This window comes from Rhinopithecus roxellana, chromosome 17 (genome assembly GCF_007565055.1).
Source record: "Rhinopithecus roxellana isolate Shanxi Qingling chromosome 17, ASM756505v1, whole genome shotgun sequence".
In the NCBI taxonomy this organism is placed as follows: domain Eukaryota; kingdom Metazoa; phylum Chordata; class Mammalia; order Primates; family Cercopithecidae; genus Rhinopithecus; species Rhinopithecus roxellana.
In genome coordinates this window covers 69082011-69151660 of record NC_044565.1, presented here as the reverse complement: position 1 = coordinate 69151660, position 69650 = coordinate 69082011, and the positions used below count along the sequence as shown (strand labels likewise).

General features: G+C 48.2%; 4 protein-coding genes across 4 annotated transcripts; 2 read left to right on the top strand and 2 right to left on the bottom strand.

The window, feature by feature from the left end:
• Positions 1 to 29523: 29523 nt before the first annotated feature.
• On the bottom strand, positions 29524 to 33714 carry TCF23 (transcription factor 23). Its single transcript, XM_010371248.2, has 3 exons — positions 33437 to 33714; positions 32435 to 32677; positions 29524 to 29800 (listed from the first exon to the last, which is right to left on the bottom strand). Exons 1-3 carry the CDS (start codon positions 33656 to 33658, stop codon positions 29621 to 29623), a joined length of 645 nt encoding a protein of 214 aa, XP_010369550.2. The 5' UTR covers positions 33659 to 33714; the 3' UTR covers positions 29524 to 29620.
• Positions 33715 to 52245: 18531 nt separating this feature from the next.
• PRR30 (proline rich 30) lies at positions 52246 to 54072 on the top strand. The gene has a single exon (XM_010371249.1). It carries the CDS (start codon positions 52596 to 52598, stop codon positions 53832 to 53834), a length of 1239 nt encoding a protein of 412 aa, XP_010369551.1. The 5' UTR covers positions 52246 to 52595; the 3' UTR covers positions 53835 to 54072.
• A 2223-nt stretch (positions 54073 to 56295) lies between these two features.
• On the top strand, positions 56296 to 60198 carry PREB (prolactin regulatory element binding). Its single transcript, XM_010371251.2, has 9 exons — positions 56296 to 56679; positions 57231 to 57420; positions 57624 to 57844; positions 58038 to 58118; positions 58233 to 58357; positions 58558 to 58731; positions 58878 to 58950; positions 59127 to 59286; positions 59453 to 60198. The coding sequence occupies exons 1-9, from the start codon at positions 56545 to 56547 to the stop codon at positions 59545 to 59547; spliced, it is 1254 nt and encodes a 417-aa protein (XP_010369553.1). The 5' UTR covers positions 56296 to 56544; the 3' UTR covers positions 59548 to 60198.
• Positions 60146 to 65867, bottom strand: ABHD1 (abhydrolase domain containing 1). Its single transcript, XM_010371250.1, has 9 exons — positions 65600 to 65867; positions 62344 to 62504; positions 61824 to 62009; positions 61589 to 61634; positions 61323 to 61435; positions 61026 to 61199; positions 60801 to 60849; positions 60538 to 60703; positions 60146 to 60425 (listed from the first exon to the last, which is right to left on the bottom strand). Exons 1-9 carry the CDS (start codon positions 65711 to 65713, stop codon positions 60214 to 60216), a joined length of 1221 nt encoding a protein of 406 aa, XP_010369552.1. The 5' UTR covers positions 65714 to 65867; the 3' UTR covers positions 60146 to 60213.
• Positions 65868 to 69650: the final 3783 nt, after the last annotated feature.

The following is a 69650-nucleotide window of genomic DNA, read 5'->3' as shown; positions in this document are numbered from 1 at the left end:
TGTTCTTGAGGCAGAGACAGTTGGCTCTTCCAAGTAGGAAAGATGGTTCTTGGAGAGTGTCCGTCAGATGTGGCTGAGTTCATGTCTGCCCACTAGCGTCTTTAGGTTCTTTTTTTTTTTTTGTTTTTTGTTTTTTGTTTTTTGAGACGGAGTCTTGCTCTGCCGCCCAGGCTGGAGTGCAGTGGCCGGCTCTCAGCTCACTGCAAGCTCCGCCTCCCGGGTTTACGCCATTCTCCTGTCTCAGCCTCCCGAGTAGCTGGGACTACAGGCGCCCGCCTCGTCGCCCGGCTAGTTTTTTGTATTTTTTAGTAGAGACGGGGTTTCACCGTATTAGCCAAGATGGTCTCGATCTCCTGACCTCATGATCCGCCCGTCTCGGCCTCCCAAAGTGCTGGGATTACAGGCTTGAGCCACCGCGCCCGGCCGCGTCTTTAGGTTCTTTCAGGCATCATGAAAAAGTAGAAATGCATCTGCAGATTGCTCCAGGGGGCACAAAGGACAAATCAGAGAGTCAACTGTGGTTGGTCTAAAGGTCTTGTTTTGATTTTACAAACCATGTATTTGGGATTCCCTCAGTGATCATGTGGTGTCACTTGCTTGGCCAGAACATGCTTTAAGTGATGGAAAGGATATTAAATTCTGATACTGGAAATGTTTAGTGAGAGTATTTTTCTTTCACCTCCATCCCCTCTGTGCCTTGCAGGTCATCCACAACAACCATGTTCATACATTTTGCATGAGATAAACTCATTGTCTATGTTGCCAGGAAGATTCCCATTAGCAGAATATTTGGGAAATGTGTGGTAACATCCTGAACGAGAGTTGCCAAACAGCCATTGCACCAGATTATTTTTTCTGGCACTTTAGATACTTTTTTTTTTTCTTTTTGAGACAGAGTATCACTCTGTCACCTAGGCTGGAGCGCAGTGGTGCAATCTCGGCTCACTGCAACCTCCATTTCCCGGGTTCAAGCGATTCTCCTGCCTCAGCCTCCCAAGTAGCTGGGATTACAGGTACCTGCCACCATGCCTGGTTAAATTTTGTAATTTTAATAGAGACGGGGTTTCACCATGTTGGGCAGGCTGGTCTCAAATGCCTGACCTCAGGTAATTCACCTGCCTCGGCCTCCCAAAGTGCTGGGATTGTAGGGGTGAGCCACCAAGCCCAGCTAAATACTCTTTAATCACCTTTCCAATGTAAAAAAAAATTCTCTTCAAATTAGTTTTTCTCCAAAATTGACAGTCATGCCAGGATGTGGACACACACAAAATATTGCTTCAGTTGAACATACAAGGACTCAATAGCCATAAGGGTGCATTTCAAAACTTTTGGATACTTTTTGAAAACAGTACTCTGTTTTTTTAGCCACTTTGCCTCTTTTCATATGTAATGTTTCTTTGTACATAACTATCTTTGTTGGTTCAGCTTCTCAAACTGAGCAGTGGTTAATTGCAGAGTCTTTCAAGCTGTCCAAATTGACATTTGATGTCATATCCAACATTCAAATAAGAATCCTTGTACTGGCTGGGCAAGATGGCTCATGCCTGTAATCCCAGCACTTTGGGAGGCTGAGGTGGGAGGTTCGCTTGAGCCCAGGAGTTTGAGACCAGCCTGGGCAACATAGTGAGACCTCATCTCTACTAGAAATTAAGCAAAAAATTTATCCAGGCATGGTGGCATGTGCCTGTAGTCCCAGCCACTTGGGAGGCTAGGGCAAAAGAGGTCAAGGCTGCAGTGAACCGTGATTATACCACTACACTCCAGCCTGGGTGACAGAGCGAGATTTCTGTCTCAAAAGAAAACCAAAACCAAAACAAAACAAAACAAAGAAAAAAGAAAAAGAAATTAAACCAAAAAAATAATTATTGTATATTGATCTTACCAGCTGTGATTTATTATTCTATGACTTAGGGCAACAGAAACAAATCTGAAGGTGTTCCCCTGCTGCACATTTGTGAGTTCCCTGCCCCCTGCCCCAAACCAGACAAAGACATCACAAGAAAAGAAATATACAGAACATCATCCCCTGTGAATACAGTGCAAAAATCTTCAAAAAATGTTAGTAAACAAAAATTAGCAGCTTGACTGAACACAGGTTCTAAAAACAAACAAAACAACAACAACAACAAAATACTAGCAGCACACAAAAAGGATTTTACACCATGACTGAGTGGGATTTATCCCAGGATTGCAACTGTGGTTCGGCCTATGAAAATCAATTTATGTGCTACGCCACATTAATGAAATGAAGAGGGGAAACCATATGATCATCTTAATAGATGCAGTAAAACATTTTACAAAATCCAACACCCTTTCACGATAAAAACACTCAACAAACTAAGAATAGAAGGGACATTCCTCAACCTGATGAAAGGCATTTATGAAAAACTCACAGTTAACACTGTTATAATTAATGATGAAAGACTGAAGTTTTCTCCCTAAGATCAGGAATAAAACAAAGATGCCTATTGCTGTCACTTTTATTCAACCTTGTACTGGCAGTTCTAGCCAGAACAATTAGGCAAGAAAAAAAAAATATAGAAGTCATCCAAATTGGAAAGGAAGAAGTAAAACCACCTGCATTTGCATACAACATGATTTTGTATATAGAAAATCCCAAAGAGTACACCAAAAAGACTATTAGAACTAAGAAACAGGCCAGGCAGGTAGCTCACACCTGTAATCCCAGCACTTTGAGAGGTGGAAATGGGTGGATAACTTGAGATCAGGAGTTTGAGAGCAGCCTGGGCAACAAGCAAGACCCCATTTCTACAAAAAAAAAAAATTGAAAATTAGCTGGGCATAGTGGCGCACACTTGTAATCCCAGCTACTCTGGAGGGTGAGATGGGAGGATTGCTTGAGCCCAGGAGGTGGAGGCTGCAGTGAGCTGGGATCACTCTATTGCATTCCAACCTGGGTGACAAAGGGGGACCCTGTCTCAAAAGACAAAAAAAGAAGAAATAAAAATTAGTAATACAATTACTCATATAGCATATTTTTGTCTTAAAATCACGTTAGGAAGTTTTTATTTCTATTCCAATAAAAACAGATGCATGAGAAGAAGCACCCCCTTTTCTCCTGTTCTCCTTTGGTAGATCAAGTCATATCTTCACATATTGTCTGGAATTGCTACAGCTATTTTGAAACCCAAAGTGAAAGCGTCATCAACCTACTGAGGATAGCAAGGCAGAAAGACGAACTCATTGATGGACCTGGATCTGTGATTACCTCATCAAGGCTCTGAGCCAATCGTGGACCACCTAGCCTCCAGACATCATCTTATGTGAAATGATGGCTATCCTTATTGTGTAAGCTATTTGGTTTGAGTATGTTCTGCCTAGCAGCTAGAAGCATCCAAATGATGCCAATGCTTCTGGTAAAAGTCATGATTAAAGCAGATAACGGTGTTAGCTGATGTGCTGATAAAATTGGAATCAGTACATAGCCAAGTCATGGATCTGGTGGAAATTATTCAAATAGATCAATGCATGCTTGGTGATGCTGGTGCCTGTCATCATAAACATCCATCCAGGCCATCATGATCATCTTTGAATGGTACAGGACTGAAGTCCAACTCAGGATCTACACACCCTGCTTATAATAATGCCCTAACTTCCTTTGAAGATGAAACACATTTCTCTGTGTTCTTTCAACTACTGTACAGAAAAACTTCCCCAGGAAACTCTTTGAACTCATATTTGTTTGCTTCTCATTAAACAAACAAACAGAAAAATTGGCTGGGTGCAGTTGTTCATGCCTGTAATCCCAGCACTTTGGGCGGCTGAGGTGGGTGGATTGCTTGAGCCCAGGAGTTCAAGGCCAGCCGGGGCAACATGATGAAACACTGTTTCTACAAAAAATACAAAAATTAGCTGTGTGTGGTGGCATGTGCCTGTAGTCCCAGGTACAGGAGGGAGGCTACAGGAGGCTGAGGTGAGAGGATCACTTGAACCCAGGAGTCAGAGGTTGCAGTGAGCTGCGATCGCACCACTGCTCTCCAGCCTGTGGAACAGAGTGAGACTGTCTCGTAAAGATAAAAAATTTAAAAACTGGCTAGGCATGGTGGCTCATGTCTGTAATCCTACCACTTTGGAAGGCTGATGTGGGCAGATCGCCTGAGGTCAGGAGTTTGAGACCAGCCTGGCCAACATGGTGAACCCGTCTTACTAAAAATACAAAAATTGGCCGGGCGTGGTGGCTCAAGCCTGTAATCCTAGCACTTTGGGAGGCCGAGATGGGCAGATCATGAGGTCAGGAGATTGAGACCATCCTGGCTAACCTGGTGAAACCCCGTCTCTACTAAAAAATGCAAAAAACTAGCCGGGCGAGGTGGCGGGCGCCTGTAGTCCCAGCTACTCGGGAGGCTGAGGCAGGAGAATGGCGTAAACCCGGGAGGCAGAACTTGCAGTGAGCTGAGATCTGGCCACTGTACTCCAGTCAGGGCAACAGAGCGAGACTCCGTCTCAAAAAAAAAAAAAAAAAAAAATTAGCCGGGCATGGTGGTGCACACCCATAGTCCCAGCTACTCAAGAGGCTGAGGCAGGAGAATCGCTTGAACCTGAGAGGCAGAGGTTACAGTGAGCCAAGATCGCATCACTGCACTCCAGCCTAGGCGACAGGACGAGACTCTGTCTCAAAAAAAAAAAAAAAAAAAAAAATTAAAAAACTAAAAAATAAATTAATACATTTCATATACTTTACAAGTCAAATAACCTGAAAAGGCATACACTTGAAAGATTCACTCTCTTGGTGGTGCATAGCGCCTGTAGGCCCAGCTATTTGGGAGGCTGAGACTGAAGGACTGCTTGAGCTCAGGACTTCAAGGCTACAGAGAGCTGTGATCATGCCACTGCACTCTAGCCTGGGCAACATAGTAAGCCTCCATCTCAAAAAAATAAAAAAACAAGACTCATTTTCACCTATCCCCCATCTGCTCCAGTTTCCACTAGAACAAGTAACAGATTTTTATTGGTTTGTGTGTGTGTGTGTGTGTGTGTGTGTGTATGTGTATCCTATGCAAATAAAACAGAAATGACGTATGATCTGGTAGCATAAAATACATACTGCTTTGTACTTTTCTTCTTACCCATTTAAAATCTCTTTTTGCATTACTCTCACAGCAAAATATGAGAAAGAATTGTTTCCCAGGCCGGGCGCGGTGGCTCAAGCCTGTAATCCCAGCACTTTGGGAGGCCGAGACGGGCGGATCACGAGGTCAGGAAGATCGAGACCATCCTGGCTAACACGGTGAAACCCTGTCTCTACTAAAAATACAAAAAACTAGCCGGGTGAGGTGGCAGGCGCCTGTAGTCCCAGCTACTCGGGAGGCTGAGGCAGGAGAATGGCGTGAACCCGGGAGGCGGAGCTTGCAGTGAGCTGAGATCCGGCCACTGCACTCCAGCCTGGGCGAGAGAGCGAGACTCTGTCTCAAAAAAAAAAAAAAAAAAAAAAAAAAAAAAGAATTGTTTCCCATAGAGCATGTTGTCAAACTTTGAGTTTTTATCCATATAATAGGGGAGATGGTTTTTGTTGTTTTTTTTTTAGAAGGAGTCTCACTCTGTCGCCCAGGCTGGAGTGCAGTGTCACTATCATGGCTCATTGCAACCTCCACCTCCCAGGTTCAAGTGATTCTCCTGTTGGCCGGGCGCGGTGGCTCAAGCCTGTAATCCCAGCACTTTGGGAGGCCGAGACGGGCGGATCACGAGGTCAGGAGATCGAGACCATCCTGGCTAACATGGTGAAACCCCGTCTCTACTAAAAATACAAAAAAACTAGCCGGGCGAGGTGGCGGGCGCCTGTAGTCCCAGCTACTCAGGAGGCTGAGGCAGGAGAATGGCGTGAACCCGGGAGGCGGAGCTTGCAGTGAGCGGAGATTGAGCCACTGCACTCCAGTCTGGGCGACAGAGCGAGACTCCGCCTCAAAAAAAAAAAAAAAAAAGTGATTCTCCTGCCTCAGTCTCCCAAGTAGCTGGGGCTACAGGCACGCACCACTGTGCCCGGCTAATTTTTGTATTTTTAGTAGAGACAGGGTTTCGTTGTGGTCACCAGGCTGGTCTTGAACTCCTGACCTCAAGTCATCCACCCGTCTCGGCCTCCCAACATGCTGGGATTACAGGTGTAAGCCACTGCACCTGACTATAAGAAGGTATTTCAGTGTAGCTTTAATCTACACTTCCCTTTATTATTAATGAGCTGGCCTCTCTCCTTGTGTTGCTAACTGGCCATTTGTATTCCCTTTCTGAGATCTGTCTGTTTATATTCTTTCTCCATTTTTCTATGGGGTTATTGGTCTTCTTCTTAATGATTTCTAGGAGCTCTTTATTTTTTATTTATTTATTTATTTATTTATTTATTTATTTATTTATTTATTTTTTGAGACGGAGTCTTGCTCTGTCGCCCAGGCGGGAGTGCAGTGGCTGGATCTCAGCTCACTGCAAGCTCCGCCTCCCGGGTTTACGCCATTCTCCTGCCTCAGCCTCCCGAGCAGCTGGGACTACAGGCGCCCGCCACCTCGCCCGGCTAGTTTTTTGTATTTTTTAGTAGAGACGGGGTTTCACCATGTTAGCCAGGATGGTCTTGATCTCCTGACCTCGTGATCCACCTGTCTCGGCCTCCCAAAGTGCTGGGATTACAGGCTTGAGCCACCGCGCCCGGCCTAGGAGCTCTTTAAATATTAGTGAGATTATCCCTATGTTTGTAACCTGAGCTCAAATACTCTTGTCCAGTCTGACACTTGCCTTTTGATTATGTTGATAGTGATTTTTGCCTTGCTGATCTTCTTCACACTATTTATAGGTTTAGAAGTAGAACAGGGAGGGCTGGGCGCGGTGGCTCACTCCTGTAATCACAACACTTTTGGAGGCCAAGGAGGGTGGATCACCTGAGGTTGGGAGTTTGAGACGAACCTGACCAACATTGAGAAACCCCATCTCTACTAAAAACAGAAAATTAGTCGGGTTTTCTAATGGTAGCACATGCCTGTAATTCCAGCTACTCAGGAGGCTGAGGCAGGAGAATCGCTTGAATTCGGAAGGTGGACATTTCAGTGAGCTGAGATCGCACCATTGCACTCCAGCCTGGGCAACAAGAGTGTAACTCCTCCTCAAAACAAAAACAAAAAACGAGGAAGTAGAACAGGGAGAAGGAGCCAGGAAAAAGACTGAGAAAAAACAGTTGATTAGGAAACCTAGAGAAGAAGTGTTTCAAGAAGGATGGAGCTGGGAGTAATGCCAGAGGCCAAAGTGGAAGGATCGCTTGAGGCCAGATTGTAGTGAGCTATGTTGTAGTGAGCTATGATCACACCACTGCACTCCAGCCTGGGCGACAGAGTGAAGCCCCGTCTCTCAGAAAAAAAAAAAAAAGAAAGAAAGAAAGAAAGAAAAGAAAAGGAAATATTGGAGTAGTCAAATCAAATGATGCTAAAAACACAAACAAAAACATAATGACACAGGACCATGGAAATCGACATCAGCTTTGGCAAAAGGGAGGCCACCAATAACCTTACCAGTGCTGTTTTAGGAGTGAGCTGGAGATGGGCTCTTGATTGGAGTGAATGAGGCAAGACAATGGAGACAGCGACAATAGAGAATAGAGAGCACTTAAAATTTTCTTGCTATGCAGCAGGCCAGGGAAATGTGGTGGTAGTTAAGGTGGGGAAGGGGGGTCAGGAGTTTTGTTTAATGGGAGATACCATACTCGAGAGTGTTTGCATGCTAATATACATGGAAGAAATGATCCAGTGGAGGGAGAGAAGCTGAGGATACGGAAGGCAGAGGGAATAATTTTAAGAGTGAGACCCGTTGGAAGAGCAAGAGGGGGTGGGATTCTGGCCCCGGAAGAGAACAGGCCTCTGGTGGGAAGGGGCGCATCACCCATGGTAAGGCTGGACATGCCAGCTGGGAAATGGGCCGCTGTGGTAGCAGCCACACTGTACCTTGGTGAAATCATAGCTCACTGCAGCCTTGTGCGACCATAACTCACTGCAGCCTGGTCTGAAAACGGGGGATTCCTGCCTGACTGCTCTTGTTTTCGTCATGAAGTACGTGGTGATGGCAAGCTGAGAGGTTCTGAGGAGAGAAAAGAACGGCGAGAAATAAATGTGTTAGAATGTAAGAAAGAAAACATATCAGGGAAGACTGCCACAGAGTGTTGAGTGCCTATTTGAGATTTTTGGTTGAGAATTTTGAGGCAGGCCAGTGAACACAATCGTGTGTTCATTTCCAGCAGTGTTCAGTGACTGGGAAGACCGTGCAGGGTCGGGACGTTGCGATGCAAAAACAGTGGGGGAGGAGGGGTAAGGGATAAGGATATTTGCAAAGGAGCAGTTACGACAATGAACATAGACTCTGGGATGAATAAAGAGGAAGTAAGGACACAGGCAAGATGGTAGAAAGACAGAAGGAAGTAAATGAATTAAAGGCCTCAAGAAGACTGAAGAAACACTGGACTGCAGGCATGAGCCTGAGATGGAAGGGTAAGATATAGGGATCACAATATCAAATCAAATGCTTAAAATAGGGATTCTGAAAATGGTGTATTACTGGTTTTGACAAGGTTAAGGGCATGACCATAGAAATGGGTGGCTGAAGAGAGAAAATAGAAAATTGCATTTGAGGAGGTCAGAATCTAAGATCCCAAGATATTAGATAAATCATCCATTTGGGTATTGAAACTAAAAAATAATGACAAGACTAGGATAGAGAGAAAGACAGTCAGATGCTAAAATCTTCAGTGAAAGACAGGGAATGACTCAGAATTTAGTAGAAGTTGCCACCAACAAAGGATATTGGGGGACAAACCAGAGGGTACAAACTCTAAAGCCCCTGGTGTTTTTGAAATAGGAGAGAGAAGAAATCACTGAAAAGCAGCAACGAGGAGTCAGATGGACACTTACTCACTTCCATGCCCACAAAATCCTGGGTTTGACTCTCCTTGGCATAAATGGGGTGATGTCTAAATCGAGATCTGGGGTGCAGTTTGTCCCTCTGAAACCACGCGGACTTAGCTGGGAGAGGACGTTGAGGTATTATTGCTAGAAGGGGAGGGAAGTCTTACAGTGTGTTAATTCCTTGTACAGTTTTGTATTGATGCTAAGAATCATTTCCATTACTTCTTTTGGTTCGGTCTCATTAAAAACCACTTGTTTGGCCGGGCGCGGTGGCTCAAGCCTGTAATCCCAGCACTTTGGGAGGCCGAGACAGGCGGATCACGAGGTCAGGAGATCCAGACCATCCTGGCTAACACAGTGAAACCCCGTCTCTACTAAAAAAAATGCAAAAAACTAGCCGGGCGAGGTGGCGGGTGCCTGTAGTCCCAGCTACTTCGGAGGCTGAGGCAGGAGAATGGCGTGAACCCGGGAGGCGGAGTTTACAGTGAGCTGAGATCCGGCCACTGCACTCCAGCCTGGGCGACAGGGCGAGACTCCGTCTCAACAACAACAACAAAAAAACCCACTTGTTTGAGTTGTTCGGTTTAGTTTTCCTTCTGCAGATTATTGAGTCATTTAAAGGGATTGTAGTTTTCTCTAACTTACTAATGATGGGATATTCCCATTCAGAACAGGCAGCCAGGGTCTCTTGGACCAGGGTGAAACACCAGGAATTAGAAGATGAATGTTTCATCCTGGTGGGACACAGTTAAAAAGCTGTCCCATCACGACCCTCTACTGTGTGGGGAGGGGGCAAGGAAGGGGTCTCTCTTAGTGCATGCATTGGGGAGCTCATGAATCAGTCAGAGCAGTCCCTCCTCAAGTCTGTGTGGCAGCCTGGGGGACTCCCCCATGATACAGCCTGTGGTGGGGCAGACCCTTGTAGTTCTCTCTCCAAGGGGATCCACGGAGGCCTGCCAGGTGAGTTCCCTCAGGGAACCTGAGGCTTGCAGCCTTTGTCCCAGGCTTCTAGGAGAGGAAAACTTGTCTCCACTGTGATCCTTGTGTTCATGCTCAGGGGCATAAAAAGGAAAGTGGCATATGAATCTTGAGAGAAGGTGTGGCCTGAGGCACCGCTAGAATGTTCACTTTGGCTCTCCCATGGCTCCTGGGAGGACGTCGGGAAAGGTAGGGGATGAAGAGTACACGCAGGCCAGCATCTTCCCATCCCTGCACATCTGACTGGTCTTTTTTTTTTTTTTTTTTTTTTTTTGAGTTGGAGTTTCACTTTTTCACCCAGGCTGGAGTGCAGTGGCATGATCTTGGCTCACTGCAACTTCTGCCTTCCAGTTTCAAGCGATTCTCCTGCCTCAGCCTCCCTAATAGCTGGGACTACAGGCACGTGCCACCACGCTTGGCTAATTTTGTATTTTTAGTAGAGACAACATTTCACCATGTTGGCCAGGCTGGTCTCGAACTCCTGTCCTCGTGATCTGCCCACCTCGCCTCCCAAAGTGCTGGGATTAGAGGCGTGAGCCACCGCGCTCGGCCCTGACTGGTCTTTAATGGAGCCTACAGACAAGCTGCACGTGGTGCCCAGCAGACTACACCTACCCCTCAGCCATACCCCAGTACCCACAGGAGACTCAATTCCCCTTTCGGATCTAACAGGTGTTGGAAAGAGGAAGCATTGTGCAGTGGCACTTCAGAAAAATCCGTGTAGGTCCTTAAAAGAAGCAAGAAAGGGAGCTGATAACACTCGTTTTTCCTGAGGGAGATATGATAGCCAGGCTATACAAACAGGATTCCAGGAGATATCTGGTCCAGATCTGGAGGTGACATGAGGTACCACTGTCGCAGGTATAACATGAATGCCTGCTGAATACATTTGACAATGCAAAGATAAGACATCAAGCCAGGAGCTCTTCTGGTTAATAGAGAATACTCTGCCCCAAGATAGGCACAGCCAAGCCCCAGCCCAGATAGTATTCCTGAGGGTCTTAATGGAACTGAATGGGTCCCACTTAAAAAGATAAATCAGGCTAGGAACGGTGGCTCACGTCTGTAATCCCAGCACTTTGGGAGGCTGAGGTGGGCGGATCACGAGGTCAGGAGATCGAGACCATCCTGGCTAACACGGTGAAATGCCGTCTCTACTAAAACTACAAAAAATTAGCTGGGCGTGGTTGCAGGCACCTATAGTCCCAGCTCCTGGGGAGGGCGAGGCAGGAGAATGGCATGAACCCGGGAGGCGGAGCTTGCAGTGAGCCGAGATAGCACCACTGCACTCCAGCCTGGGCAAGAGAGCGAGAGTCTGTCTCAAAAAAAATAAAAATAAAAATAAAAATAAATAAATAAATAAATAAATAAATAAATCAGAAAACAAGCTCACAGAATACAACTGGGGTGATAAAACATGCATCTGAATGGAGATAGAGGAAATTTCTATCCATTTCTGCCCAATCTAGTGCCTCTGAGCAGAACCAAAAACCTGGCAAAATCTAGAATTTATACACTAGGAAAATCTTAAGAAAAAATTCTGGCTCTAAGAATAAATAAAAATAGACTTTAAAATAAGCAGCTTGTATTCTTCTGCTTTATTTAGACATAGATTTAAATGGTAGGAATCATTTACTTAACCTGGTTAGGAAAATTTACATCATGAGGCATTTTTTTGGGTTGGGGAGGATGGACTGGGTTTGTGATAATTCATGTTTGCTACCCACCTGTCAGGCGAAGGACGCTGAAAGATCATGGCCCATCAAGGCCTTAGGTCATGCTGCTCTGCTTGCAAATTGCACAACTTTCCTGTTAATTTGCTGGGCAACTTCTCTACACATGTTTACAATCTGGTTAAAGAATCAGCCCTTGCAATGATGTCATTAAACGCACACATACACAATGGTGCCATAGTAACAACAAGGTGTCTCTGAGCCAGGTGCAGTGGCTCACGCCTGTAGTCCCAACACTTTGGGAGACAGAGAAGGGAGGATTCCTTGAGCCTAGGAGTTCGAGACCAGCCTAAGCAATATAGTAGATTCCGTCTCTACAAAAAAATAAAAAAATAAAAAATCAGCTGGGCATGGTGGTGCCCCTGTAGTTCCAGCTACTCAGGAGGTTAACATGGGAGGATCACTTGAACCTGGGAGGTTGAGTGTGCAGTGAGCTGTGATTGTGCCTTAGGGGCAACAGAGCAACACCCCGTCTCAAAAAAAAAAAAAAAAAGTGCCTCTGGAGCTGGAAATTTTCAAGTTCAGTTGCCCCAGCAACTGGGGAGGGTCATGAAGACTCTAGGAAAGACACTACTGTTCCCATGCACATTCATAGGAGAGAAAAAAAGTCCAGCAGGTACCATGTTCATAAAGATTGGCCTGACCCTAGCTGTCCCATGGCAAATAGTCACACCCAAGACTCTCAGCTCTCTTTGGTTCTGATTTATTTCTGTAACCATGCCAAGATGCCAAGGACAATCAACCAAGCAAGGCTGTGAGGATCTGCAAACTATTGCAGCCCTCAGCTTCCCTACTTAAAAGGGAAATAACTGGGCATGGTGGCACGCGCCTGTAATACCAGCTACTTGGGAGGCTGAGGTGGGAGGATCCCTTGAGTCTAGCAGTTTGAGGCTGCAGTGAGACGATTGTGCCACTACACTCCAGCCTGGGTGACAGAGTGAGACCCCCCTCTCAAAACAAAAATAAAAATTAGAAAAGAGAAGTAATAGTGTATCCAGTCCAGAAGCAGGTCAGATGCCAAAAGAATCTTATCTGGGCTGTTGTATGAGTCAGGGTCCAATTATGAACATAAAAACCACACCAGTTATTATAACAAAGGGAATTTAATGATAAGGACTGCAAAGGCAAAAGAGAAATTCCAAGGAACACAGAGGCGGCAACTGGGCAACTGAAGGACGTAGTGACCTCCCCAGAGCGGTGGGAGTTAACGAAAGAAAAAGGAGGGAGTTACTGGAACCTAGAAGCTTGGAGGAGCCCTGCAGAAGTGGAACTCAGGCTTCAGAGCACAGAATGCTGTATAGCTGGTGCTGGCATCTTTGAGGGGGCAGACTAAAGGCTTGTACTTTTTTTTTTTTTTTTTTTTTTTTTTTTTTTTTTTTTTTTTTTTGAGACAGAATTTCGCTCTGTCGCCCAGGTTGGAGTGCTTTGGTACGATCTTGGCTCACTGCGACCTCCACCTCCTAGGTTCAAGAGATTCTCCTGTCTCAGTTTCCTGAGTAGCTGGGATTACAGACACATGCCACCACGTCTTGCTAATTTTTGTATTTTTAGTAGAGACAGGGTTTCGTCGTGGTCGCCAGGCTGGTCTCCAACTCCTGACCTCAAGTGATCCACCCGCCGCGGCCTCCCAAAGTGTTGGGATTACAGGCGTGAGCCACCGCTCCCAGCCAAGGCTGCTTCTGAGAATGGGGAAAATGTTGGAAACTTAAACCAAGTGGGGCTGCCGGGTTAAAGAACTGTTGCCACGGCCGGGCGCGGTGGCTCAAGCCTGTAATCCCAGCACTTTGGGAGGCCGAGACGGGCGGATCACGAGGTCAGGAGATCGAGACCATCCTGGCTAACACAGTGAAACCCCATCTCTACTAAAAAATACAAAAAACTAGCCGGGCGAGGTGGCGGGCGCCTGTAGTCCCAGCTACTTGGGAGGCTGAGGCAGGAGAATGGCGTGAACCCGGGAGGCAGAGCTTGCAGTGAGCTGAGATCCGGCCACTGCACTCCAGCCTGGGCGGCAGAGCGAGACTCCGTCTCAAAAACAAAAACAAACAAACAAAAAAAAAAAAAACTGTTGCCACTTCGACAGGGGCGGAAGAAGGAAAATGCAAGAAGCAAATCCCTGCTCCCTCCTCCCGTCTTGCGGGCTTCCTCTAGCACCCTCTGTTGGTGGAGCCCAGCGAAGTGCCGGCTGGCAAAGCAGAAAGTGGTTTGCAGAACCTCAGCCCCAGCGCCACAGGAAATAAAAGCAGGGTTCCAGCTTGGGGCTATTACAAATAACGCTGTTATGAGTGCTCTCGTGCATATCTTTTTCTTTTCTTTTTTGTTTGAGACGGAGTCTCACACTGTCGACCAGGTTGGAGTGCGGTGGCGCAATCTCAGCTCACTGCAACCTGTGCCTCCCGGACTCAAGTGATTCTCCTGCCTCAGTCTCCTGGGTAGCTGGTACTACAGGCGTGCACCACCACGCTTGGCTTATTTTTTGTTTTTTTAGTAGAGACGGGGTTTCTTCATGTTGGCCAGGCTGATCTAGAACTCCTGACCTCAGGTGATCTGCCCGCCTAGGCCTCCCAAAATGCTGGGATTATAGGCGTGAACCCCAGCGCCCGGCCCTAGGCATGTTTATACCCTGCATTTAACAGATACAGATATTAACCATTCCGGTGGGTGTGTTGTAGTATCTCAAGATTTCAGTTTGCATTTTTCTAATAACTAATGAAGTTGAGCATGTTCAGCCATTTGGATATCCTCTTTAGAAAGGTGCCTGACCAAGGCCGGATGCGGTGGCTCCTGCCTGTAATCGCTGCACTTTGGGAGACTGAGGCAGGAGGATCCCTTGAGCCCAGGAGGTCGAGGTTGCAGTGAGCTATGATGGTGCCACTGCACTCCAACCTGGGTGACAGAGAGAGACTCTGTCTCTTAAAAAACAAACAAACAAGCAAACAAAAAACCGTGTTTCTAGCCCATTTAGCTATTTATTATTGAATTACCAGTCTCTGTCTTATTGCTCTGTGGGGATTTTTAATACATTCTTGATAGAAGCCCTTTTAAATATGTGAATTATATGGCGAATAGTATCTTCTCCCAGTCTGTGAACTTGTCTTTTTCACTCTCTCAATGATATCTTGTGATGAATAGGTGCTCCTTGGCCAGGCGCAGTGACTCATGCCTGTAATCCCAGCACTTTGGGAGGCCAAGGTGGGCGGGTCACGAGGTCAGGATATCGAGACGATCTTGGCTAACATGGTGAAACCCCATCTCTACTAAAAATACTAAAAATTAGCAGGGCATAGTGGCAGGCGCCTGTAGTCCCAGCTACTCGGGAGGCTGAGGCAGAAGAATGGCGTGAACCCAGGAGGCAGAACTTGCAGTGAGCTGAGATCGCCACTGCACTCCAGCCTGGGTGACAGAGCAAGATTCCATCTCAAAAAAAAAAAAAAAATCGGTGCTCCTAACTTTATGTAGTATAATTTATCACTCTTGTCCTTTAGAGTTAATGCTTTTTGTGTCTTCTCTAAAAAAATTTCCATATTGCAAGGACATGAAGGTCTTGCTTATAATCTATTCTTCTTGTTATATTTTTCATTTCCTTCTCCCTATGAACTGAATTCTGGTTAATTTCTAAAGATTCGTCTTCTGATTTGCTAGATCTATTTCTTTTTTCTTTTTTTCTTTTCTGTCACCCAGGCTGGAGTGCAGTGGCATGATCTTGGCTAACTGCAACTTCTGTTTCCTAGGCTCAAGTGATCCTCCTGCCTGAGCCTCCAGAATAGCTGGGACTACAGGCGTGTGCCATCATGCCCCGCTAATTTCTTTTTTTTTTTTTTTTTTTTTTTTTTTGAGACGGAGTCTCGCTCTGTCGCCCGGGCTGGAGTGCAGTGGCCGGATCTCAGCTCACTGCAAGCTCTGCCTCCCGGGTTCACGCCATTCTCCTGCCTCAGCCTCCCGAGTAGCTGGGACTATAGGCGCCTGCCACCTCGCCCGGCTAGTTTTTTGTATTTTTTAGTAGAGACGGGGTTTCACAGTGTTAGCCAGGATGGTCTCGATCTCCTGACCTCGTGATCCGCCCGTCTCGGCCTCCCAAAGTGCTGGGATTACAGGCTTGAGCCACCGCGCCCGGCCGCCCCGCTAATTTCTCTGTATTTTTGGTAGAGACAGGGTTTCACCATATTGCCCAGGCTGGGCTTGAACTCCTGACCTCAAGTGATCCGCCCTCTTCAGCCTCCCAAAGTGCTGGGATTACAGGCGTGAGCCACTGTGCCCAGGCTGCTAGATCTATTTCTAGCAGTTTCTAATCATCCACCAAGTCTCTAATTAAAATATCATATTTTTAATTTCTAGAAATTCTATTTTTTCCCAATTCCGCTGGGTTATTTTTGACAGCCTCTTATTCCTGAATTGTATTTTCAAAATTCTCTTTCCTTAAACCTATTAAACATCTTTACTGTATATTCTATGCCAAACATTACATGATTTGCAGTCCTCTCAAGTGTGATTCTAGATTTCAGTGGTATGGCTATTGCTCATTTAGAGTGGCGTGCCTCCTTCTGACTTATAATTGTTTGCTGTAAGCTCAAGTTTGTTGGAATTGTATCCATAGGAATCCTCCAAAGCATAGATGTATTTATTACTTATTTTTATTGTTTCGAGCCAAGGTCTCATTCTGTCACCCAGGCTGGAGTGCAGTGGTGTGATCATGGGTCACTGCAGTCTCAACCCCTGGGGCTCAAGCAGTCATCCCGCCTCAGCCCCCTGGGTAGCTAGGACTACAGGCATGTGCCACCACGCCCAGCAAATTTTTGTATTTCTTGTAGAGGTAAGGTTTCACCATGTTGCCCAGGCTGGTCTTAGACTCCTGGGTTCAAGCCATCATCGGTCTGTTTCAGCCTCCCAAAGTGCTGGAATTAAAACGTGAGTGGCCGTGCCTGGCCACTGCATGGGTTTAAAACGTATTCCTCCAGAGAAGGTTTGCACCTGCTTGTGCCTGGAAACACTACTAAATTGAGCCCACTTTAAATTTTTGGCCTCCCCCACAACAAAAAATGTAAGGGTTTGGAGACTTTTCTCCTCCCTACCCAGAGTCAAGACCTCTCTGAGCAATTATCCCCATCTGTCTTTGCCTCACTGAGAGTGTTGCCTTTTGAGAATCCCAACTTTGTGACAGTCTCTGATCCAACTTCTCATTTTGAATAGGCCCTAGGCGTTGTCTCCTGTCCCCAGGTGTGGCCTGTTAAGACCCAGGCCTTGGGCACCAGGAATTTGCAGATATCACAAAGGCAGCACTGATTTGAGTGCTGGCTTACCATTTTTGGCTATATGCTTCCTTCTTCTTTTTTTTTTTTTTTTTTTTTTTGAGATGGAGTCTCACTGTGTCGCCCAGGCTGGAGTGCAGTGGCCCCGTCTTGGCTCACTGCAAGCTCTGCCTCCCGAGTTCATGCCATTCTCCTGCCTCAGCCTCCCAATTAGCTGGGACTACAGGTGCCCGCCACCTCGCCCGGCTAATTTTTTGTATTTTTTAGTAGAGACGGGATTTCATCATGTTAGCCAGGATGGTCTCGATCTCTTGACCTCGTGATCCGCCCGCCTCAGCCTCCCAAAGTGCTGGGATTACAGGCGTGAGCCACCGCGCCCGGCCTCCTTACTCTTTCTCTTATTCTTTTCCTTTACTTTTCTGCCAGCCCAGCAACACATTTAAAAATATGTTTTTATGATTTTAGCCATCATTTTGAGTGTTCTGTACCAGGAGAGTTTCTCTGAACATCTAGTCTGCCATAGTGTCAGAAATGGGTGTAGGCTTGGGCTTTGTTACAAGCAGTTTTTAAAGGCAAAAAAGGGGACAAGGAGTGGGCTGATACAAAGTTGTTTGTCAGGAATTCTCATTGGTTTACAGAAATAACATTGATTAATGATTGGCTGTACAGTGTTGAGCTATAGCATGTAGGTTATAGAGGACCAGAAGTGGCAGGAAATGGAAGAACACATCTTAGAGGAGCCAATTTGGGGAGATTTTAAGCTTTCTAAAAAGTCAGTTAAGTTTTACATTTTCATCAGCAAAATCATGCCAACAAGAAAGCAAACAGGGATCAAACATTTTTTTTAAAGGGGTGTCAATCGACTGAAAAAAATTCCCAGAAACAGAATTCAAACCAGAAAAAGCAAAAAGCCCCCAGCCCCAAATATAGCCTGGGTATTGGCTTGTAAACAGAAAAACTAAACTCTGAAATAGATTAAAGAGGTTGATTCTGAGCCGACATGAGTGACCATGGCCAGGGGAATAGTCTCGAGAGGTCCTGAGAAAGTGTGCCTGAGGAGTCAGGCTACACTTTGGTTTTATACTTTTTTTTTTTTTTTTTTTTTTTTTTTTTTTTTTTTTTGATACGGAGTCTCGCTCTGTCGCCCAGGCTGGAGTGCAGTGGCCGGATCTCAGCTCACTGCAAGCTCCGCCTCCCGGGTCCACGCCATTCTCCTGCCTCAGCCTCCCGAGTAGCTGGGACTACAGGCGCCGCCATCTCGCCCGGCTAATTTTTTGTATTTTTTTTAAGTGGAGACGGGGTTTCACTGTGTTAGCCAGGATGGTCTCGACCTCCTGACCTTGTGATCCGCCTGCCTCGGCCTCCCAAAGTGCTGGGATTACAGGCTTGAGCCACCGCGCCGGCCGGTTTTATACATTTTTGAGGGACAGGAGTTACAGGCAAAGATATAAATCAGTACATAAAAGGTGTACATTGATTTGGCCTGAAAAGTTGGGACATCTTGAAGTGGGAGCTTGCAAGTCATGGATGGGTTTTAGAAATTCTTTAGTTGATGGTTGAGAGAGTTAAGCTATTGCTTAAAGACTTGAAGTCAGTAGAAAAGAATGCTTGAATTAAGGTAAAAGGGTCAGACCAGCTTGGTGGCTCACGCCTGGTGGCTCACGCCTGTAATCCCAGCACTTTTGGAGGCTGAGGTGGGTGAATCACTTGAGGTCAGGAGTTCAAGACCAGCTTGGCCAACATGGTGAAGCACCCTCTCTACTAAAAATACAAAAATTAGCCAGGCCTGGTGGTGCACTGCCTGTAATCCCAGCTACTTGGGAGGATGACGCATGAGAATCCCTTGAACCTGAAAGGTGGAGGTTGCAGTGAGCCGAGATCATGCCGCTGCACTCTAACTTGGGCAACAGAGTGAGACTCTGTCTAAAAACAACAACAACAAATAAAAAAGGGAGTCATTGGTGCCAAGGCCCTTATTATGGAGATGAAGCCTCACAGGGAGCAGTCCTTAGAAAGAATAGATGGCAAATGTCTCTTTTCAGATTTTTGAAAGTGTCAGCCTCTCAGTTAATCTCTCCTAGATCTTGGAAAGGCCTAGAAAGGGAAGACCTAGTTGCAGTGATAGAGATTCTCTGCAGATACAAACTTCCCCCACAAAAGACAGCTTTGCAGGGCCATTTCAAAATATGCCAAACAAATATATTTTGGAGTAAAATACTTTTATTTCCTTCAGGGCCTGTTATCTGCCATGTGGTGCTAAGCCACAGTCAGGTTGGAAAGTATGCCATAGTATACTGTGTTAATTTTAAAAACCCAGGTAACGAGATTTTATGGTTTGTTGGGTATGATTTAACCCTTGCCTTTCATGGCCTCTAGCAGTTTCTAATCCTTCACTGAGTCTTTAATTAAAATATCATATTTTTAATTTCTGGAAATTCTATTTTTCCTCCAATTCTGCCTGGTTATTAGATTTGTTGGAAATAAAGCTCAAGTCACAAAGGAAAGCACCCAGAGAACTTCTCAACAAGGCAAATTTTACTTCCTCTTTTTTTTTTTTTTTTCAGAGTCTCGTTCTATTGCCCAGGCTGGAGTGCAGTGGTGTGATCTCGGCTCGCTGCAAACTCCACCTCCCAGGTTCACGCCATTCTCCTGCCTCAGCCTCCGGAGTAGCTGGGACTACAGGCGCCCGCCACCACACCCAGCTAATTTTTTGTACTTTTAGTAGAGACACTGTTTCACCGTGTTAGCCAGGATGATCTCGATCTCCTGACCTTGTGATCCACCCGCCTCGGCCTCCCAAAGTGCTAGGATTAAGGGCGTAAGCCACCACACCCGGCCAAGGAAAAATTTTACTTCTATAGAAGGGTGCTACTGCATGCAAGGCAGAGGCAAGGGAGCACACTGAACAAATGAGAGCAGGCGTTTTTATCCCTAACGCAGACCCTGTTCCTGTGTCCTCCCCCCATTGTCTGGGGTCAGACCACACAATCTAAGCTAATTCTGATTGGCTAGTATTGACATCATCGAAGGAGGAAAGGGTGGGTGGCCACTTGACAGGAAGGACAGGTACATAGGTGACAGGACATGCTTGGACGTGTTTGGGTGCAACAGAGATAGGGAGGGCTGATGAATGGACGGGTAAGATTACTTTCAGAATAGAACAAAGAATCAGGAACTGAAACATTTGAAGAGAAACTGTTTGTACCTAACAGATTCTTGTTCAAAATTTGGTATCTTAGGCCAGGCGTGGTGGCTCACACCTGTAATCCCAGCACTTTAGGAGGCCGAGGTGGGCGGATCACCAGGTCAGGAGATTGAGACCATCCTGGCTAACATAGTGAAACTCCGTCTATACTAAAAATATAGAAAAAATTAGCCGGGCCTGGTGGCGGGCGCCTCTAGTCCCAGCTACTCGGGAGGCTGAGGCAGAGAATGGCATGAACCTGGGAGGTGAGGCTTGCAGAGAGCTGAGATCATGCCACTGCACTCCAGCCTGAGCAACAGAGCTAGACTCCATCTCAAAAAAAAAAAAAAAAAAAAAAAAAAAAAAAAAAAATTTGGTATCTTATTGCCACAAAAACTCCTTTTGCCAGTCTTATAATCCCTATTTTAACCACAATGCTTGTCAGTTGTGCCTAAACACCAAAAGGGAGGGGGGTATAACAAGCCGCATCTGACCTCACGTCCCACTGTAAACCAAAAATAAAAGTCTAAACCCCCAGCCATCTGAATGGACTCCTCCTGTCTGTAAACGGCATTCCAAAGTTAACCTGAAACACTAGTTCAGGCCATGATGGGAAGGGGGTTCAGATATGCCTCATGATACCCTCCTCCCTTTTGGGTTTACTGATAGAACAGGATCTTTAAGTTTGATAAGAAACATTTATAATCTATTCTCTCCGAACCTGGAGGCTTCACCTGCATCATAAAACCTTGGTCTCTACAACCCCTTATCTTAACCTGGACATTTCTAAGCCTTTAGACAGTAACTTAACTCTTTCAACCAATTGCCAATCAGAAAATCTTTAAATCTACCTATGACCTAGAAGCCCTCCACCAGCTTCTAGTTGCCCTGCCTTTCTGGACTGAACCAGTGTACATCTTACATGTATTGAGTGATGTCTTATGTCTCCCTAAAATGTGTAAAGCCAAATTGTGGCCCAACCACCATATTCTCAGGATCTCCTGAGGGCTGTGTCACAGGCCATTGGTCACTCATATTTGGCTCAGAATAAATCTCTTCAAATATTTTACAGAGTTTGACTCTATTCCTCAACACCATTATGGTTGGGAATTCAGTTTTTCAGGTTTCTCTGGGGTCCCCTTGACCAAGAGCGGATCTGTTCAGTCAGTTGGGGGACTTAGGATTTTATTTTTCATTTACAAACTTCTAGTTAGGCTGACTTCTGACCACGGAGCTCTTAAAACATTTTTTTTCAAATCTATTATTACTAGATTTCATCCAGGACAAAGAGAAAGTAGGTCTGTCATTCAATTTGCATGGTTTTAAAACCAGCTTTTTCCAATAGTGCATGCAAATGAATTATTTTAGGCATTTCAAAGGACCCCCATTTTGACCACTGTTGCTTATGACTATCTTGGGTTATGGGTCCATTTTCCTAGATATTTACAAGAGGACACCCCGGCTGGGCGCAGTGGCTCACGCCTGTAATCCCAGCACTTTGGGAGGCCGAGGCGGGTGGATCACAAGGTCAGGAGTTCGAGACCACCCTGGCCAATATGGTGAAACCCTGTCTCTACTAAAAAAAAAAAAAAAATTACAAAAATTAGCTGGGCGTGGTGTCACATCCCTGTAGTCCCAGCTACTTGGGAGGCTGAGGTAGGAGAATTGCTTGAACCTGTGAGGCAGAGGTTGTGGTGAGCCGAGATCATGCCTGGGCAACAAGAGCAAAACTCCATCTCAAAAAAAATTTTAAAAATTAGCCAGGCATGGTGCTGGGCACCTGTTATCCCAGCGACTCAGGAGGTTGAGGCAGGAGAATTGCTTGAACCCAGGAGGCACGGGTTGCAGTGAGCCAAGATTGCACCATTGTAGTCCAGCCTGGGTGACAAGAGAGAAACTCCATCTCAGGAAAAAAAAAAAAAAGGCCGGGCATGGGGCATGGTGGCTCACGCCTGTCATCCCAGCACTTTGGGAGGCTGAGATGGGTGGATCACTTGAGGTCAGGAGTTCAAGACCAGCCTGACCAATATGGTGAAACTGTCTCTACTAAAAATACAAAAATTAGCCAGGCATACTGGCACATGCCTGTAATCCCAGCTACTCGGGAAGCTGAGGCAGGAGAATTGCATGAACCCAGGAGATGGAGGTTGCAGTGAGCCAAGGTCATGCCACTGCACTCCAGCCTGGGTAACAAAAGACTCCATCTCAAAAAAAAAAAAAAAAAAAAAAAGAATGTACCTGTTCCTTCTCAAGGACCCCAGAGCTCCAGGGGCCCAGCCAGCCATCATGCAGTTAGCTGATATGTGACACAGAGTCTGTGACATGGTTTGGCTGTGTCCTCACCCAAATATCTTCCTCAATTGTAGTTCTCATAATCCCCACATGTTGTGGGAGGGACCTGGCAGGAGGTAATTTAATCATGGGGGTGTTTACCCTCAGGCTGTTCTTGTGATAGTGAGTGAGTTCTCATGAGATCTGATGGTTTTATAAGGGGCTTTCCCGCTTTTGCTCTGTACTTCTCCTTGCTGCCACCATGTGAAGAAGGACGTGTTTGCTTCCCCTTCCGACATGATTGTAAGTTTCCCGAGGCCTCCCCAGCCCTGTGGAACTGTGAGTCAATTAAACCTCTTTCCTTACTAAATTACCCAGTCTCAGGTATGTCTTTATTAGCAGCATGAGTACAAACTAATACAATCCATTTTCATCCAACTGGCCCTGGACCCAGAGCTGCTGAGGCACTAAAGCATGATACAACTGTCAAGTGATTTAGGCCGACTCGATATACTCAACTTGCTTTTCTGCTTCCACCATCATCAATGTGGAGGGTTGTTTCTGTTCTGATTACTGGATTGTACTTTTTGGTAACTTTTCCAAGTTTAAAGAGAAAGCAATTGTCTTTGGCCCTACGTAACTTCTGGCGTATTTAATGGCAGAGGCTCTTAGTTCCTTCTTCTCTCTCCAATGTCTCACCAGCGCTCAGCTCCTACCTCTTTTGAGTATCTCCTGGGGTTACTCAGAACCCTGGAGTGGGCCCTTGCCCTCTGTTCCGCTGCTCAGCACCTGACCCTCTTGCTGTGTTGGGGATCAAACTTTCTCTCCCATGGCAAAGTGTGGGAGATAGAACCCGGGAGAGGGGAGGCGCCTACCACATTCCCAAGGCAGCCTGGAGCACAGAGCTGGTGGAAGTAGGGAAAGTATGAAACCTAGAGTCTACCAAGAGGCCACAGATACTCACCCTGGGGCTGCCCATCCACAAAGCTGGGAAGGTGGCGGTTTTTTGGAGGCCACTTGCCAGCCAGGGCCTGTGGAGCTGCAGCTGATAGGTAGCCCTGTGGGGGTCGGAGGACCTGTAATCAGTTCACCGATGAGGGTGTGGGTGAGGGTGTGGGTGAGGGTGCAGGATTGCAGTGCAGAGGACCACCGAGGGGCTGAAAGAGGGCTTTAAGGGACTCTATCGCCTGGGGGGAAAGGCTCCTGCCCTCAGCTCTTGGGTGTCAGTAGCTGTCAGGCTTTTCTGCTGGGATGTAGGAGGGGGGCGGGGGCTTGGGCCTCTGGGGCCCAAGGGAGGACATGGGGCTCACTGCTGTGGATGGTTCCACGCAGAGACTCAGAAGCACCTCTGTCTTCAGGGGGAATGCGAGGCCGGTCCCTGAACCCTGTGACCGTTTACCCAGTGTTGCCGAAGCTCCTGTTCCTCCTTCCCTTGTCCTGTCAGAAGAGGCTCCACTCACTGCAGGAGCTACGGCCAACTGCAAGAGTACCTGCTGTCCAAGTGACGCCTCCCTGCCTTTCTCCGCAGATGCCACCGACTCTTCAGGTTCCCTTCCACCCCTTTTCTCTCCCCCTGCCCCTAGTGCCTCTTTCTCTCTCTCTCAGGATCAGCTAAGCATGTGTCCCACATGGCTGTCTCAAGTTCTACCCACAGGGCTGCACTGGCTTGAGGGGCAGAAGTATCTTAGGGCTCAGAGGAGCTCAGCCCCGGCCTGGGCTGGTCAACTCCCCTCCCCAGCCCACCCTGTGCTCCCCACTAGGCTGTGCTCTCCCTCCTGCACCCAGCCTTGCTGGGCTCCCTTCTAGCGGGGACCTTTTCTGCATGAATCCTATCACCACCTGTCGTTCACCTTTACCAGCTCTGTGTTTGCAGGACCACTTTGTGGACACCGGCCTGTTTCCTGAGAAGCTGAGCAATGGTGTGCTGGAGTACAGCAGAGACAAGGAGGCCATAACTCTGGCTGGCATGGCCCATCAGGGGAGCAGCCCACCCGGTGTCCTCTAGTAGACCTCCCTGTGATATTGACTCAGGACTCCGCCTCTGTCCTCACTGTGCCAGGCACTCCCCCTCAACCCAGGTCCTCTGTCTCTGGACCAAGTAGAGCTGTCTCAGTACAAGGGTGAGCCGGCGGGCAGGCCAGGGGCTTTCCTCGACCATCAACAAGCTATTCTAGAGTTGATGTTCTCATAATTTTTGTTCTCAGGACCCCTTTACATTCTTAAAAAAAGTAGCACCCTGAAGAGCTTTTGCTTATGTGGGTTATATCTATCCATAACCATCACATTATAAATTAAAATAGATAATTTTAAAAATATTTATTTTAAAATAACACTAATTGATTAGCCCATTTTATGTGAACATATATAAAATTTTTATGCACTATTATTGTTTTCCATATAAGACGAAAATATTTAGTGAGAATGGCAGTGCTTTACAGTTTTTGAAAGTATATTTAATGTCTGTTGTAATAGACAGCTGGAGTCTCTTATCTGCTTCTTCACTCCATTTGTTGCAATATCACATGTCATGTGGCTCCTGGAAAATTCCACTACACTCTGTAAAGAGTTAGAGTAAAAAATATAAGTAACTTACTTTGTTTGTTTGTGTGAGACAAGGTCTCACTCCTGTTGCCCAAGCTGGAGTGCTGTGGTGAGAAGTGGTAAGAACACCGTTCACTGCAGCCTTGACCTCCCAGGCTCAGGTGATTCTCCCATCTCAGCTTCTCGAGTAGCTGGGACTACATGTGTGCACCACCGAGCCCAGCTAATTTTTTGTTTCGTTTTGTTTTTATTTTTTTGAGATGGAGTCTTTGTCGCCTAGGCTGGAGTGCAGTGGTACGATCTCGGCTCACTGCAACCTTTGCCTCCGGGCTTCAAGCGATTCTCCTGCCTCAGCCTCCTGAGTAGCTGGAACTGCAGATGCCCACCACCATGCCTGGCTAACTGTTCTGTATTTTTGGTAGAGACGGGGTTTCACCTATTGCCCAGGCTGGGCTCAAACTCCTGACCTCAAGTGATCTGCCCTCCTCAGCCTCCCAAAGTGTTGGGATTACAGGTGTGAGCCACCATGCCCACCTTGTTTTGTTTCCAACATGACTGTAAGTTTCCCGAGGCCTCCCAGCCTGTGGAACTGTGAGTCAATTAAACCTCTTTCCTTACTAAATTACCCAGTCTCGGGTATGTCTTTATTAGCAGCATGAGTACAGACTAATACAATCCATATTGTATTAGAGACTCCGTCTCGCTCTGTCACCCAGGCTAGAGTGCAGTGGTGCGATCTTGGCTCACTGCAACCTCTGCCTCCTGGGTTCAAGCGATTCTCATGCCTCAGCCCCCCAGTAGCTGGGATTACAGCTGCCACCACATCTGGCCAATTTTTGTATTTTTAGTAGAGACAGGGTTTTGCCACGTTGCCCAGGCTGGTTTTGAACTCCTGGGCTCAAGAGACCCACTCGCCTCCACCTTCCAAAGTGCTGGATTACAGGTACGAGCCACTGTGTGCGGCCTAAAAATATAAAACTATCAAAGTAGTTTTGGCCACTTAGACCACCTTAAGGGCCTCAGAGACCCCCAGGGTTCCTAGACCATACTTTGAATACCTCTGAGCTGGAGCAGGAGTTAGCAAACTTCTATTAAGGGCCAGAAAGTAAATATTTTAGGCTTTTCAGTCTCTAGTGCAGCTATTTGACTCTGCAATGCTATCAGAAAGGCAGCCATAAATAACATGTAAACACTTGGGTGTGGATGTGTTCCAATAAAACTTTATTTACAAAAATACATGGGGGGCTGGGTTTGGCCTACTGGCCATAGTTTGCCTACCTTGATCTAGAATAGAATAAGCGTTTAGGGGCCCTGGGTTTAGAGCTCATGCCACAAAAGGGAGAGGATAGTGCCACCTGACTCACCCTAGCCAGGCTCCTCCCAGAGGAAGAGAAAAAGAGTCTCAGAGAAGGCTAGATCCTCTACTTCTCCAGTTCCCAATTTGGTAAAATCCAGTGTCCACTGTATTACTTAGAAATTACCGGGTCAGCTCTGCTTCTCCCACAGCCCCATCTTTTTTTTTTTTTAGATGGAGTTTCACTCTTGTCACCCAGGCTGGAGTGCAATGGCATGATCTCAGCTCAATGCAACCTCCACCTCCTGGGATCAAGCGATTCTCCTGCCTCAGCCTCCCGAGCAGCTGGGATTATAGGTATGTGCCACCATGCCCAGCTAATTTCATATTTTCAGTAGAGACATACTTCTATGCCCAGCTAATTTCATATTTTTAGTAGAGACAGGGTTTCACCACGTTGGTCAGGCTGGTCTTGAACTCCTGACCTCAGATGATCTGCCCCCTTGGCCTCCCAAAGTGCTGGGATTACAGGCATCAGCCACCACACCCAGCCCCACAGCCCCATCTAAGCCTCCACCCTGCCATCCTGTTCCTCAGAAAGCACATGCTCTGTGGAGGGAGCCAGCAGGGAAGTCTTGTTCCCCATCTCTACCTCCATCCCAATCCGAAGTCCTGGGAATGGGGCAGGTGGTACAGGAAGACCAAGTGGGCCAGGCCAGTCCCCTGTGGAGCAGCTGAGCCTCCAACTCCTGACCAGGCCACCCTAGTGTCATTTGTCATCCATACTCAAATGTTTTCATCCATATTTTCTTTTACTTCTTTTTTTTGTTTTTTTTTTCCTAGATGGAGTCTTTCTCTTTGCCCAGGTTGGAGCACAGTGGCGCGATCTTGGCTCACTGCAATCTGCCTCCCGGTTTCAAGCAATTCTCCTGCCTCAGCCTCCCAAGCAGCTAGGATTACAGGTGCCCACCATGACATCTGGCAAATTTTTGTATTTTTAGTAGACAAGGGTTTTCATCATGTTGGCGAGGCTGGTCTCGAACTCCTGACCTCATGATCTGCCCGCCTCGGCCTCCCAAAGTGCTGGGATTACAGGCATGAGCCACCGAACTGGGCCGTGTTTTTCTTTCTCACTGCAGAGACAAAGGGGCTACTCCTGGTTCTGGTTCATTGGCGAATCCAAGTCCTGACATGTCTCAAGGGCATTACTGTGCTTGTCAGGGAGGGAGGGCCCAGTCCATCCTCTGGTTATTCCCATCCATCCCCTTGGCTCACCCTGCCCCCTTCCAGGCCTCTTTGCTTGCTGGCCTGATAGGGCTGGGTCTCCGTGGCTGGAGGAGATGGCCTCTGCCCCGCCCCCCACGACTGTCCTGGGCACAAATGAGAACAGCTTTGCCTGGAAAGGGCCCAAGACAGCCTGAGACACTTGTTGTGATGGGACCCGCCTCCTGCAGCCCTCCACCTGCGTCATCCTTCCTGTGCCCTCCTTGTCTCCACCAGGGCCATGCAGTCACTCCAGAGGGCTCTAATGTTACTAAGCAAAGGCCTGAGTCTGAGCACGGCAGGGTGGGGCAAGCTCCAACCCAAAGTCTACTCTATCATCAAGAGAAGTTCTATGCTATCTGGAGAACCCCGACACACACCCCAAGCCAATTTTCCTTCATCCCCAGGACAACAGTGTGCCACCAACTGAGGAGGAAATGTATCTGCTTCTCTTCCTACCACCCCTGCAAACTCAACCAGGAAGATACTGCTGCTTGGCTTTAAAAATAGTACATTCTAGCTGGACTTTTATGGTCTTGTGAAGAACACTGTGCTCATGCCCTCCCACACCTGGCCTCTGCCCCTGCCTGGCCCTGTCCAGCTGCCCACATCAGCTCTGCACAAGTTTTCCAGGGTCCCTCTGTGGAGACTTGGTTCAAGGCAGATTTATGAGTTCAGCCTTGGCCGAGGCCTTCTCCCCATGGCTCCCGGCCACATTCCAGCTGTTCTCCCACATCCCAGGCAGCTTGGGGCTGGGATGTTCTGTGTCTCTTTTTCTACCTCTACCACAACTGGCTCAGTTGCACCCCCAGCCCTATTTCAGCTCTGCCCTGGCCAGCCCTATGGAGGTACAGGGTCCTGTCATGCCAGAACCCAGACCCCAACCATTCCCAGCCTGCCCAGAGCTCACTTACATTCATGATGACAACAATGGTGTGTGTCTAAGGATAACCTTGCTGGGACTCTAGTTGGTCATGCCCATTCCCTCTCACTCTGAAGGGCTGAAATTTAACCAAAAGGTAATTTGTTCCCTGTCTGGACTTCAGGTGCCAGGTTTGAGGCTATATCTGATCTGGAAAATTATTTTCAGTGTGTGTAGATTCTATGATTAGTTCTCTCTTTTTTTTTTTTTTTTTTTGAGACGGAGTCTCGCTCTGTCGCCCGGGCTGGAGTGCAGTGGCCGGTTTTCAGCTCACTGCAAGCTCCGCCTCCCGGGTTTATGCCATTCTCCTGCCTCAGCCTCCGAGTAGCTGGGACTACAGGCGCCCGCCACCTCGCCCGGCTAGTTTTTTGTATTTTTCAGTAGAGACGGGGTTTCACCGTGTTAGCCAGGATGGTCTTGATCTCCTGACTTCGTGATCCGCCCGTCTCGGCCTCCTAAAGTGCTGGGATTACAGGCTTGAGCCACCGCGCCTAGCCCTCAAGTTATTTATTTAGGGCCAGAGATGATGCCTGCAATCCCAGCACTTTAGGAGGCTGAGGTGGGAGGATTACTTGAGGCCAGGGGTTCAAGGACAGCCTGGGCAACATATCAAGACCCCATCTCTATATGAAAAGAAGAAGAAAAGAAAAGAGTGGAAGAGTGCAGGAGCCAAGAGAGAGAGAAAATGTAGTGGTGAGGGGCAGCTTCTGGAGAGGCCCATACTACAGAGGCAGGAATCCTGAATTCCTCACTATCTCTCTAACATCAGGTAAGCATCTCATGATGCAGTTAGAAAGCACATTCCCTTCTTCAGTTTTCTTCTGGCTGTGTGACCCAGCCCAGATCTATTTACACTTGCAGCTACCAAGAGCCTATCTGGTCACCTGGCTTTTCCATCAGCACCTGGGGCTAGTGCCATCCCAGGCCCCTCCCTCTAAACCTGTCTTCGCTATCTGCAGACGGTTTGTAGAAACCTTAGAGGAAGAAAGTTAGGGTGGTTCCCTAGCTCAACTTTGAGCCCAATTATACCTCTTTCTCTCCCACTTCCCAGTAGCTGTCACTGAAGAGCCATAGGGAAGTCCCCACTTGGGGACCAAGGAGGAGGCTCTCCATCCTATGCCCCTCTGGGTACTGTCCGTCACAGAAGTGCTACTGCTTCTCTTGGTCCGCATGCTGGAACTTGGGAGCTGAGTCTGAATCAAGTGTGATGGCTGAGAATCAGAGTGAAGACAGGTGGGGGCTGGTAGAAAATCCAGGTCCCTAAGCATGAATCACAGTCTAGGAGAAAAGGCAAGTGTGATAATTATTTGTTGCCAAGCACTGGTGAGAGTGGCGTGGCAGAAAAGAGAGCATCTGCCTCTCCAGGGACTTGGGATCCCACCTCTACGTCTCTTGTTCTTTGGCTGGGGGTGCTTGCTGTGGTGGAGTCAAGATCAGAGTACCCCAGGCCTCCAGCATAGAGACGAGATCGCATCGGCCACTTCTGCAAGACACAGATTGGGAAGTGAGAAATGCTGCTCCTGCAGCCCGTCATAGTCCAGGATCCTTGACACCCAAAACCCAGCCTTCTCCAGCATCCCTCCCTGATACCTTCCCCAGCCATCACTACTCTGATCAGGGTCATCTTCATGTACAGCCCCACACATTTTCCTGATCACCCAGAGCCTGGATGAGAGACACAGGAGGAGCCATCTGAGGAGGGAGAGGGTCCCAAAAATAGCAGCCCTCTGTTGGGAGGGAGGTGGGCAGAAGATCAGGTGGCCTGGGCAGAGCTGGCAACAGCCAGAGGCTGGGCAATGAGCAGAGCAGCAGAGCCAGGAAAAACTCCAAGCCGGGTCCTCCAAGGATTGCCCATCTTTCCAGCAGAAGCATGAGCAGTCCCAGAATACACCAGGTTGACTGCCCTGAGGTCGCCCTCCTCTTCATAACCTCTCCACCTGGGGGCTGAGGGAGCTGCTTCCTGGCCAACTGCTCCACCCTGTGGATGTGCTGGAGTGCTGGACCTAACTGGGCCCTCCTTGGTTCATCCTTCAGCTTAGCTGTTGATCACTTACTACAATCAAGGGCCTTGCCTTGGTCACTATTTTACAGCTAAGGAAACTACTATACCACGCCAGGACCCTGCACCACCACTGACATTTCAGAGTTCCCCCACTTAGTCTCAAATTTGCACATTTTAGCTATTATTTGCATTGAAGAAAAAAATCAAGTTTCAAGACATTTCAGAACTATGACATTTAGGGGAAAGAGATGATGGAAAGTATCATAAAAATAAAGTTGAGAGGTGAGAGGATCACTTGAGCTTAGAGTTTGAGACCAGCCTGTGGAACAAAGTGAGACACCGTCTCCACACACACACACAAAAAAGAAGGCCAGGTGTGGTGGCATGCGCTTATAGTCCCAGCCACTGGGGAAGCTGAGGTGGCAGGATTCCTTGAGCCCAGGAGTTTGAGGTTACAGTAAGCTATGATTGCACTACTGCACTCTAGCATGGGTGACAGTGAGACCCTGTCCCAAAAATAAGTAAATAAATAAATAAATAAACAGCCAGGTGCGGTGGCTCACACCTGTAATCCCAGCACTTTGGGAGGCCGAAGTGGGTGGATCACCTGAGGTCGGGAGTTTGAGACCAACCTGGGAAACGTGGTGAAATGCCGTCTCTACTGAAAATACAAAAATTAGCTGGGTGTGGTGGCGCACGCCTGTAATCCCAGCTACTCAGGAGGCTGAGGCAGGAGAGTCACTTGAACCAGGAGGTGGAGGTTGCAGTGAGCGGAGATTGCACCACTGCACTCCAGCCTTAGCAACAGAGTGAAACTCTGTCTCAAAAAAATAATAGTAAATAAATAAATAAATAAGTTGATACCACTGCAATGTTATCCTCAGAGGGCAAAGATGACCCTTCCTTTTTAACACAGTGCACTCTTCACCTCCTTATGGCGCTGTCCCTGGAGTCTGTTTAGTGGCTATGAGCATGGGGTCTGAAGTCAGACATCCCTGGGTTCAAACAGCGTTCAGCCTCATAACCTACCTAAACTTCAGTTTCCTCATCTGTAAAGTAATCCTCATTTGGTTTTTGCATGGATTAAAAGACAAAAATACACGAACGTACTTAACCCAGCTCCTGGCCTATCTTTAGCACTCAACTGTTAGCTGTTATTGCAAAGATGATTAATGTTCATTAGACTTTCCATTTTGTACCTTGGAAGAGAAGTAAGGCTCATGTTAGCTTCTATTCTACGTGTAATAAAACTGAGGTTGGCCGGGCGCGGTGGCTCAAGCCTGTAATCCCAGCACTTTGGGAGGCCGAGACGGGCGGATCACAAGGTCAGGAGACCGAGACCATCCCAGCTAACCCGGTGAAACCCCGTCTCTACTAAAAAAATACAAAAAACTAGCCGGGTGAGGTGGTGGGCACCTGTAGTCCCAGCTACTCGAGAGGCTGAGGCAGGAGAATGGCGTAAACCTGGGAGGCGGAGTTTGCAGTGAGCTGAGATCCGGCCACTGCACTCCAGCCTGGGCGACAGAGCGAGACTCCGTCTCAAAAAATAATAATAATAAAAAAAAATAAAACTGAGGTTGAGAAAAGCTAGGTTGCAGTCTGGCAAGTGGTGCACACCTTCCCTGTACTGCTCCCTGCTAACTCCCCCAGCTTGGTTGCTTCTAGAATGATGGTCCCTCAGACCATTGTTCTCCTGGAGAGCAGATCTCTCCTGCAACAGAAGCCCAGAAAGCACCAAGGCAGGCACAATGGGGTGAAGCTGCATGGGGATCTAGGACTCTCCTTGGTACAATTTCCTTTCCTAGGACCCAGACTTGGAACCTGCTCTTTTTTTCCCCATGACTCTAAGAACCCCAGAGTCTTTCCCTCCTCTTCAAGGAGGTACATTCCCATGAAGTCATTTCCAGCCACCACCCCATGAGAAACCCAGGGTCAGCGCAGCCCCAAGGGCCAGCCTTGGCTCCTCTCTCTCTGAGACAGCAGGAGAAATTGGCCCCAATGTCAGTTCTGCGCAAGGCAGGGAGCTCAAGTCCAAAGTCCCCCTCATTCCAATCCCTTTCTCCAAGGCCCTGGGCATTAAGATCCGCCTCTCAAGTCCCAGGGCTTGTGACCTACCTTGAGAGGGTGCAAGTAGCGGAGTCCACGCAGGAAGGGTGGCCAGGCGGGGCCAGGCAACTCGTGGCCGAGTGTGCGGGTGAGGTGAGCTATGTAGCTGGCGGCGAGCACCAGCACATCCAACTTGGAGAGTTTGGTGTCGGGCGGCACGGCAGGCAGAGCAGCCTGCAAGGCCAAGAAGGCCTGGCGCAGCGTCCTGACCCGGCTCCGCTCCCGCGCAGCGTTCTCAGGACAGGCCTTGCTCTGCACAAAGGGCCCCAGTGAGTGTGTGTGACTCCCAACTGCCCTGACTTCTGAGAGCATTTGAGCGCAAGGTCTCCCGCCAGAGTAGGAGGGTGTCTAACAGCAGGCGCCAGAGGGCCTCTGTCCTCCTTTGTCATCTTCAGCCCTGCCCTGTTTCACAGCTGAGGAAGTTGAGGGAAGGCCTGGGCAGGGGTCTGATGGCCGCAGATGGCAGAGCTTGGCTCAGAACCCAGAGTCCTGTGTTCTCTCTGCTACTCCACTCATGCCTCCTCAGAGCCTTTGTCCTATCCTACGCCCAATCTGAATCCTGCTTATCAAGGTGTGCTGGGGCCAGGGGCAATTCAGAGATACACCCTGTTTGGGAGGGCTGACCCTTGACCTAGCCAGGTCCTGAGACGACGAGGCTGCTGTGGGAAAGAGGAAAGACACAGGACCAGGGGTCAAAGCACAAGGCTGAAGTCCCAGTCCTACCACTGGCTGCTGCTCAGTGACCTTGGGAAATTCACGTCCCTCTTCCTGGCCTCAGTTTCCTCAAGAGAAGTGAGTGAGTGCAGCTCAGAGAGCTGCACTCTGGTTAAGACCAGCTCTGATCTATCCCATCCACCCAAAGCATGATGCCTTGGAGTCTAAGGGGCCAGTGTCCCCTCTCTTGGGCAGGAATGGTAATACTGAGTGAGGCTCTGCCATTGGAGGTGACATCTCCCCACCCTCCAACCCCCTCCTCCCCTGGACCCCTCTGCAGGTCCAGGATTTCCTTACCCTGCCAAGAGCCAGGCCCCCAGCCCTGGTCCCTCGAGGGCCAGGGGTAGCTCTGCTCCATCTCTGATTGCTCCAGCTTCTTTCTTCCCACGGGTCCTGCCTTGTCCTGCTGAGGCGGCTCCTCTTCCTGTCAGCGCCTGGCAGCAACCGTGCTTTGGCCTGAGTCTGGCTGTGGCCCATGCCTGGCATGGCTGGTGGCCCTCTGGCCTTCCTCTGTGACATGCCACCCCACTGGCTTATGGGGCTACAGCCCACAGAGCAGAAACACAGTGCCTGAGGAGGCCCTGGACTCAAGCTAGCTGGCTTAGGCTGGTCATCCAGCCAGTAATGTCTACATCCGAGGAAGCAGGCGCCAACTCAGTCCTGTGTGCTCCCTGCTCTGGGAAAACCGCCCACCAGGCACAGCCCCCGCGAAAAGCCTCCGCCTGCCTCCCAACCCGGCTGAGAGGTGGGGGTGCTGGATGCTGGGAGTGGCCAAGCCTTGGGAGGAGGCCCATGCTGAAGAAGGCAGGAGGATAGTGGGGAAGGGAGCTCCTTTCCGGCCATGCCTAACCTCAACAGTGGTCCTATGGTGGACCTGTGACTTCAGCTTTGGAGCTCAGGTCCATGGAGAAGACTTGAACCTCCTTCCTCTGTGCCAGAAGGCTGCCTGCATATATCCCTGAAAGGCCTTTCCTCCCCCGCCAATGAAGGTGACATTCCAGCCACAGGGTGCGATTTGCTATGCCCCAAATATGCCTCCGATTTCTACTGTGCGTTTACATTTACCTTTCCATGCCCCCAGAACACCTTCCTCCAGCTCTACCAGGAGGTACTGCCCATCCTTCAGGTCTCTGCCTTTCATTCATGAAGATTTCTTCAAATCCCACAGGCCCAGAGCCCATGGGTCCCTGTGTGATTGGTAGGACCACAGCCTGGCTAGTTTCCCAACAGTTCAATGTTCATAGATTACTGTGTGCCAGGTACTGTGCTAAGCATCTTATTTATTTATCAGAGCAACCTTTTAATAAAAAAAGAGACTCTGTTTAGATGTGTGGGAACTGAGATATTGGGAGGTGAAGTAACTTGCCCAATTTCAAACATCTGTTAAGTGGTGGGGTGGGATGAAAACCCAAGCCATCAGTTGGACTTGAAAGGCTACCCCTCACCTGATGCTAGCCTGCCTCCCATGGGTTACTCACATGTCTGTCCCTGTGCTAGACATGAGGTCTCTGAAGGCAAGGACCATGGCATTCCTGAGTTGCATCACATCCTCCAAGAGCTAGGTAGGAGAAGGCGGGCTGAAGGAATCGTGAATCTGCCACAGCAGCCCCTTCTGTCTTCCAAGGACCTCTGCCTGTAGCAGAATCCAGTCTGCATGTCCCTTGTCCCCCATTCTTGAACCCCAGGGGAGATCAAATAAGTGAAGAGAAAGTAAAAAGGTGGATGTACAGTGAGAAAGATATGCAGCTCATCACAGAGAAAGGGAAAAAGAGGCCAGGCGCAGTGGCTCACGCCTATAATCCCAGGACTTTGGGAAACGGAGGCAGGCAGATCATGAGGTCAAGAGATGGAGACCATCCTGGCCAACTTGGTGAAACCCCGTCTTTACTAAAAATACAAAAAATTAGCTGGGTGTGGTGGCGCGCGCCTGTAGTCCCAGCTACTTGGGAAGCTGAGGCCAGAGAATTGCTTGAACCGGAGAGGCGAAGGTTGCAGTGAGCCGAGATCGCGTGACCACACTCCAGCCTGGGTGACAGAGCAAGACACCGAAATAAAAGAGAAGAGAAGAGAAGAGAAGAGAAGAGAAGAGAAGAGAAGAGAAGAGAAGAGAAGAGAAGAGAAGAGAAGAGAAGAGAAGAAAGATCAGTAGAAACAACCTGCATGTCCATCAGTAGGGAAGTCATTAAATAAATTTTGGCATCTCCATACTATGAAATAATGTACAGTAATAAAAATAATGACAGACCTTTGTTAAATGACATGAAAAACTCTTCAAAACATATAGTTGTGAAAAAAGCTAGTTGTAGATCAATATATACAGTAAGATCCCAGCCGCGTTAAAAAAATACACCAAAAAATAAAAAATAGAAATGTAAAGTTTTTTGTGCTTATCTGAACATATGAAAAAGGAGATGGAAAAGATGTGCATCAGGCCTGGTGCGGTGGCTCACGCCCATAATTCCAGCACTTTGGGAGGCCGAGGCAGGTGGATCACCTGAGGTCAGGAGTTCAAAACTAGCCTGGCCAACATGGCGAAACCCTGTCTCTACTAAAAATACAAAAATTAGCCAGGTGTGGTGGCAGGTGCCTATAATCCCAGTTACTCAGGATGCTGAGGCAGAAGAATTGCTTGAACCAGGGGGTGGAGATTGCAATGAACCACGATCACGCCACTTCACTCCAGACTGGGCAGAAGAGCGAAACTCCATCTCAAAAAACAAACAACAACAATAACAACAAAACCCAAAAATTATCTGGGCATGGTGATGCATGCGTGTACTCCCAGATACTCGGGAGGTTGAGGCAGGAATCGCTTGAATCCAGGAAGTAGAGGTTGCAGTAGGCCGAGATCGTGCCACTGCACTTCAGCCTGGGTGACAAAGTGAGACTGTCTCATAAAATAAAATAAAATAAAATAAAATAAAATAAAATAAAATAAAATAAAATAAATAACATAACATAACATAACATAACATAACATAACATAACATAACATAACATAACAGCAGTGCAGCTACCCCTTTGCTCCCTCTTGGGTCGCTCACTCTGGGGGAAGCCAGCTGCTGTCGTGACGATATCCAAGCAGCCCCGTGGAGAGGCCCATATAGTGAGAAACTGAGGCCTCTCACTGACAGCCACCACAACTTGCCAACCATGGGAGTGAGCCACCTCGGAAATGGATCCTCCAGCTCCAGTTTGGCCTCCAGATGATGCAGCCCTGGCTGTCGGTTTGAGTGCAACCCATGAGAGACCCCGAGCCAAGAACACCCAGCTAAACTGCTCTCGCCCGTAGAATTCCTGATTTATAGAAGCCATAGAAGATAATGCATGTTTATTGTTGTTTAAGTTTGGGGGTAATTTGGAAGCAGCTATAGATAACTAATGTAATATGTGTTACTGAAACCTGTGCATTGTTATATGAATAAATTTTAAATTGACACAAATTATAATTGTATCAGCCAGGTGCAGTGGTGCATGCCTGTAATCCTAGCTTCTCAGGAGGTGGTTGGGGCAGAGGGGAAGATCACTTGAGCCCAGGAGTTCCAGGTTACAGTGAGCTATGATCGCGCCACTGCACTCCAGCCTGGGCAACAGAGATAGAATCTGACTCAAGCAATCCTCCTGCCTATCTTAAAATTACAGGTTTCAAGCAATTAGGTAGAAAATCAATAAGGATATAGAAGATGTGGGAAACATTATAAACCTACTAAACAGACAACAAATAACACTCAACAACACAATACTACACATTCTTCTAAATTGCACATGGAAGATTCTCCAGAATAGGCCGGGTGCGGTGGCTCAAGCCTGTAATCCCAGCATTTTGGGAGGCCGAGGCGGGCAGATCACAAGGTCAGGAGATCCAGACCATCCTGGCTAACACGGTGAAACCCCGTCTCTACTAAAAAGTACAAAAAACTAGCCGGGCGAGGTGGCGGGTGCCTGTAGTCCAGCTCCTCGGGAGGCTGAGGCAGGAGAATGGCGTGAACCCAGGAGGCGGAGCTTGTAGTGAGCTGAGATCCGGCCACTGCACTCCAGCTTGGGCGACAGAGCGAGACTCCGTCTCAAAAAAAAAAAAAAAAAAAGGATTCTCCAGAATGGATCATATGTTAGAGTTTCCAGAATGGATCATAAAACAAGCCTCAACGGGCGCGGTGGCTCATGTCTGTAATCCCAGCACTTTGGGAGGCTGAGGTGTGCAGATCACCTGAGGTTGGCAGTTCAAGACCAGCCTGACCAACATGGAGAAACCTCATCTCTACTAAAAATACAAAATTAACCGGGCGTGGTGGCACATGCCTTTAATCTTAGCTACTTGGGAGGCTGAGGCAGGAGAATCACTTGTACCTGGGAGGTGGAGGTTGCAGTGAGCTCCATTGCACTCCAGCCTGGGCAACAAGAGCGAAACTCCATCTCAAAATAAAATAAAATAAATAAAACAAGCCTCAGTAGATTTAAAAGGACTGAAGTCATACAAAGAATATTCTCCAACCACAATAGAATTAAATTAGAAATCATTAACAGAACTAACTTTTGGAAATTCACAAATATACAGAAATTAAATAACACATCCTTAAATAATCAGTAGGTTAAAGAAGATACTGCAAGGAAAATTAGAAAATACTTTGAGATGAATGTAAACAAAAACACAACATACCAAAATTATGAGATCCAGCTAAAGCAGTGAAAAAGAAGGAAAATTTATAGCTGTAAATGCTTATATTTAAAAAAAAAAAAATGGCCAGGCGCAGTGGCTCACGCCTGTAATCCCAGGACTTTGGGAGGCCGAGGCGGGCAGATCAGCTGAGGTCAGGAGTTCGAGACCAGCCTGCTCAACATGGCGAAACCCCATCTCTACTAAAAATACAAAAAATTAGCTGGGTGTGGTGTCAGGCACCTGTAATCTCAGCTACTCGGGAGGCTGAGGCAGGAGAATCGCTTGCAATGAGCCGAGATTGCACCACTGCACTCCAGCCAAGATTGCGCCACTGACAAGAGCGAAACTCTGTCTCAAAAAAAGAAAAAAAGTTAGCCGGGTATGGTGGTGCATGCCTGTAATCCCAGCTACTTTGGAGGCTGAGACAGAATTGCTTGAACCTGGGGGGCGGAGGTTGCAGTGAGCTGAGATAGCACGTTGCACTCCAGCCTGGGCAACAAGAGCAAAACTCTGTCTCAGAAAAAAAAAAAATAATAATAAAGAAAGAAAAAGAAAAACAATAGAGAAAATTAGCAAAACCACAAATTGGTTCTTTAGAAAGATCAACAGAATTGATACAACTTTAGCTAGATTGACAAGGAATAAAGGAGAGGGGACTTAAATATATATATATATTTTTTTTTTTTGGAGACAAAGCCTCATTCTGTCGCCCAGGCTGCAGTGCAGTGGCATGATCTCGGTTCATTGCAACCTCCGCCTCCCAGGTTCAGGCGATTCTCCTGCCTCAGCCTCCCGAGTAGCTGGGACTACAGGCACACACCACCACGCCCGGCTAATTTTTGTATTTTTAGTAGAGATGGGGTTTCACCATATTGGCCAGGCCAGTCTTGACTCCTGACCTTGTGATCCGCCTGCCTCAGCCTCCCAAAGTGCTGGGATTACAGGCGTAAGCCACCCTGCCCGGCCTTAAATTATTAAAATAAGGAATTAAAGAGGGGAAATCACTACTGACCATACATAAATGAAAAGGATTTCAAGGAAATACTATGATCAACAGTATAGGCCAACAGATAATTTACATGAAACAATTTCCTAGAGAGACATAAAGTACCAAAACTGACTCAAGAAGATATAAAAAATCTGAAAAGAAATAAAACAAGTGATCAAATTAGTAACTTTAAAACTCCCCACAAAGAAAACCCAGAACAAGATGGCTTCACTGGTGAATTCCACCAAATATTGAAATAATAAAGAATTAACACCAACCCTTCACAAACTCTACCAACAAATAGGAGAGAACACTTCCAACTCATTCTATGATTGTTCCCTGAAAAAAACCGTATATGTAAAGTGACCCTCAAATGCTGAAGGAGCCGAGAAGCCAAAGAAGGCAGACAAATCCAGTTTGTCAGTATAGGGTGATTACTTAGGAGGAACTTACAGATGGAAGCATGGTCTTGGGTGGCTGCAAGACAGGTAGATCTCTGAACCTCAACCCCCAAGACCCAGGGCTTATATCATGGGGAAAAACAGACACATAGTCTGGAAGGAATGTGTAGGTGGCTCAGAGAAGGCTGCTGGCATCACACCCTATGATGGATGCCACAGCATCAAGGGTTGCTTTGGAGAAAAGGCAAAATTTACAATGAATAGGTGTTCCTTCATAAAGAGTAATACATCAGCTAGACATTTTGGAGTCATTCCCAGACTCAGGGTTAGTCAGAAGTTACATGACAGATTAGCATTTAAAATAAAGTCACTCTTGTCCCCACAATAATGTCACTTTTACACCAAAATCAAAGACCTCACAAGGAAACTACAGACCAATATCCCTTATGAATATTTACACAAAAATCCTAAACAAAACACTAACAAACAGAATGCAGCAACATATTGAAAGAACTATACACCATGTCTGAGTGGGATTTATACCAGGAATGCAGGGTTGGCTTAACACCCCAAAATCAACTAACGTTATACATTATATTGCTAGAATAAAGAACAACTACATAATTATCTGAACAGACACAGAAAAAGTTGTTTGACAAAATTCAATACCCCTTAATGATAAAATCATTCAGCAAACTAGGAACAGAAGAGAACTTCCTCAATTTGATGTGAGCCCAAAAGTATCTGAGACAGGTCTCAATCAATTTAGAAAAATTTATTTTACCAAGGTTAAGGACATGCTTGTGACACAGCCTAGGAGGTCCTAATGACATGTGTCCAAGGTGGTTGGAGTACAGCTTGATTTTATACATATTAGGGAGACATGAGACATCAATCAATATGTGTAAGATGCACATTGCTTTTGCCCAGAAAGTCGAGACAACTTGAAGTGGGGGCTTTCAGTTCATAGGTGGATGAGACAAACAGCTGCATTCTTTTGAGTTGTTTTTTTTTTTTTTTTTCTAGACAGGGTATCACTTTATCACCCAGGCTGAAGTGCAGTGGTGCAATCTTGGCTCACTGCAGGCTCCACCTCCAGGGTTCAAGCGAGCCTCCTACCTCAGCCCCCCAACTAGCTGGGACTACAGATGTGTGCCACCATGCCCAGCTACCTTTTTTGTATTTTTTGTAAAGACAGGGTTTCATCATGTTGGCTAGTTGGTCCTGAGCTCCTGAGCTCAAGTGATCTGCCTGTCTTGGCCTCCCAAAGTGCTAGGAGTATAGGTGTGAGCACCCATGCCCAGCCACTTTTGAATCTTTGATCAGCCTTTCACTGAATATACAATTTACATGTGAGAGGGGGCTAAAGGAACAGTCACTTAAGCCTTAGTCTGATTAGTGAATCTGCATTTTTACATAAACAATAGGACAGAGGAAGCAAATCAGGTATGTGTTAGTGTCAGGTGAGCAAAGGGATGATGACTTTGAGTTCTGTCCTTTAGCCTGCACCTGTGAAGATAAATTATGGATTTACATTGCCAAGGTGGAATTCAACAGAACTGTTTGACCTACAAGGAATTTCCCTGCGGGCAAACTATGAAGGAGGTAGGTAGCTTTTTAAAAATCTTTTTCTTTTGTTTTTCTTTTTGAGATGGAGTCTTGCTCTGTTGCCCAGCTTGGAGTACTGTGGCATGATCTCGGCTCACTGCAACATCTGGCTTCCAGGTTCAAGTGATTCTCCTGCCTCAGCCTCCCAAGTAGCTGGAATTACAGGCTCATGACACCATGTCCAGCTAATTTTTTTTTTTCGTAGAGATGGGGTTTCACCATGTTGGCCAGGCTGATCTCAAACTCCTGGACTCAAGTGATCCACGCACCTCAGCCTCCCAAAGTGCTGGGATTATAGGTGTTAGCCACCATGCCTGGCCACTTTTAAAAAATCTTTGTAGCTATCTTATTTAGGAATAAAATGGGACACAGGTTTGCCTGATGCAGTTCCCAGCTACTCAGGAGGCTGAGGCAGGAGAATTGATTGAACTAGAGACACAAAAAACCCTTCAAAAAAATCAATGAATCAAGGAGCTGGTTTTTTGAAAAGTCAACAAAATTGACAGACCACTAGCAAGACTAATAAAGAAGAAAAGAGAGAAGAATCAAATAGATGCAATAAAAAATGATAAAGGGGATATCACCACTGATCCCACAGAAATACAAACTACCATCAGAGAATATTATGAACACTTCTAGCAAATAAACTAGAAAATCTAGAAGAAATGGATAAATTCCTGGACACGAACACCCTCCCAAGACTAAATCAGGAAGAAGTTGAATCCCCGAATAGACCAATAACAGGGTCTGAAATTGAGGCAATAATTAATAGCCTACCAACCAAAAAAAGCCCAAGACTAGATGGATTCACAGCCAAATTCTACCAGAGGTACAAGGAGCTGGTAACATTCCTTCTGAAACTATTCCAATCAATAGAAAAAGAGGGAATCCTCCCTAACTCATTTTATGAGGCCAATATCATTCTGATACCAAAGCCTGGCAGAGATACAACAAAAAAGAGAATTTTAGACCAACATCCCTGATGAACATCGATGCAAAAATCCTCAATAAAATACTGACAAACTGAATCCAGCAGCACATCAAAAAGCTTATCCACCATGATCAAGTGGGCTTCATCCCTGGGATGCAAGGCTGATTCAACATACACAAATCAATAAATGTAATCCAGTACATAAAAAGAACCAAAGATAAAACCACATGATTATCTCAATAGATGCAGAAAAGGTCTTTGACAAAATTCAACAACACTTCATGCTAAAAACTCTCAATAAATTCGGTATTGATGGAACGTATCTCAAAATAATAAGAGCTATTTATGACAAACCCACAGCCAATATCATACTGAATGGGCAAAAACTGGAAGCATTCCCTTTGAAAACTGGCACAAGACAGGGATGCCCTCTCTCACCACTCCTATTCAACAGTGTTGGAAGTTCTGGCCAGGGCAATCAGGCAGGATAAAGAAATAAAGTGTATTCAATTAGGAAAAGAGGAAGTCAAATTGTCCCTGTTTGCAGATGACACGATTGCATATTTAGAAAACCCCATCGTCTCAGCCCAAAATCTCCTTAAGCTGATAAATAACTTCAGCAAAGTCTCAGGATACAAAATCAATGTGCAAAAATCACAAGCATTCTTATACACCAATACAGATAAACAGAGAGCCAAATCATGAGTGAACTCCCATTCACAATTGCTTCAAAGAGAATAAAATACCTAGGAATCCAACTTACAAGGGATGTGAAGGACCTCTTCAAGGAGAGCTACAAACCACTGCTCAACAAAATAAAAGAAGACAAAAACAAATAGAAGAACATTCCATGCTCATGGATATGAAGAATCAATGTCATGAAAATGGCCATACTGCCCAAGGTAATTTATAGATTCAATGCCATCCCCATCAAACTACCAATGACTTTCTTCACAGAATTAGAAAAAACTACTTTAAAGTTCATATGGAACAAAAAAAGAGCCCGCATTGCCAAGACAATCCTAAGCCAAAAGAACAAAGCTGGAGGCATCACGCTACCTGACTTCAAACTATACTACAAGGCTAAAGTAACCAAAACAGCGTGATACTTGTACCAAAACAGAGATATAGCCCAATGGAACAGAACAGAGCCCCAGAAATAATACCACACATCTACAACCATCTGATCTTTGACAAACCTGACAAAAACAAGAAATGGGGAAAGGATTCCCCATTTAATAAATGGTGCTGGGAAAACTGGCTAGCCATATGTAGAAAGCTGAAACTGGATCCCTTCCTTACACCTTATACAAAAATTAATTCAAGATGGATTAGAGACTTAAATGTTAGACCTAAAACCATAAAAACCCTAGAAGAAAACCTAGGCAATACCATTCAGGACACAGGCATGGGCAAGAACTTCATGTCTAAAACATCAAAAGCAATGGCAACAAAGCCAAAATTGACAAACGGGATTTAATTAAACTAAAGAGCTCCTGCACAGCAAAATAAACTACCATCAGAGTGAATAGGCAACCTACAGAATGGGAGAAAATTTTTGCAATCTACTCATCTGACAAAAGGCTAATATCCAGAATCTACAAAGAATCAAACAAATTTACAAGAAAAAAACAAACAACCCCATCAAAAAGTGGGCGAAGGATATGAACAGACACTTCTCAAAAGAAGACAATTATGCAGCCAACAGACACATGAAAAAATGCTCATCATCACTGGCCATCAGAGAAATGCAAATCAAAACCACAAGGAATAAAACTATCTCTACTGACAGATGACATGGTCTTGTACATAGAAAACCACAAGGAATCTAGTAAAAAAAGAAAAAAGAAAAAAGAAAACATTAGCATGAATAAGCAAGTTCAACAAAGTTGAAGAATACAAGAATACAAATAACGATTGTATTTTTACACACTAGTAACAAACAACCCAAAAATGAAATTAAGAAAATAATTCCACTTAACAATAATATCAAAAACAATAAAATACCTAAAAGTAAGTGTAGTAAATGTAATAAAAGAAGTTCAAGATTTGTGCACTGAAAACTATAAACACTGTTGAGAGAAGTTAAAAAAGACCTAAAGAAATGCAGAGACTGCCCAGCACTTTGGTGCAGGCCTATAATCCCAGCACTTGAGGAGGCCGAGGTGGGAGGATCACTTGAGTCCAGGAGTTCAAGACCAGCCTGGGCAACACACAGAGACCCAGTCTCTACAGAAAATACAAAAGTTAGCCAGGAGCGGTGGCGTACACCTGTAATCCTAGTTACTCGGGATGCTGAGGCAGGAGAATTGCTTGAACCTGGGAGGCAGAGGCTGCAGGGAGCTGCGATGGTACCACTACACTCTAGCCTGGGTGACAGAGGGAGACTCAGAGAAAAAAAAAAAAAGGAAAGCAAGGAGCTAAGAGTTGCCAGCGAAAACTTCCTGGGGTGGGGCAGGGTGGGGGCAGGGTAAGGGGACATGTTGCCAAGGCCTGGGATCATGGGCCCATGTGTCCATGCCCCACGCCAGGGACTGGTCGCTGGAGGTGAGGGTCCAGGGTCCGGGAGTCTGGGGCCGTGCGACCTGGGGGGTCAGTGGCCAGAAGTGGGTCTCCAGGTGCCGAGGTGGAGGTGCCACCCGCCTGCTGGAATGTCACCCATGGGAGGTACCTGCTTGCAGGTGCAGCCAGAGCAGTTCGGTCCGCCCAGGCAGGAAGAAATGGGGAAGGAGAGAAGAAAAGGAAGGAGGAAGAGGGTTCTCAGTGATTTCTCCAAAAGGAGCAAGGGAGCAAGGGAGCAAGGGAGCCACCTGAGAAAAGACCAAAGTACCAGCTCACCGGGAGGAGGAGACGGGCTCTGCAGTGCAGTGTGGAAGAGAAACCATTAAATCAAAAACAAATCACCTCTGGAGGAGGCAGCTTCTAGAATGGAGAGTGGTGGATACACAGAACCTTTTTGGTACATTTGACCGTGGACTCATGGAAATATTTTGCATAACTTAAAAAAAAAATTAACGCGATTCCTAAAACTGATACCTAACAAGCAATTCCATGTTATGGACCTTTGAATCTTAACTCAAACGAACAAACTGAGAACAATTACAAAGCAATTGCAATAATATGGGCAGTGACTGAATATTTACTAAGGAATTGTACGTTTTGTTGTAATTCTGTTACTGTGATCTTACTTCTTCAAAAGACCCTTTTTAGAGATAATTACAGAAATATTTCCAGATGATATCTGATGTCTTGAATTTGTTTCCAAATAATTTGAGGGAGAGGGTGGAAAATACAGATGAAACATAATGGACTACGATCTAGTAATTATTGAAGCTGGTGATATGTACACGGGGTTTCATTATATTATACTTTTATTTCTATTTTTGTATATGTTTGACATTTTTGAATAGCAGATTTTCAAAATGAAAGGAAAAATTGTCTTCAGAATCTACTTACTAGAGATAACTACCAAATTATAAAAATGATAGGGAAAAGGATGTGAAAGAAAAATAGAAACTTGGTTCTCTAAACTCACAACACCTAAGTGTCAGGCCTCTGAGCCCAAGCTAAGCCATCATATCCCCTGTGACCTGCACATATACATCCAGATGGCCTGAAGTAACTAGAGAATCACAAAAGAAGTGAAATTTAAATGGCCTGTTCCTGCCTTAACTGATGACATTCCACCACAAAAGAAGTAAAAATGGCCGGTCCTAGCCTTAACTTATGACATTACCTTGTGAAATTCCTTCTCCTGGCTCACCCTGGCTCAAAAAGCTCCCCCACTGAGCACCTTGTGACCCCCCACCCCTGCCCACCAGAGAACAACCCCCTTTGACTGTAATTTTCCTTTACCTACCCAAATCTTATAAAACGGCCCCACCCCTATCTCCCTTTGCTGACTCTCTTTTCAGACTCAGTCCATCTGCACCCAGGTGAAATAAACAGCCTTGCTGCTCACACAAACCCTGTTTGGTGGTCTCTTCACATGGATGCAAGTGAAACTAAGGGAAAGTTAAGCATGGGAACTGAGTCTGCAAAAAAACTGCCTTCCTTTTGTTCCCAAACAGATAGCTGTAATTTCACATACTTTAACTTATGTAAAAATGTAGATTTACTGAGTATGTAGATTTACTAAAAATGTAGATTTACTGATTTACTTCCCGGGTCCTTCACTGAGTGCTAATCAGAACTTCAAAAGAATGCAGCCACTTGCCTCATTGCCTACCCAGCCTCCTTTGTTTGTTTGTTTGTTCTTTTTTTTTTTTTTTTTTTTTGGCCTCCCCCTTTCTGTCTCTCTCCACCTCTGTCTCTCTCTCTTTCTTTTTTAAGACAGGGTCTTGCTTTGTTGCCTGAACTCCTGGGTTCAAGCAATGATCTTGCCTTGGCCTCCCAAAGTGCTGGGATTACAGGCGTGAGCTACAGCGCCCAGCTTCTGCTTGTTCTTTCTCTTATAAATATTGAAGTTTCCCAAACCCTCAGATCCCACTGTGCACAGGTCTCAGATCCTACTGTGACTTGTGTTTCTTTTCCCCTAGTAGGTCCTCATCTTCAGCAAAATAAACCTCTAGTTGATTGAGATCTGCCAGCATCACTTTTTGGTTTACAAGGATAAGTAAGAACATGGTGATGTAGACAGTGGCAAACTCTACAAGGACAAATGAGAAAGTCCGTCCACAGAATGGCTCCAAGGAAAAAGACCGAGGTGGCACCTATCCATTAAAATAAAGTTAAGGGATTTATCAAGGATTCACAAAATGCATGGGGCACATTTGGCTTTTGTTTTGTTTTAAAATGCTGAAATAATATTAAATTGAGATGGGGTATTACCATGTTGCCTGGGCTGGTCTTGAACTCCTGGGCTCAAACAATCGTCCTGCCTTGGCCTCCCAAAGTGCTGGGATTATAGACATGAGCCACCCTACCTGGCCTACATTTGGCTCTTGATTCAAACAAATTGGTAAGCATTTATAAGACAATAAAGGATATTTAAACACTGACTAGAAATTTATATTTATTTTAGGTGTGAAAAAATTGTGCTTATGATTTAAAATAAAAGAATTACATTTCTGGCTGGGCACAGTGGCTCACGCCTGTAATCCCCGCACTTTGGGAGGCCGAGACAGGCAGATCACCTGAGGTCAGGAGTTCGAAACCAGCCTGACCAACATGGAGAAACCCTGTGTCTACTAAAAATACAAAAATTAGCCAGGCGTGATGTCTCATGCCTGTAATCCTAGCTACTCAGGAGGCTAAGGCAGGAGAATCACTTGAACCTGGGAGGTGGAGGTTGTGGTGAGCCGAGATCCTGCCATTGCACTCCAGCCTGGGCGAAACTCCGACTGAAAAGAAGAAAAGAATTAAATTTTTGAGATATATTCTGCAACAGTTGTGAACAAAATGGTGTGATGGCTGGGATTTGTTTGGAAATTACCCACATGGAAAGTAGGCGGGACATAGAGAAAAATTTTCCATGACTGGTAACTGTTGAAGCTGGGTGACAGGCACATGGGAGTTCATTTTATTTTAGTCTTTACTTTTGTATTTGTTTGAAATAGTCCATAATAGGCGCGGTGACTCATGCTTGTAATCTCAGCACTTTGGAAGGCCGAGGTGGGGATAGACCATGAGGTCAGGAGTTCAAGACCAGCCTGGCCCACATGGTGAAACCTCATCTCTACTAAAATGACAAAAATTATCTGGGCATGGTAGCGAGTGCCTGTAGTCCCAGCTACTCGGGATGCTGAGGCAGAAGAATCACTTGAACTACGGAGGTGGAAGTTGCAGTGAGCCAAGATCGTGCCACTGCACTCCAGCCTGGGCGACAAAGCGGGACTCTATCTCAAAAAAACAACAACAAACAAACAAAAAAGAAAGTCAGAGTCTTGCTCTGTTACTCAGGCTGCAGTGAGGTGGCATAATCATGGCTCAGTGAAGCCTCAAACTCCTGTGCTCAAGGGATTCTTCCACCTCCCCCACCTGAATTGCTAGGATTACAAGTGTGAGCCACCGTGCTCTGCTCAACTGACTTAAAAATAGAGAGATTATCCCAGACTATCTGGCTGGGCCCAATGTAATCACAAAGGTCCCTAAAAGTTGGAGAGGGAGGCAAAATAGTTCAGAGTCAGAGGGAGATGTGACTATGGCGGAATGTTCATAAAGATACAAGGATACTGGCTTTGAAGCTGTAAGAGGGGGACCACAAACCAGGGACCACAAACCACCAGAAGATGGAAGAGGCAAGGAAATGTACTCTCCCTTACAGCCTCCAGAAAGGAAGGCAGCCTGCCGACATCTGGATTGTTAGCCCAGTGAGACCCATGTTGGACTTCTAATCTAGAGAAGTGTAAAATAATGAATTTGTGTTGTTTTAAGCCGCTAAGTATGAGGTAATTTGTTATGGGAGCAACAGGAAACTAATAACACTAGTCAACTGATTTTTCACACGCTGCCAAGACAATTCCATGGGGGGAAGGAATAGCCTTTTTGTTTGTTTGTTTTTGAAAGAGGGTCTCGGCCGGGCGCGGTGGCTCAAGCCTGTAATCCCAGCACTTTGGGAGGCCGAGACGGGCGGATCACGAGGTCAGGAGATCGAGACCATCCTGGCTAATACGGTGAAACCCTGTCTCTACTTAAAAATACAAAAAAAACTAGCCGGGCGACGAGGCGAGTGCCTGTAGTCCCAGCTACTCGGGAGGCTGAGGCAGGAGAATGGCGTAAACCCGGGAGGTGGAGCTTGCAGTGAGCTGAGATCCGGCCACTGCACTCCAGCCTGGGTGGCAGAGCGAGACTCCATCTCAAAAAAAAAAAAAAAGAAAGAGGGTCTCCTTCTGTTGCCCAGGTTGGAGTGCAGTGGCGTGATCTTGGCTCACTGCATCCTCCAACTCCTGGGCTCAAGCCATCCTCCCACCTCAGCCTCTCAAGTAGCTGAGACCACAGACATGCACCACAACGCCAGGCTAATTTCTTTCTTTCTTGTTTTTTGGGAAAGATGGGCCTCACTATGTTGCCCAGGCTAGTGGAAAAGTCTTTTCAACAAATGGTGTTGGGACAACTGGATATCCACATACAAAAGAATTAAGTTGAACTTCCACCTCTCACCATATATAAAAATTAACTTGAAATAGACTAGGTGTGGTGGTTCATGACTATAATCCCAGCACTTGGGAAGGCCCAGGCAGGAGGATTCCTTGAGCTTGGGAGTTCAAAGTGGCAATAAGCTATGATTACACCACTGCATTCCAGCCTGGGTGACAAAGTGAGACACTGCCTCTAAAACAAAACAAAACAAAACCCCTCAAAATAGATAACAAACTTAAATGTAAGAGCAAAAACTATAAAAGTCTAAGAAGAAAACACAGAGCAAATCTCTGTGACCTTGGGTTAGGCAATGGTTTCTTAGATAAGACACAAAAAGCAAGCAAGAAAAGACAAAACAGATAAATTGGACTTTATCAAATTTGGAAGCTTTTGTGCATCAAAGGAGACCATCAAGAAAGTAAAAAAAAATAACCCACAGAATCAGGGAAAATATTTGCAAAACACGTGTCTGACAAGGGACCTACATCCAGAATATAAAACAACTTTTATAATTCAATGATATGAAGACAAGAACCTAATTAAAAGATAGGTTGATCGGGTGCCTGTAGGTTGGTGGCTCATGCCTGTAATCCCAGCACTTTGGGAGGCCAAGGCAGGCGGATCACCTGAGGTCAGGAGTTTGAGACCAGGCTGGCCAACAGGGAAAAACCCCATCTCTACTAAAAACACAAAATTAGCTGAGTGTGGTGGCGGGCACCTGTAATCCCAGCTACTTGGGAGGCTGAGGCAGGAGAATCACTTGAACTCAGGAGGCAGAGGTTGCGGCGAGCTGAGATCGCGCCATTGCACTCCAGCCTGGGCCACAAGAGCAAAACTCCATCTCAATAAAAAGATAGGTCACTAAAGTTGGTATACAACACCCCACTGCTAAATTTGACTGGCTTTTAAAAGATAGGCTAAGGATTTGAATATACAGTTCTTCAAAGAAGATAAATATCCCATAGCACATGAAAAGATGCTCAACATCATCAATCATTAGGAAAATGTAAATAAAAACCACAATATCATACTGTTTCACACCCACTAGGATTGCTAAAATAAAAAAGACAGGCAACAACATGTGTTGGTAAGGATAAAGAAACATTGGAACCCTTATACCTCGCTGATGGGATTGAAAATTGGTACAGCCAACTTGGAAGACAGTTTGGTAGTTCCTCAAAATGTTAAATATAGATTTACCATGTAACTCAGTAATTCTGCTCCTATGTATCTAAAGATAAATGAAACCATATATCCACATAAAACTTGTAGAAGAATGTTCATAGCACTATTAATAATTGCTAAAGGCCGGGCGCGGTGGCTCAAGCCTGTAATCCCAGCACTTTGGGAGGCCGAGACGGGCGGATCACAAGGTCAGGAGATCGAGACCATCCTGGCTAATACGGTGAAACCCCGTCTCTACTAAAAAATACAAAAAACTAGCTGGGCGACGAGGCGGGCGCCTGTAGTCCCAGCTACTCGGGAGGCTGAGACAGGAGAATGGCGTGAACCCGGGAGGCGGAGCTTGCAGTGAGCTGAGATCCGGCCACTGCACTCCAGCCTGGGCGGCAGAGCAAGACTCCGTCTCAAAAAAAAAAAAAAAATAATAATAATAATAATTGCTAAAAAGTAGAAAGAACCATGCCAGGCGCAGTGGCTCACACCTGTAATCCCAGCACTTTGGGAAGCCGAGGTGGGCGGATCACCTGAGGTTGAGAGTTTAAGACCAGCCTGGCTAACATGACAAAACCCTATCTCTACTAAAAATACAAAAATTAGCTGGACATGGTGGCCTGCACCTGTAGTCCCAGCTACTCGGGAGACTGAGGCAGGAGAATTGCTTGAACCCAGGAAGTGGAGGTTGCAGTGAGCCAAGATTGCGCCACTTCACTCCAGCTTGAGCAAGAGTGAGAATTCATCTCAAAAAAAAAAAAAAAAAGTAGAAAGAACCAAAATGTCCATCAATTAATTAATGGATAGACAAAATATGGCACATCCATACAAAGGAATATTATCTGGCAATAAAAAGGAATAAAGCAATGATACATGCTACAACATGAATGAACCTTGCAAACATGTTAAAAGAAGTCAACAAAAGACCATATATTGTATAATTCCACTTATATGAAATGTCTAGAATATGAAAACCTATAGAAACAGAGTAGATTGGTAGTTTCCAGAGGCTGGTGGAAGAGTGGGGACCAACTGCTAATGGGTACAGGACTTATTTTTGGGGGGACAAAAATGTTCTACAACTAGATTGTGGAGATGGTTCTACTACCCTGTGAATATACTAGAAGACATCGAATGGTACACTTTAAATGGGTAGATTGTGTGGTATGTGAATTATATCCCAATAAAGCAGTTAAGAAAATAGTTATCAAAACATATAATAGGTATATCCCAAGGGGGAGAAAGGTGTGGTGCATGAGCTCAGCCCAGACAGGCTGTGTGAGTGGGGAGAGCAATGGATGAAGGAGCTGGTTAGAGCTATAAAGTGCATAGGCCAAGAGTAGAGGTGGGGGCTGGGTCTTGAAGGAGAAACTGAGTGCACTGAAGAATTCTGCCTGCTTCACAGTGTTATCAAGGGCCAGCCTTTGGATGATCTCTGGAAGAAGGTCCCAGAGCCTCAGGGAGGAGATTCTATGATGTCAGCACCTGACTTTTGTGACATACCCACATGCTGCCAGGGAGAACTGAACTCAGGGAATGGGGACCCCAGCTCCCATTGGGGGCAGCAACCCTAGCGCCACCCCTTAGACGAAGTCCCAGTCTCCCAGAGGCTTTTACCAGCTGGCCCCATTCCTTCTGCTGCTGGGTGTAATGAGCCTTCTCTGTCTAGGCCAGGGTGAGCTAGAGGACATCAGCACTAGGGGCAACAAGGGGTCAGAGGAACCAGAGTGGCAGGACACTAGGATGCTTGCAGAACCCCCGAGTCAGGATTAGCAGAATAAAAACCTGTACCACAGGCCTCCAAATGACTGAAGGAGGACTGACGGCAAAACTCACGGCTCAGACAGAAACAGTGTGTTTAGTGTTAGATGCTGGGGACAGAGAAAGGTGTATCCACCATTTGGTCACTCTGCTCCTCTCTCCCAGGTCCTCTAGATGCTGAAGTGCCTGTGAAACACAGCCCACAGGAATTCTCATTGGTAAGAGCTCCCGGCACCAGAACACCCTTAATTCCTGTTCGTATCTCAGCCCCTAGCCCCCAAACCCCTCCTCCAATCCATCCTACCCTCCCTTCCTCCTTATTCCTCTCCTCCACACTTCTCACCGTCCCTGGAGCATTTTGCCAGCTCTTTTGATCCCAAAGGTGACATGGATTTAAAGTCTTGGTGAGTTCAGCTTGGAACTAGGGACATGACGCAGAGCCAGAAATGGACCAATTCTCCCAGTGTCTTGGGTTCTGTCTTTTCTCTCCAGGTCCTATGGGCTTTGTCTTCCTCTCTGCCCCGCCCAGATAATCGCTGCTGCCCTTCTGCTTTCAAGAGGCAGCTTTGATTCTCCATCCGCACACATCCCTCATCAATGGCTGACTGCAAAGAAGTGAGAAGCCAAGCTTAGGTTCATGCTCATGCCTGAACACCCAGAGAGCCTGGTGCTGGAGGTCTGGGTGTCCCCTTGGCCTGCCACCAGCACCTGCACCCACACCAGGCTGGAGCCAAGCTCTGCGCACAGAAGGTGGCCTTGATTTCTCAGGCACAGCTGACCTCAGAGATACTGGTCCTGACTCTGCCAGTTCTCTCATACCTAGTCTTGTTGCCCCAGTTCCTTCTGGATTCAAGGCGATGTTGCCTCAAAACAAGGACCAGGTTCTGCCACAGACCTCAGTGCTCCCCGGGCGCCCCCCTTGGGGCTTCTCACAACTTGTAGACTCCTCTCCTCACAACCTACAGCCTCTCTCTGCCCATCAGTCCCTCCCTCCCTCTCACTCACTGTTCTTTTCCACTCAGTCCCATCGTCCTTCCTCCCCTCCACCAGCATCCCCCTCTCCTGGCTTCCAATTTGGCTCTTGTGACTCAAATTCTGACTTTGCGCCACATCCCTATTCTCCCTCTCTCCCAAGTTCCCCCACTTTCTTTCACCAGAACTACCTCTCTCTCCCCAATCCACATGCATCCTCTCCCTCCAACCACTGGCTCTACCCCTCTCCTCCTCTGACCACTTCCTTCTCTTCCTCCCAGCCCCAGAACTCCTCCCTTCCCCACTCACCTTGCCAGTCTCCTTCCCACCCCGAGGACCTGCATAGCTCCACGCTCACTTCTCCAGGCCCACGTCCACCTTCTCAAAGGCTTCACTCTAACAGGCAGACATGGCGCTGGCATCAGTACAGGGACACCGGATCCGGGTCCCCTGGGGTAGTGGGGAGATGCGTGCCAAGCGAGAAGGATCCTGCACAGTTCAGGGACCCAGGGGCCCTGGCCCAGGCCCTGGTGGTCCAGCTGGGGCACCGCCGCATCGCACACGACCTGCGGCTCCTGCTTTTGCAGCACCTGTGGCTAGGCAGAACCGGCCAGGCGCCAGTCGTGGAGTATCCTATATGCCTGGTGTGTCTCCGGCCCCGCAGCCCCTCCTGCCCCCTCCCCAAGTACAGGACTGGACCCCGGCTGCTTGCCTTCCCCCAACTACTGCCCTGTGTGGAAGGCCAGGAATCTGGGCCACTCCAGATAGGCATCGGCTTCGGCCTCCGCCTGCCCCAGGGCCAGGCCAGGGCCTTGCATCTGCTGCCAGAAAAAAGGCGGAAGGAAGTAGGGCCTCAGGGCAAGGCTCCTCAGGCCTGTGGGCATCCATCGCCAGCATTTCAGCCTGCAGCAGCTCAGGCCCGGGCCGACCCAGCCCCAGGCACACCCTCCCAGACCAGGAGCTTCAGGTCTGCAGGCCTTCAATCACCAAACTCTCCACGATGTTTCTCCCGGCCTCCACCTCGGGCACCAAAACAGGCCACTACCTCCCCGAAGCCCAGGCCGTGCCCTGCCCCAAAGAGGCCAGTTTCTCTGGAGCTCATTCTCCAAAAGTCATCAGTCTAGTTCCAGAGCCACGGAGGCCCCCTGGAACACTCCCTCTAAACCCCACTCTCCCAACCAGGCCCCAAATCTCGGGGAGTCCCCGAGACACCCTGAAGGGCTGGCTGGCAGGAGGTCAGGTGTGTTCTCCTGCTCTGAACCCTGGGAGCCCCTTGTGGAGTCTGCTGTCTCCAGGCTGAAGAGGACCAAGGGCACCAAGACCCCATTCAGCCCTCTGTGTAGCTAGTAAAATTTGACCCTGTGAAACTTGTGTTTGTGTCCTGCTGAGTCCACAGAATAGGTGGCTATAACTACAGGGGTGCCAGTCTCCAACAAGACCCTTGGTGGCAGTGAGGGGGTGGTTCACGCCTATAATCCCAACACACTGGGAGGCTGAGGTAGGAGGATTGCTTGAAGCCAGGAGTTTGAGACCAGCCTGGGCAACATAGCAAGATCCTGTCTCTCCAAAAATAAAAATATAAAAAAATCAGCTGAGTATGGTGGGGTGTGCCTGTACTATCAGCTACTCAAGCTACTCAAGAGGCTGAAGTGGAAGGATCACTTGAGTCCAGGAGTTCAAGGCTACAATGAGCTATATCATGCCATTGCACTCCAGCCTGGGTGACAGAGACCCTATCTCAAAAAAAAAAAAAAAAAAAAAAGAGGGCAGGTGTGGTTGCTCAAGCCTGTAATCCCAGCACTTTGGGAGGCCAAGGTGGGCATATCATTTAAGGTCAGGAGTACGAGACCAGCCTGGCCAACATGGTAAAACTCTGTCTCCACTAAAAATACAAAAATTAGCCGGGCGTGGTGGCAGGCGCCTGTAGTTCCAACTACTCAGGAGGCTGAGGCAGGAGAATCACTTGAACCTGGGAGGCGGAGGTTGCAGTGAGCTGAGATCAGGCCACTGCACTCCAGCCTGGGCAACAGAGCGAGACTCTGTCTCAAAAAATAAAAGAAAAAAGACCCTGGAGGATGGTGTCAAAGGAAACAGAGAGGCCAGAAAGAGCAGGTACCATGTATCCAAGGAAGACGAGAGACCCACAAGGCCTGGGGACTTGAGATATGCAGACAGCTTGGCCACACCCTTCACACATCTAATGCAACTCTGTGGGACAGATATTAGCATCCCCAAAGATGAAGCCACTGCACCACTCCTCTGGGTGCACCTTAGTTAATCAGAATGCAGGAGAGGTGTCTCCTTTCAGGGAAGGACATCCCTTGTACTCACTCTCAAGAGTGCACAAAGGTCCTCATCAGATCACAAATCCAAGGGAGGATGAGTATCAGGCGCAGAAGATACCTGCCCAGGAGCTGAACTGCCCCTGCTGAGGCCAGCAAAGCAGCTGGCCACCCACCAAGCCACCGGCCCAGGAGTGTGAAGCCTTGAGAAAGGGAATGGCGGACACTACCCCTGCCAAAAGTGGGGGATAGGAGTTAAGGATGACAGAGGCGTCCCCATACGAGGAAGCAGTGGATTCAGCATTTGAAGTCAGGTTTATTTTTAAGTTCATGCTGCCTCCATTAAGAAGCAAGAGACTCCGGTGGTTTCTGGTGTGTGCCCTCGGGCAAATCACTTCCTCTCTGGGGTAAGCTGCAAAGGCCTGTGCTCCCAGGAGTTGGTGTATCACTCCCCAAGTGGGAACAGTCCTAATTCGAGGATTTCATGTGTGTGTGAGACAGGGTTTAGCTCTGTCACCCAGGGGCTGGAGTGCAGTGGTGGTTGAGCATAGTGGTCGAGCTCACTGCAGCCTCGACCTCCCAGTCTCAAGTGATCCTCCTACCTGAGCCTTCTGGGCAGCTGGGCCCACAGGTGCCACGACGTTTGGCTAATTTTCAAATATTTTGTAGAGATGGAGTCTCCCCATGTTGTCCAGGCTGGTCTGGAAATCCTGGGCTCAAGCCATCCTCCTCTCTCGGACTTTCTGAAAGTGTTGGGATTATAGGGGGATTACAGGCATGAGCCACAGTGCCCGGCAGAGGATTTTTTTTTTTTTGAGACGGAGTTTCACTCTTGTTGCTTGCTGCCCAGGCTGGAGTGCAATGGCAATGGCGTGATCTCGGCTCACTGCAACCTCTATCTCCCGGGTTCAAGTAATTCTCCTGCCTCAGGTCCCCGAGTAGCTGGGATTACAGGCGAACGCCACCACAGGCGCACGCCACCACACCCTTTGTAGTTTTGGTACAGACGGGATTTCTCCATGTTGGTCAGGCTGGTCTCGAACTCCTGACCTCGTGATCCTCCCGCCTCGGCCTCCCAAAGTGCTGGGACTACAGGCGCGAGTCGGATTTCTTTATTAAAGGTTGACCTTCATCAACCTCCACTGGCTCCACCTCCTCCGCGCCCCGGGGCGCCCCGCACAAAGATGGCGAAGTCGGTGCTGGGCAACTGTGCCTCAGCGCCAGGGATGGAGAACCGAAGCCCCGCCCCGGGGAACTCGGCCCCGCCGGCTAGTGCTGACTCGTGTCGGCGCTCCTGCGCCTGCGCGGAGGGAGCCGCGAGACAGGTGCGCGTGCGCAGTGCGCGTCTGCGCGAGCGACTTAGACGCACTGGAGCTGAACCTCGGCTGCCTGCGGGTGGTCAGGGTTTTGGCAACTCCCCGGTGTGAGAGGGGTCGGGTGTGCTCCCGGCAGCGACGGGGCCGAGTTCACCAGCGGCCGGGGCAGTAGTCGAAGGCCCAGCCCGTTATGTCCTGGGTGCCGTGGTGCGGGCAGTGAACGCGCGCCGGGCGGGATGGGCCGACGCCGGGCGCCAGAGCTGTACCGGGCTCCGTTCCCGTTGTACGCGCTTCAGGTTGACCCCAGCACTGGGCTGCTCATCGCTGCGGGCGGAGGAGGCGCCGCCAAGACAGGCATAAAGAATGGTGTGGTGAGAGCTCAGGGCCGCTGGGGCTGGGTCTTGCTGTGGGCTGGCGGCGATTCCAGGGTGGCCGGGGGTCGCGGGGCGGGCCACACTCCAGCTTCGGGCCCTGCCCACTTCTGTTGGGAAGACCTGCTTGCCTGACGCCCCGGCGCGAATTTCAGTCGAGAACTCAGCAGGCAGAGGAGAGGCTTTTAAGGTAAAGTGAAAGCTGCACACAGCTGCAGAGCCGGCAGGAACGCTTCAGCTCCGCCTCGGAGCAGCTCCAGGGCTCTTATCCTAGCCTTTTCCGGGAGGTCTTGCCTGCCCTCTAGCAGCGGCGAGAGTGGTGCATTTGGGTTTAGGCTAAGTTCCTTCCCTCTTCTGAGCTTCACTCTGTTCTGTAAAATGGAGGTAATAATCCCAGTCCTGCTCACCGTATAGATTTGTGAGGCCCAAATGAGAGAAAAAAGACTCGAGAAACCCTTGTGAACTATAACGTGCAGAAAGTAAAGGGGGAAGACATCAGACTTGCTCTCTGGGCACCCCTGAACTTGCTCATCCGGGTCCCCCTCCCACAGCACTTTCTGCAGCTAGAGCGGATTAATGGGCGCTTGAGTGCCTCCTTGCTGCACTCCCATGACACAGAGACACGGGCCACCATGAACTTGGCACTGGCTGGTGACATCCTTGCTGCAGGGCAGGATGCCCACTGTCAGCTCCTGCGCTTCCAGGCCCATCAACAGAAAGGCAACAAGGCAGAGAAGGCAGGTAAGGAGCTCTCTCCCTCTCTACCCGCTTGGGGAAAGGGTTGAACAAGTAAGGTCACTCTTATCTTGGTGTCTCTAAAGAAGTGGGTCTGGAAGTAGGGTTTTGGTAGCAAGCTAGAAGCTGTATGGGCACCTGCCATGGAGAGAGGGGCCAGTACTCCTTACTGTAGAAGCCTAGAACCTGGCCAAGTGTTTGTGTTACAGGTTCCAAGGAGCAGGGGCCTCGACAAAGGAAGGGAGCAGCCCCAGCAGAGAAGAAATGTGGAGCGGAAACCCAGCACGAGGGGCTAGAACTCAGGGTAGAGAATTTGCAGGCAGTGCAGACAGACTTCAGCTCCGATCCACTGCAGAAAGTTGTGTGCTTCAACCACGATAATACCCTGCTTGCCACTGGAGGGACAGATGGCTACGTTCGTGTCTGGAAGGTGTGGGTTTGCGGGGTTAGGGAGGATGAATGTCAGTAACAGCAAAACCAAAATTGTGAGAAGCTAACGTGGCATCTGGGAAACTTGTGAATGAAGCTTGCATTGAGGGGCCATTAGAAGGGGGTGGCATGGAGATCAGTCACAGTGTACTTGCTGGACACCTGAATTAACCATGGTGGTGGTTTGGCTACAGGTACCCAGCCTGGAGAAGGTTCTGGAGTTCAAAGCCCACGAAGGGGAGATTGAAGACCTGGCTTTAGGGCCTGATGGCAAGGTGAGGGGGTGGGGGTGGGAGGAGGGTGGAGAAGGAGAGAGGAGGTGCTTATGCTGCTTACCCAGTGAGTGGATCCCCTAACTGTTCATCCTTGGAATCTTTATTCCTGGCTAGTTGGTAACCGTGGGCCGGGACCTTAAGGCCTCTGTGTGGCAGAAGAATCAGCTGGTGACACAGCTGCAGTGGCAAGAGAATGGACCCACCTTTTCCAGCACACCTTACCGTTATCAGGCCTGCAGGTGTGAAGACTTTGCGGGGTGGCTGAAAGAGGCATAGCCCAGCTGTGGTGGGGGAGAGGGAAAAGATTGGGGATGGGAGAGCTGGGGAGGAACTTGTTGAGTTTTACCTCAGGTGTGACCAGGGTGCAGGTGGTGCACAAACCTCTGAAGAGGGTTGGGCAGGCCCCAGGAGCTGAATAGCTCCTCATCCGGTCCCCCAGGTTTGGGCAGGTTCCAGATCAGCCTGCTGGGCTGCGACTCTTCACAGTACAAATTCCCCACAAGCGCCTGCGCCAGCCCCCTCCCTGCTACCTCACAGCCTGGGATGGCTCCAACTTCTTGCCCCTTCGGACCAAGTCCTGTGGCCATGAAGTCATCTCCTGCCTCAATGTCAGGTGTGAGATATTGCTGCCTTGGCTAGGTGGGGGTCCCTGAGGGAGCTTGGAAAGGAGGCCTGCCTGGGTCCCCGCGGACGGGGATTGGGGTATGAGGGTTGCTGCACAAGCCTCCAGGACAACGAGCACTTTATTGTTTGTTGCAGTGAGTCTGGCACCTTCCTAGGCCTGGGCACGGTCACTGGCTCTGTTGCCATCTACATAGCTTTCTCTCTCCAGGTAATGGGTGGAGGTTGGCATGGCCCTGTCGGTGGATTATAGGCCTTTCTCTACCCTGAGTGTGCAGGAAGGAGTCTGGCCCGTTCTATAAAGGGAAAACCTGGGGGTGGGGAGCATGCTTTCCAGAAAGAGTTCCCAGCTAGGCCTTTCCTCACTCGTTTTCCTTCTACCCACAGTGCCTCTACTACGTGAGGGAGGCCCATGGCATTGTGGTGACGGATGTGGCCTTTCTACCTGAGAAGGGTCGTGGTCCAGAGCTCCTTGGGTCCCATGAAACTGCCCTGTTCTCTGTGGCTGTGGACAGTCGTTGCCAGCTGCATCTGTTGCCCTCACGGCGTGAGTCATTGGGCGGGGCAGGCAGGCACCACCCCACCTTTAACTGGACCAGAAACATGCCCCCCGGGGGCTGGGCTCTTGTTTGTGCCACTCCCCCTTTGAAGGGTTCTGGTTTTTAGGCTCGGAAGCCCCTTTGCCTGCTGACCTCTCCCTTTCCCTCCTGCAGGGAGTGTTCCTGTGTGGCTCCTGCTCCTGCTGTGTGTCGGGCTTATTGTTGTGACCATCCTGCTGCTCCAGAGTGCCTTTCCAGGTTTCCTTTAGCTTCCCTGAGTCCTGGGAATCAGGAGCCTGGACACTGCCATCTCTAGAGCAGAGTGGAGGTCTGGACTCCCTTTGCTCACTCCATTCAGGTCCACAGCTGAGGCTGCCTCTGATAAGATGAATGGGCACTGCCTGCCCTTCTAGTGAAAAGGCTTGGTTATGGCCCTGCCTGACTCTGGGCCCCAGGAACCCTGCCTTCATCATCTGTGGATCCATCCAGAACAGTGGTGTCTGAAGCCCAGGCCATATTCCCTGCCTCCTTCCTTCTGCCTACTAGAGGCTCGAGAGTTGAGCTTGTCCTTTCTCTAGAAACGTGAAGATGCCCAAGAGCCTGGAGACACTGCTGCCCTTCCTGCAGAAACAGTTTCTCCTCCTCCCCTCACAGCCTTAGGGCCAGTTCCCCTTCACATGAAGCCCCTGGCATTTGCTGGGGAAGGGACTGGCCTGGTACTTGCTGTTGGGGCAGGAAGGGGCAAAAGGAAGACTTGGTTAGTAATCTGGGGGTTCAGATGGGTAGCACTAAGCCAGCTGGCCTAAAGATGCAGTAAGTTCCTAGATAGTCTAACCTTGAGGAAAGGGAAAATGAACCTCAGCCTACTAGGCAGGAAAAGTTGATATTTAATAAACAAGGAAAGAGTGAACTGAGACCCCCCAGTGGTACTCTTGTCAGCTATTTCTGTCCTCAGAAGGTGAGAGAGCCCAGAGGTCAGGCAGCCCCTCTGGGTGCTGGAAGATGGTTCTGGCATACTGATGCAAGAGGCGGCTCATGTAGCAGTGCTGCCATGGGAGCAGCCCTTCCAGGAAGCCGATGTGGCCACCCCGGGCTGTGATGAGCAGCGCAACGTAGGGGGACTGTTGGGCGGCCTGTATGGGAAGGGCTAGGAGAGGGTCGGGGTCAGAAACGGCCTTCACTGGGAGCCCAGGCTGTCTGTCGCGTCCCTCATGGCCCATTTTCCTTGGGGCCAAAGTGTCCTGATTCAGAGTACTCACCACCGACGGGGGAGAAGGGGTCATCTGCTGCATTGAGACAGAGCACAGGGATCTGGATGGCATCTACTTTGGTTCTAGGGCTTGCTGCTTTGTAGTAGGTAACACAGTCTTGATATCCAAAGGCCACAGATGTGTAGCGCTCATCAAACTGGCAGATTGTGTGGGCCTGCAGGTGTTACGTAGGATAGGCTAAGATAATAAAGAATGGGAAGACAGTGGAAGACTTATTTGGGGGGGCCCAGGGGCATGGCTGAAGATTATACCTGTAGCACAAAGTCTATGTCCACCACCTTTTCAATCACCTTTCTGTTTCTGCAAGAGTACATAAGAGTTTGGCTTGACACCTGGACCTGGCCCGCCCCCCCCCAGGCCCTGTCTTACTATCTCGTGTAAAGAAGCCCAGAGAGAACTGACCGAGCACTAGGAGAGCTTGGAGTGGCTGCCATCCTACTCTGTCTACTGCCTCCTCCCACTTGCCACGACCCTACCGTTCCACAAGTTGGCAGAGCCCAGCAGTGAGGTGCTGATTGAAGAGCAGTGAGTTGAGTGGGGTTTCCAGGGAGCGGGTGGTCTCAAAGGAATCCCAGCATGCAGACAGAGTCAGTGCTGCCGCCAGCCCTGCAGCCTGCTCAGCCTGTGCCAGGTGATTCAGCACCAGTATCCTGTAGAATTGGACAAGGGACCATGAAAGAAGGGTTTGCATTAATGTGAGCTGGGACAGAGGGAGGGGACATGGAGGAGGAAAGGAAGACTGGGCCTCTGGGTTAAGCCTAGGCAATCTTTACCCTCCAAAAGAGATGCCCACGGCTAGCAGTGGAGCTCGGGGATAGTGGTGCTTTATGTGGTTCACGACTGTCTGTAGATCTTCAGTATTGCTGGCACAAAAAGCCCTGTGGGTCTGAGGGCAAATTGGATCATTAGGTAGGGAGGGAGACCGTGGTCAGAAGGTGGAGGGGAAATTGAGGAAGGATAGGTAGGAGGTAGAGCCGCAGGGCCAAGGATCTCTAAAGGGAGTGGGTGAAGGGCTGCTATGAGGAAGGCTGCTACTCACCCGCAGTTCCTCCCCACGGCAGCCCGGGTTGTTAAACACGACAGCCCTGTGGCACACAGGTACATCTTAGCCAGACCCTTCTTAGCCCCTCTCCCCTTTCAGTAGTCTTCAGAAAGATCCCTGTCCAAAGATTCCCTTCGTGTAGCATTCTTCGTATCTATCAGTGTCCAGGTTGACTTCTCCCTAGTACACGTTCTCAGATGCCACCCCACTCCGGGGCTGCACCCATCCTTACTGGTAGCCATCCCTCAGAGCTTGGTTGACTAGGTGCAAGATGTATGTCTCCTGGCTACTGGCGGTGATGCCAGGAAGCAGCAGCACAATGGGCTGGGTGGTAGGATCAGGGTCTTGGCTGCTGTCAGGCTGCTTGGCCCAGTCTAGCAGGAGCTGGCCTCCTCCATCTGGTGTTTGGAGGATGTCACTGTGGTTTTGGAAGAAGAGGCACACAAAGATAACAATGTAATTCAAAAGCTTTGTCCTGTGCCCCACCCATAAACGAGTCTCTAAACTTCCCATCAGCATCCTCTGAGGGTGTTTTTCATGTAAAACTAAGACTTGACAGTGTGGGGTGGGGACATAAAAGATCATGACCTGATGGCCATGCAATTATATAGCCCTTCCATATAACATCCACTCTCATTGTACCCTCAACACAGGGATGTAGATGAGACAGATTACCTACATTTTAAAAGTGGTAAATAGATTTTCCCTAGATACCTGGGGTTTCACGTTCACCCTGTTCTGTCCCTTCTTACCTCTGATAAAAGACTAGGGGCTGAGACTGCAGGAAGACTTGGAAGATGCTTTGTAGTTGCCCCTCAAAACACCACAGCGTTGGGTAGAAAGTCTCCGTGGTGATGGAACAGTGTTGCTCCAGGAAGGCCAGAAACTGCGGCCCAGCCACCAGCCGAGGCCTCTGTAATCACACAACAGTCTGCCCCACTTCCCTGACTTTTGCACCAAGCTAATGAGGCACCCAACACCAGAGGGTAAGAGGGCCCCTCTCCAGAGGCCAGCCGGGAGGACCCTGCTTTGTCTGCACGTGAGGTACTCAGCATAGCTCAGTTGAATGGCCAAGTCTCTGATAATACACTCCAGCTAGAGCCCCTAAAAACCCAGTCTTGGAGTGTCACTGCCCAGAATTGACCCTGAACTGGGAGCTGCTGAGTGACTGAGTGCTGACTTTCCCGCTCAGCCTATCCATGCCCCAAACCCATTTTGGAGAGAGCAGATAATGTAAACAGCCAGGCTCAGTGGTGTGCACCTGTGGTCCCAGCCACCTGGGAGGCTGAGGTGGGAGGATCACTTGAGCCCAGGAGTTCAAGGCTGCAGTGAGCTATGATAGCACCACTGTTCGCTAGCCTGGGCGACAGTGAGACCCTGTCAATAAGTAAGTGCCCAGCTGATCCCCTGCAGAAAAAGTCGGGGTTCTGGGCAGGGGCTGAAGAAATGCAGCACCATTCAATCTTCAACCTTTACTTTGCAGTTGAAAATGAAGCCGGCCGGGCGCAGTGGCTCGTGCCTGTAATCGCAGCACTTTGGGAGGCTGAGGTGGGTGGATCACGAGGTCAAGAGATGGAGACCATCCTGGCCAACATGGTGAGACCCTGATTCTACTAAAAATACAAAAATTAGCCAGGCATGGTGGTGCGTGCCTGTAGTCTCAGCTACTCAGGAGGCTGAGGCAGGAGAATCGCCCCTGCACTCCAGCCTGATGACAGAACAAAACACCGTCTTTTTTTTTTTTTTTTTTTTTTTTTTTGAGGCAGAATCTTGCTCTGTCGCCCAGGCTGGAGTGCAGTGGCGTGATCTTGGCTCACTGCAAGCTCCACCTCCTGGGGTTCATGCCATTCTACTGCCTCAGCCTCCCGAGTAGCTGGGACTACAGGCGCCTGCCCAGGCCCGCCTAATTTTTTGTATTTTTAGTAGAGACGGGGTTTCACCATGTTAGCCAGGATGGTCTCAATCTCCTGACCTCTTGATCCACCCGCCTTGGCCTCCCAAAGTGGTGGGATTACAGGCGTGAGCCACCGTGCCTGGCCTAAGGGGCTTCTTTGTACCAGGGACCTTATTTTCTCTTACTTGTGGGGCCCCTGCTGTTAGATTGTGCTCTAAAGGAAGAACAGCCCTAATGTGAATCGATGTTTTTCTTTCTTCGTGCCAGCCAGGGGGAAGGTGACAAGGATGAAATAACAGGGACAGATGAGGTCAGTGGGCACTGAGCCCTGACTTTCAGCTTCTCTGCTGTATTCTGGACCTCAAGTGAATGAGAGAGCCTAGCCACGTAGAAGGCATGTGAAGGAGGAGTATGCCATAGGTTCAAGAATAGAAACTGCATATCTGCAATGAGTCCTAAGGAACATGAAGACCAGGTTTCTATCTCCAGTACAGTCCCCATACTCTACAGGGGCAAATGGCAGAGAGGCCAAGTGGATAGTGCAACTGTTGGGAGATGTGACTTTTGACCCTAGTCCTTAAGCCCTGGAATTATGATAGCTGTCAGTCGTGTGCAGGCACTGAACTAAGCCCAAGCTTATGAGATATTTTATAAGTGAAGAAGTTATGACTGACAGATGTTAAGTGGTTTGTCCAGTTACACAGCAAGCAATAGGCAAAACAAAATTACTAACTATGACATTACCACCAGTACTTGCAGGTAAGATTTGTTGAGTGCTCATTAAGCTCCAGGCATTGTGCTAAGCACTTCACACAAATTTTGTCTTATGATTTTCACAACAGTTCCATGAAATAGGTTGGATTTGAATGCTGAATAACTTGTCAAAGGTCAGAAGCTTGCCAGAACTAGTTAGTGGCAGAGCAGGAGATTCAAACCCAGGTCTCTCTGACTCTAGAGCCTGTGCTGCCTAGTCACTGTTGTGTATTGCCTCTTAATTGCCAAGATTTTGAGTTGCTATCCATTTTTTTCTTTTCTTCTTGAGACGGAGTTTTGCTCTGACACCCAGGCTAGAGTGCAGTGGTGCCATCTCAGCTCACCACAACCTCTGCCTCCTGGGTTCAAGTGATTCTCCTGCCTCAGGCTTCTGAGTAGCTGGGATTATAGGCATGTGCCACCACGCCCGGCTAATTTTTGTATTTTTAGTAGAGTCGGGGTTTCTTCATGTTGGTCAGGCTGGTCTTGAACTCCCGATCTCAGGCGATCCTCACACCTCTGCCTCCCAAAGTGTTGGGATTACAGGCGTGAGCCACCGCGCCCGGCCCTAAGGAAGACGTTTAGTAAACAATAAATGCTAATGTAGAAAGCTCTGAAAATATGGAAAAGTCTCGGTAACACTAAAGGCTCCTGTAGACCTTTTTAAAGGACTCGAACCAGCAGGTGTCTTGTTAGACTCAGCTGCCTAGAACAGAGTTTAATGAAGATGAAAATATTTGACTTTTCCTGGATATGTAAATTATGTGTTTATCTAAATTTCAGTGAGAAAAATCTCCAAATTCATCAAAATCAACCTCTTCAAACTTGCTCATCACACTATATGGAGAGCCTGGAACATAAAACAGGGCTGAATGAGCAAGGACAGTTAGTGTTATCCATCAGTTCTGCGCTAGGCCAGTTCTGGCCTCAGCCACCCCTTAAGGGAAGGGAGGCCCTACTAAGCTATTTGGGGGGTGGGGGGTGTTGGGAGTTAGCCATGACCCCACAGACCTCTGGTTCCTTCCTTCAGTGCAGCTGAAAGACTCAGCTAAACCACCTAAAAAGGAATGCAAAGTGTGCACATCTCTGACACCTCAGGATGCCTTCCAACCCACTTTTCCCAAATGCTTGTCCACATCATAGAGAGCAGCACCCTCCGGTGCCCAAAAGGCCCAGTTGGCATGGGGAGGACATGGGATGCAGAGGCACTAGGGAGGCAGAACCGAGTCTCCATTCGGTGGGAGCAAATTTCATCTGTGGGGAAGCCCAACCATTCCAGCTCCCACCAAGGGCTCAAGCCCGTGTCTGGAAGCTGCCCCTACACCCAAACCCGCCGGCCAGAGCACTGGACCCGCACCCACCTGAAGGACACATGCCCAGTAGTAGCCCAAGTAGAGGGCAACGGCAAAAGCCAAGAGGAGAGAAAAGGTGTCTACCCAGGTGCCATTCTGGGGGCTCAGAAAGGAGCTCAGCATCTTGTGTTGGGGGCTTCCGACCCTCAGGCTCCTGACTGGCCCCGGCTCGCCGGCTGTGACTCGCAGGCCCGCCCGCCGCCTGCCATAGGCTGCCTGTGCGGGTCCTGTCCCCGCTGCCGGCCGTTCGCGCTGCCCGCCCCGCCCACCGCCGGTGCCGCGGCTGGGCGGCGAAAGGCGGTGCTAGTTGGTCGCGGGGCTGGGCGGCTGCGCCTAGTGTCCCGCGGGGAAGTAACTCGAGCGACCTGCGAATGGCTTCCCGCCCTCCCCCGCCTTCTGCTTCCCCTCCGCGGTTCCTGGCTCTGCAGCCCGAGACAAGCGGCCTCCCCCAGCTGCCATCTTGGTGCGGGGCATTTCCAGCTCCCTCAAACTCTTCCCCGGCGACCCCCCGAGTCCAGCAACCTGGCCAGAGCCCCTCAGGCACTCGCAGTCAGTCACACACAGGACACAGCTACTCCCACGGTGACATTCTGCTCTGTCACAGACTACAGCCATTCACAGTGACCCTCACCAGTCACTGTCCGACTGTGACACCCCACACTGTCACACAGCTTTCAGCTGCTCAGTGTTGGCATTGCACACACACGCAGCTTCCTGCAGTGTCACTCTGCGTTGCCTCATACAGTCCCTGCCACACAGTCCTCGTACAGTAGATAATTTGCTCACCACCCGCTCTGTACCAGGCACTTGATGCAGACCCCCCCATGTTACTGTCCCTGTCTTCATTGAAATATAGGCGGCCGTCTACTAAGAATAGTGGCTTTCAACCTTGACTGCAGATCGGAATCATCTAGGATTTTTAAAACTACCAGTGCCCAGGCCCTACCCCCGATACAGTTGGTCTGGAGAGGAGCCTAGGTATCAGTATACCGTAAAGCTTATAGGAGGTTCACAAGTCATCAGGGCTTAACAGGGTCCACACAACGGAAGTACCAGTTGTCATGGGAGCACTGTGGGGGTGTCCAGACTTCATGGGAGGGTGTTCTACCAGATGGGGCAGCATAGGCAAAAGCCTGGAGGTGAAGGATGTCTTAAGGGAACAGAAAGAAATTTGGTGTGGCTGGAACATGTGGATGGTCAAGGACCACATAATTGCTGCAGTTTATCCTAGGGTCAGAGGAAAGCCATCCTAGGGTTTTAAGAAGGGAAGAGTGACATGAGTTATGTTTTAGGAGAATCATTCAGTTGCTGGGAGAATAGATTGGAGGAGGAGGAAAGTAAAAGCAGAGAGGCCACTGGGAGGCTGCTGACAGAACGCCAGGCTCAAAAGATGCCTGGACTGGAGTATACCCAGGAGAAGAGTGAAAAGCTTCAAGATCAGAGGCACAATTGATAGGACCTGGTGGTAGATCGGAGGCAGGGGAAGAAGGAGGAACACGGATGGCCCCCAGGTTTCCGACTGCACAGACATAAAGTGCCCATCCCTGGGATAGGGAAACAGAGGAGAGGAAGATTTGAAGAGGAAGATGATGCATTTAGACACAGACATGTAGAGGATGGGGTGCTGGTAAGTGTTTTAACTGCGTTTCCTTGGGTTCTGTATTTGTCTCTTTGGCATCCATAAATCACAGGGCCAACCTAATGTCCAAGGTTGTTTACGTCTCCCCTGCAATCCAGAGCTCATACTCTGAGTCACTTCCTTTCTCTAACTTTCACATTCCAAGCCAGTATCTCCCCTGCCCTAAATCAACCCAGGACCAGGTCACTAGTACCAGTCCCTGTGCCCCAGAGTGCTCTGGGATTATTCAAACTAGGCAGTCCCAAACCACTTCTCCTGCCTTACTGGGAGACGTACACCCAGTAAAGGCCTGTACCTTCCCCTCCTTTCTGCCTCTTATGTGACACTGGCACTTTCCCCTGTGACTGTGCCTTTTGTTTCTAGGGGAACTGTGAATAACATTAAGCTTTTCTTTCAATGGCAGTGACCTCTTCATGTCCTCACTCAGCCACCTTTATAAATTAAGACTCAGGCACAAATTAGTAGGATATTCAATGCCTGAAGTGGCCTGGGGCTTAGAGATTGGAGCTGGAGAATTGGTAATCATCGGCATTTAGGTGGTATATTAGTTGGCAGTTTGCTCTAAGAAAGCACTACAAACTGGGTGTCTTAAACCAGGGGTCCCCAACCTCCTGGGCTGCAAATTGGTACTGGTCCATGGCCTGTTAGGAAGCAGGTGGCATAGCAGTAGGTGAGCAGGGTGAGCAAGCATTACTGCCTGAGATCAGTGGTGGAATTAGATTTTCATAGGAGTGCAAACCCTATTGTGAACTGCACACAGAAGGATCTAGGTTGCGTGCTCCTTATTAAAATCTAATGCCTGATGATCTGAGGTGGAAGTTTCATCTCAAAACCATCCCCCTCACCCCCAACCCTTCTGATATGTGGAAAGATTGTCTTCTCTGAGGCTGGGCACCGTGGCTCACGCCTGCAATGCCCAATGCTTTGAGAGGTCAAGGCAGGCGAATTACCTGAGGTCAGGAGTTTGAGACTAGCCTGGCCAACATGGTGAAACCTCGTCCCTACTAAAAAAAATACAAAAAAATTAAAAATAAAAATTAGCTGGGTGTGGTGGCGTACACCTGTAATCCCAGCTACTCGGGAGGCTGAGACATGAGAATCACTTGAACCTGGGAGCTGGAGGTTGCAGTGAGCTGAGATAGCACCACTGCACTCTAGCTGGGATGACAGAGTGAGAGTCCATCTCAAAAAAAAAAAAAAAAAAAAAAAAAAAAAGATTGTCTTCACTGAAACTGGTCCCTGGTGCCAAAAAGGTTGGGGACTGTCTTAAACAACAGAGATTTATTGTCTCACACTTCTGGAGACTAGAAGTCAAGATTGAAATATCAGTAGGATGGGTTCGTTCTGGGAGCCATGAGGAATAATCTATTCCGTGCCTCTCCCCTGGCTTCTGGTGTTTTGCTGGAAATCTTTGGCACTCCCTGACTGGTAGAAGCATCACCCTGATCTCTGTCTTCATCTTCACAAACATCTTAGTGTGTTTGCGCTGCTATAACAAAATCCCACAGACTGGGTAATTTACAAACAACAGAAATTTATTCCTCACAGTTCTGGAGACTGGGAGGTCCAAGATCCAGGCACTGGCAGGTTCCGTGTCTGTGAATGTCTGTGCCTCAGAGATGGTGTATCTGGGTTTCCTCACGTGATGGAAGGGACAGAAAGGCAAGAGAGCAAGAGGGCTGAACTCTCTCAGAAACTTCTTTCATAAGGTCATTAATCTGTTCATGAGGGGAGAGCCCTCATGGTTTCATCATGTCCCAAAAGGCCCTACTTCTTTTTTTTTTTTTCAGAGGCAGGATATCGCTCTGTCACCAATGTTGGAGTACAGTGGCAGGATCACAGCTCACTGTAACCTCAAATTCCTGGACTCAAGGGATTTGCCTGCCTCAGCCTCCCAAATAGCTGGGACTACAGGCGTGCACCACCATGCCTAATTTTATTTATTTATTTATTTATTTATTTATTTATTTACTTACTTACTTACTGTAGAGACACAGTCTCACTATATTGCCCAGACTGGTCGAAAACTCCTGGCCTCAGGAGATCCTCCCACTTCAGCCTCCCAAAGTACTGGGATTACAGGTGCGAGCCACTGTGCCTGGCTTCCTCCTCTTAATATCACCACAATGATGACTAAGTTTCAGCACGTGAATTTGGGGGGATATTCAGGCCATAGCAATGTTCTTCCTATGTGTGTGTCTGTGTCCACATTTCCTCTTTTGATATGAACACCAGTCATATTGATTAAGGGCCCACCCTACTCCAGTATGACCTCATTTTAATTAATTACATCATTATTTCCAAATAAGATCACAGTCTGAGGTATTGGAAGTTAGGACTTCAACATATAACTTTGTGAAGGACACGAGTCAATGCATAACAGTGATGGGAGCTAGGTGAGCAAATGAGCACATGAGCAGA

Excerpts from the sequence above, each read along its gene's own strand:
- PREB (XM_010371251.2), top strand. The coding sequence starts at position 56,545 with ATGGGCCGACGCCGGGCGCCAGAGCTGTACCGGGCTCCGTTCCCGTTG. Across the intron at positions 57,421-57,623 it reads CAACAAGGCAGAGAAGGCAG|GTTCCAAGGAGCAGGGGCCT; the intron begins GTAAGGAGCTCT and ends TTTGTGTTACAG. Across the intron at positions 58,358-58,557 it reads TACCGTTATCAGGCCTGCAG|GTTTGGGCAGGTTCCAGATC; the intron begins GTGTGAAGACTT and ends CCGGTCCCCCAG.
- ABHD1 (XM_010371250.1), bottom strand. The coding sequence starts at position 65,713 with ATGCTGAGCTCCTTTCTGAGCCCCCAGAATGGCACCTGGGTAGACACC. Across the intron at positions 62,505-65,599 it reads ACTGGGCATGTGTCCTTCAG|AGGCCTCGGCTGGTGGCTGG; the intron begins GTGGGTGCGGGT and ends GTGTGATTACAG. Across the intron at positions 60,426-60,537 it reads CCCCTTCTCCCCCGTCGGTG|CCCTTCCCATACAGGCCGCC; the intron begins GTGAGTACTCTG and ends ACCCTCTCCTAG.
- PRR30 (XM_010371249.1), top strand. The coding sequence starts at position 52,596 with ATGTTGCCTCAAAACAAGGACCAGGTTCTGCCACAGACCTCAGTGCTC.
- TCF23 (XM_010371248.2), bottom strand. The coding sequence starts at position 33,658 with ATGTCACAGAGGAAGGCCAGAGGGCCACCAGCCATGCCAGGCATGGGC. Across the intron at positions 32,678-33,436 it reads GGGGCCTGGCTCTTGGCAGG|AGCAAGGCCTGTCCTGAGAA; the intron begins GTAAGGAAATCC and ends CCCTTTGTGCAG. Across the intron at positions 29,801-32,434 it reads GCTACTTGCACCCTCTCAAG|AAGTGGCCGATGCGATCTCG; the intron begins GTAGGTCACAAG and ends TGTGTCTTGCAG.